This window comes from Adiantum capillus-veneris, chromosome 19 (genome assembly GCF_014529385.1).
Source record: "Adiantum capillus-veneris isolate H3 chromosome 19, ASM1452938v2, whole genome shotgun sequence".
Lineage (NCBI taxonomy): Eukaryota > Viridiplantae > Streptophyta > Polypodiopsida > Polypodiales > Pteridaceae > Adiantum > Adiantum capillus-veneris.
In genome coordinates this window covers 142,696,369-142,768,457 of record NC_140949.1, presented here as the reverse complement: position 1 = coordinate 142,768,457, position 72,089 = coordinate 142,696,369, and the positions used below count along the sequence as shown (strand labels likewise).

The window sequence follows — 72,089 nt, the reverse complement described above, 5'->3', positions numbered from 1 at the left end:
AAGCCCTAGGTGACACGACCACCTTCAATGTTTTGTATTGCAGGTTGATGCTGTTTTGGACTTAAATGAGAGAGAAGAAGCTTTCTATTTTTTTCATGGTTGTTCTCCAATTTGGGGCTGATTTGGGTATGTGGAGGTTATATTCAATTGACTACCAATGCTCATTCAATGGAGTGCCATGCACAGTGTCTTCTAGTTCTCAATTTCCTTGCCCTCTTCTTGTGGCTTTCGATGGTGTGTTTTATCCCACAATGCAGTTGGTATCTTGGTGGATGTTTCCTTTAGCCATTTCGGTGGTTGCTTTGTCTTTCAAATTTGTGGTGTGATGGTTGCTCTTCCCAATGCACTCGCGTAATAGTTCATGTGCTTTGTCTGCCAAATTGATCCCTCAAGATTGTACCATTCAGGACACACCTACATCCCTTATCCTTAGATTGGCATGTTGCTTTGTACAGGTGGACAATGGTCTTTCGTGGATTGGGATCAATTACAATTAGCTAATCATTATTAAAGGTGGAGAGAGGTTCTTCATGATTCTCGGAGATTTGATTAGGTTCCATGAGGGTTCCATAGGTATATTTTCTTTCGACGTCGCTACCTTGGGTGATCCAGTTGCACTGTTAGAGACTGTTGAAAGTTGTGGCAATTATCCATGATCCGGGTTTCTCCTTTCAGAGGGGGATTTTGAGTCAGCTTGGGAGTAAGTTTCCAAGACTACTTCCTTACAGTTCTAGTGGTTCCATGTGGAGTGGACATGATGGATAGTCTACATGGTGGCTTTCTATTGCACTGTGTTCTTCCCTTGCAAAGGTTGGGTGTAGGGTCTCTTGATTTTTTCGTATTAGATGTAGTCTCAATACTGATGTGTGCTCCTTTCTGTTGAAGGCGAGTTCCCAATTCACTCTGAGAGTGGGGTGAGACTCTCTTGCAATGCGTTCCATACATATGAAGAACATTAGTAGTTTTCACTCTCAGTGGTAGTTGTACGGATATTTTTGCAATTTTTACTAACATGATGATGTAGCATGTTGTCAACTGTTGGGGACTTACTAAACACCATGTGCGAGCCACAGGGCTACAAGCACACGACCTGCACATACATGCAATCTCTACAATTGCAGGTTAGCATGTCACTCACCTCTTGCATTGCTGTCACTGAGGGAATCCGTGTGAGCGCCGAGAGGAAGAAGCTGCGGTGCTACTGACTACCCTCTTTGTTGCCGCCGTACTCTTTCTCTCTCTCTCTCTCTCTCTCTCTCTCTCTCTCTCTCTCTCTCTCTCTCTCTCTCTCTCTCTCTCTCTCTCTCTCTCTCTCTCTCTCTCTCTCTCTCTCTCTCTCTCTGACATACATAACAAGAAGATAAGGCAAGAGCAAGCTTCATACATTCAGAATAATAAAAAAGACTATTTTTACAACCTTATCCATGGATTGGGTCTATCTCTTTCACATATGGATGTCCACATTCAACTAATTGGTACTAAACGAGTCTGGTGCACATTCTAGTGCGCCTCTCATAGGCGATCACCATCCCTAGACTATAGATCTACAGGACTAACAAGCCCGGCCCATAATTGAATACAAATAATAATAATAAGGATGACACACACAAAGTTAATTGTCCCCCTTCTTGATGTAAATTCCATCCTCGAAATTTAGAAAGGTCTGTATGAAAGGTAGGAACTCCATGGATCCACTCGTATAGGTCTTGTAGTAGTTAAACATCTTGATGAGAGTAATGGGCCATGGACATGTCCTCAATCAAGAAGTTTAACACTACAAGAAGTTGCGCTTGTCCTAAGCCAGAGCACAATCTTGATCTTCACTTGAACACTGCAAAATCAACAAGAAATAGGACAATAACTGCATTCTCATAAGAACATGAGTAATTAAAAGGCATATGTAGTGAATAAGCACAAAGAATGATTGGTAACAAAATATTAAACAATTTGTTGAGTCCTAAACATTAAAATGCAATAAAATTAAACTCATGAGCAGTTGTGAAGATCAACAAATCAAAAAGTCTAGCGTCACTAGTTTAAATCTCAATAGGCACTAAAGGTCAACAACTAATACCGTGGGCAAGCTTCTTAGTTCTCTCTAGTCAATTAAGGTGTTTAATTGCGAGAGCAGAGTTTTTCATGTCCCAAGGCTGACTAGAGGCTATACCTAGAAGACCTTCAAGTTAAGATACAATAAAGGAAATCACACATGAAATTCTCACCTGAATACCCCCAAAGTGTTTATTTTATAGACTTTGTTGTCACGTAGAGCCTTAATTGATCTTTTGAGCTCGTTTTGAAATCTTTTTTAAATGGCTTCTCCTTTCATTTATTTTCAATTTTGTAACTTTGGGGGTCATTTTGACAATGTCACCCTCCCTAGGCTCATCACAATAGTCAAACTTCCTTCATAATAATTAAGCCAAAGATAGAGGGATTAAGCCCACTAGAAAGCACTGACACATTGTACGCAATGCTTCATAATATTGGATTGAGAGACTAACGTAACCACTGAGAATTAGGAAGGCATCTGCTACGGTATTGATAGAAGATCTTTAACTCTCTACCATGGTCAAACTAGCTTAGCCAGAATTCTTGATTAATAAACCTAACAAGGGAATTGACATAAAATTATATTCAATTCAACGTCTAATACTAAACAAATGTGTGAAATAGTTTTGTTACCAATCATGATTAAGGTAGAAAAACATGAATGTTAGAAAATACAACCAAGGATGAGAATGGACAAGAAACATTCAGTTGTGCTAACCATCGTGCTTGATTTGATGAGTGCACCTGACAAGGAGGAAGAAATGGTTTGATCATCATCTAAAGAACAAAGATATCAATGTTTGTGATAAAGTCCTTATATATGGAGTGCAAAACGAGAAGAAAAAGTTGAAATATGCGGGAAAAGAACCATATAGAGTATGTGAAATCACCCCACAAGGTATCATTTGTGTGGAGACTCTTGATGGAGTTGAAACCATTGGATTCCTCAATGGGAGCAAATTTAAAAGATGCTATGACCCTTTAAGCCAAGAGGAGCTACGTGCCATCCATCAAAAAAGGTAGTCAAGGCACAAACAGAATTGAAGAAGATACAAGCTCGGACTGAGGCTAAGGAGTGACAGCAACGCATAAGACGCCAATGAGAGGCCAACCTTGGAGTTACACATGCATTCCATGTTGAAACATAGGATGATTGGTTGGACCTTGACACCCCTCTACAACACCCTATTGAACTAAATAGCACCTATGGGAAAGTTCTATATAATGCCTTGTTAGACACGGGTTTAAATATAATCTGTTGTCATATGGGGTGTGGTGTTAGTTGGGAAATCCATCCCTATCTGAGAGTACTATCCAAGTCAAGGGTGTCAACAAGAAAAAAATTGCAGTTTTTGGTATCTGGCACACTTGTGTCAGTTATGACAACGGGGTTGTAGCTCAAGAGTTTTTGGTCATGCCTATTGGAACTATGGAAGGTCATATAAACCTAGGACGCACGTGGATGATAGCAACCAAATGCACTATTGATTGGGGGACAGGGAGTGTCACAACGCAGAGACAATCTCTTAGCCCTGTCACTCAAGCCATAGTCCCTGAGATATTACCACTTGAGGAAATAAAACCAAAAACAATGCATGTCCAGGAGGTTGAACCATATGTCCCTATAGCCAAACGCTCTAGAGCTTCAACTTCTGTAGTTGAACAAAGCTTGAGACACACAAGATGCATCCTAATATAGTGAAGAAAACATACAAGTGGGTCCCTAAAGCTTCTTTAGCGACCATGGCTGATGCTAAAAAACAAGGGCCTTTTAAGAAACGCCCCACTCGCTCCTAGAAATGTAAGGAAACGTGGTGTTGGATTCCTAAACGACTATTGAAAGCCCAAGGCTACTATCAAGGAAATGATCAAATCTGGGTGCCAAATCGTAAATTGTGTTCTTACCAGTCACTTGACCCATGTGAGTCAAATCTTGTGACGACAAAGCCGATGAAAGATCGTGGGAAAGGGAAAATCACAAAACACTATACACCGGATCCGGAGCTAGTATGGATTCTCAAGTGAGAAAGCTTTGTTTCGCTCAGCTCAACCATAGAAAAAACGAATGAAGCTTCTTGTTCTTCATGTAGTTCATATACGAAAACAAAAGCTTCGACACAATCTCCACCTACAATTTTACATATCCATACAAACAAGAAAGAGTTTGCACCTCCCGTTGTAAGTTCACCACCTACAACAACGTTGCAAATAAAGTCATGGGAGAGTAACTTACCACCCTTGCAACTAGATGAAATGCCTAGGGTGGTCAACAACTATTGGTCAAAGTCTTCCCCCATGACAACTTGGAACAATTGGTTTCAAAAGGTGACGACATAATTCCAAAAGGTATGATCTACCCAAGGAAAAGGGGAGTGTTTTCTGACATCCATCATTCACTTGCTCCCCTCTTAAGCTTCCTCCCTGACCTCTTAATCTTCCAATCTTAGGGAACATATATAAATAGCCTTATACTCACAAAAACAAAAATAAAAAAGTAAAAGAGCAAGAGCCACCAAACAAAAATTTGGAAACCTACGAGTTCTAGTACATGACCAAAAATCATAAAAACACATTATGCACAAGGACACAACCTTTTGACACGGCCCTTATAATATTTGCACTCTAACCATCATCTATCTGTGTGTACAAATATGGCTAGTACAATAGAGTCATCCACTCCTACCTTGGGTGAGAGGTACCCTCTTTATTTTGCACAAGTGTTTCACATAGTCTACCCGATGCTTGCATATGAATGGGATTTGGTAGATACGCTAGCATGTGAGAGGAATTTCAAGGAGTTAGAATGGTTGATACATCTCTTGACCATGATTGATCCATACTTAGTAGAGGACGTCTCTCCGATTGCACAAACTTACCCTCTTGACCAAGATGACTATAGATGTCTAGTGATGTTCTTAGTGAACATTTGTGCCTCTAATGATGAGTAAGAGTTACATGATTACACGGATGGCACATATGGTCTCACGGATGATGACTTCGATTTTCTTGATGATGACGAGGATAGGGGTTTAGACTTAGGGTTACCTCCCAACCTATATCCTGTTCCCTTGACTCTCTAGGGAGAGTGCAAATAATTAGGTTAGGGTTCCTTATGATGTTTAATTGTGTTCAATAAGGGTTGGTGCCTCTTCCCACTGATGTGTCTCCTAGAGGTATTCTTTGTGCTACCTAGTGTGAACAAGAACGTGTTGCTGTTGTTAGGATTTGGAACTTCATGGAATCTTTCTCTCGTTCACTCTTCAAATCAAGCGCGATTATCAACACAAATAGGTGTTTCTTGACCATTCACATTGCCCTTGTCTTTGTTTTTGCATCCATGTTTGTTTGCTTTATATGTGATTGGTAGCACAATATTCTGCATATTTGCTTAGATTAAACATTAGATTCTATGTAATTTTTTGTCATAATCCCTTGTCTAGGTTTCAGAATCAAGCAGTCTAACTAAGCTACCAAGTTAGGAGTTAGAGATCTTCTCTTAATACCATGGGGAATGCCTTCCTAATAATCAATGGTTACTTTAGGTTCTTAATCCGATTTAGTCAGCATTGTGTGCAATGTACTAGGGATTTCTAGTGGGCATAGTCCCTATTGACCTTTAGCTTAAGTATTATAAAGGGAGTTTACTAGTGTGATGAGCCTGGGGAGGGTAACAGTGTTATATGACCTCCCAAAGTTACAAAATTAAAATGTTGAAAATGAACAAAAAAATCAAAAGTGCCACAATGTGAAATCTTAAGCTGGAAGAGAAATCTCAGTTTGATTTGGTACTTCACTCACATGTATCGCCTATGGTACTAGAACCCTAGAGGTTCCCAGTGTGGGCGCTTTTCTTTGAAAAGCAAAAAATCCAAGGCATACAAAATAAGCACACACATGAAAATTGAATCAATGTGAAAACACGTTGGGAAGTCAATGAAAAGGAAATAAGTCAGTGATGATTTCATGAGCAATTCCTTTTATCGTAGCTTAACTACAAGGTCTTCTAGGTATAGCCTCTAGTCAACCCTCAGACATGAAATACTTGCTCTCGCAATTAAACAGCTTAATTGACGAGAGAAAATTAAGAAGCTTGCCTATGGTATTAATAGTTGACCTCTAGTGCCTTTCGACCGTTAAATTAGCGATCCCATACTTTCTTAGTTTTTGACCTTTACAAATGTTTATACGTTTGATTATATTATAGTTTAATGTTTATTTTGCTGACAAATTGTTTAACATTCCGTTACCAATCAATTTGTCTGCCTACAACTACATATGCTTTTTAATTGTATATGAGAATGCAGTTACTGTGCCAATTTTGGTTGATTTTGCAGTGATTGAAGAAGGCTACGGACATTCAATCTCAAATGCTCTTCCACCTCGACTAACGGGCTTCATCTGAATAGCTTTCGAGGACGGAATCTACATTAGGAAGGGGGGCATGTTAACCCTCACGGACACCCTATCCTTCAACGGACGCATATTATTTATTTGATTGAGTCATGGACCGGTCTTGTCGGTCCAATAGGTGTGTAGGTGATCTCGTCGATGAGAGGCGCACCACTTATCTTATTTTCACAGTAGTTTTGCAATGACTGCCACTGTGGGCACCCATGTGTGAATGGACCAAACTCTTATAAAAGGTCCATTTGACCTAAAAATCCTCATTCTCTGAGGTGTAAGCTAAGAAGTGCTCTTGCTCCATCTCTGTCTCCTTGTCCTTCATGTGCTCACAGGTGTGTGTGTGTGTGTGTGACATTGAGAGAGAGAGCGTGTGTGTGTGTGTGTGTGTGTGTGTGAGATTGAGCACTGCGGCGACATCGGCGGCCGCGAGGCAGTTGAGCGCGGCATCGATGGCGGCTCCTTCTTCTTCGTAGCACAGGATCCTTCACAACGGAAGAATTAAGTGGTGAGTGACACACACCTGCCCCTGTGAGCTTGCTAGGCTCTTCTAGTTGCGTGTTTGCAGCCTTTCGAGGCTCGCACACAATGCACAGGAAAGTTCCCAGCTTTGACACGTACAACAAAGCGTACAATCAGTGCATATAATGTCTCAAGGGCTAAAAAGAGACCAAATTTGTGAAAACTGACTATACCAATGTGTTCAAAAGGGTCATTATACCCTAGTAACACCTTAAATGGGGAGTTTTGGCATAGAAATTGAGGACCAAAAGCCAAAAGATGGCGTGATTTGTGATTGCAAAAAACTAGTGTTTGTGAGCACTTTTGAGCTTTATAGTTTGCTATAAACACATGTACATGTTGCTGATGGTAAGGGGAACTTAGAATAGAAATAGATCTGAAATTTGAGATGATAGAAATCATACGCATATGATGTCTCCAACACCATCCTGAGACAAGATTTTGAAAATCTGACTACACCCAAGTGTTTAAAAAGGGTGTTTTACCCTAGAATCACCTTCAAACAAGAGTTGTGGTTAGTCTAAAACTCTCATAACAGTAAGACAAGAAACCAAAGGACGGAAAAATTGAAAATTTCTTTGTTTGAGCTTGAAAGAGCAGAGAAACATTTGGTAAGGCCTAAAAACAAGGATAAAGACCTTGAAGATCATTTTGGGTATGATCAAATTGTAAAATTGTCCAGTAGACATCATACGCATATGATGTCTCGAGCCTAGATTTGGATATTGACCTGCATATCTCGCACCACTAAAGCACTTGGAAGGTAGTTCTAAACTTGATTGCAATATTTCACATCATTTGGACAACCAATATGACATTTGAAGAGAATTTTGCAGCTTCTAGCCAATAACAATGAATAATGGTGAACTGGTGTAAACTTGACATCAAAACCTTATTTTAAGCACATATACTTGGTGTACACATAGAGAAGAACCTTGAGCAAAAATAGAAGTCTAATCTAAGAGAAAAGATATCATACACGTATGATGTGTTTTGGCCCAGAATAGCCTCAAAATGTACAAGTGAGTAGTCCCTAGTGTCCTAGAGCATTGAAGGAGTCCATGGCCTAAAATTTAAGTGCATTTGGACCAAATTCTGAGCTTGAAAAGACCAAGAAACAGTCCAAACATTTGGCACACCCAATTTGGCTATAACTTGCACAAAATTGGTTCAATTCAATTCAGAAAGTAGCTGTGAGTTCCTTAAGTGTTGAACTATCTCTGGAGAAAGACTCGCCTCATTTGGAGCAAAAAGACATCATACGTGTATGATGTGTTTTTGAACTTGATTCACTCCAAAATCTAAATTTGTGCATACCTTAGTATTTAAAGGGACCTTAGAAGCCAATAGCCAAAATTTCATGGCATTTGGGGCATAATTGGGCCAGGAAGTGCCAAAGGACAAAAATTGGGCCAGAGTCTGGCTTGAACTGATTTTAACTTGCACAAATTGGTTCAAATTAAGATTTAAAAGTTTCTGAGAAATCCTTTCTTGGTAGAGTATATCTAGAGAAGAAATCTTCTCATTTTTGCCAAATAGACATTATACGCATATAATGTCTAAGGGCCAGAGTTAGAACCCATTTGGTTGGATTGAGCCTGCTAGAGTATCCAATTAACTCTAACAACCTATTTTACAAGTCAAACCAATGTGAAGAACATATATAGGGAACCAACCCTCCATGAAACAAACTTTGGGCGGCAAGTACACGCATAGTCTTACTAATCAACACTGAATATTACTGAAGTGAGAATCACTGTTGACAAAGATTTGCAGAGTCTAAAGTTTTGTACAGATAGCCATCAGCAAGGTCTAGCAAGTCAAGACCAATCGGAAGTACAATCAACCAACCAATTAGAGAGTTGGCAGACTAGCCTGAATAAGGAACGACAGAGCAAGCTTTTGAGGTGAAAGGTTTGGATTGATAGTTGTGTGTTAAAAAAATTGATGTATTTAAGATTAGGGAAACCACCAAAGAGACCAAAAATCACAAGGAGATCAGGTCAGCTTAGTGTCTACCAAGGAGAGTGTAACCCAAGCTAGAATAGATCCACTAGTAGTGAGACCGGCACCTCTTGGCTAGTAGATCATCGATGTGTTAGACCTTCTCAAGTCCAGAAATGTATTAACAAGAAATATTCAGGGAAAAGAGACCCTAGAGATCACGTGGAAATGTTCTTGAGAGTGATCCAAGCAGAAGAGGTTAGGAACTTCAATACACAGTTTGCTGGATTTGAACTCACCTTTGTTAAGTATGGAGCCTGATTTACCCTTGTAATTTTTTGTGGTAAAAGCGCACATTTGTAAGGCCCCCATTATGAGGAGAAGTCATCGTGCGTGAAGGAAAATCACTCAACGGAAACCAAAATTTTCACGGCCAAGAATCAGGGGCAACTTTAGGGGCCTTGGGGGTGGAAGCCCCCTGAGACTTTTTTTTTCCCTCGTTGGAATATTCCTTTTCGCCGGAATATTATGGCCGGACGGCGGCCGGAAAGTGGTCGGAAAACAACTCTCGGTTGGCCGGTGGCCGGTGGTCGGAAGTCAATGGCCGGTGGCCAAATTCCAAAGCGGACTTGTCTTCTCAAGGGCGGCCACACATGGGCGGATTGGAGGGTCCGATTTGGACTTATCCACACAAGGGCGGCTACACATGGCTACCTCTCATGAGAGAGGGCAGCCCTTTTGGCCTATAAAAGGAGGCCATTTCTACACACACTTCATAGTGTGAAGTTGATGCAACAAGGTGAGTGTGAGGAGGTGAGAATGAAGCAAGGCGGGAGCTCCAAAAGGGTATAATCCCTTTGTAAACTACTTCTTGTTTTGAAGTACTAAAGCCATTGAGTGGCTGCTTTCCCGTGGACGTAGCCCACATTGGGTGAACCACGTATATCGTGTGTACTCTCTCTCTCTCTCTCTCACTCCACTCTATAATCTCGTGTATGTAAATCTGTCTCTCTCCATTAAGTAATCTACTCAATTATCTATTTAGCTACGTCTTATTTCCTAACAACTGGTATCAGAGCAAGGTTTGCTTGTAGCTAAATTATCTCAAGGAAAGGATTCCTTGAATTGAGTGGGAGTTATGGCGGAGGAAGGGAAGCTCAAGATTGAGAAGTTCAACGGCAAAAACTACCAACATTGGAAGATGCAGATTGAAGACTATCTCTACCAGAAGGACCTCTATTTGCCACTAGGCGGTCTTGCAAAGAAGCCCACAACGATGGCATATGAAGCATGGATTGTTGATCGAAAGGCACTGGGAACAATCCGATTAAGCTTGGCATCAACGGTGGCCTTCAATGTTTCGGAGATGAAGACCACGGAGGACTTGATGAAGTCACTTGATGACTTCTACGAGAAACCATCGGCATCCAATAAGGTATTTCTTATGAAGCGCTTGTTCAATCTAAAGATGGCAGAGAATGGTTCAATTGCACAACACCTAAATGACTTTAACACAAACATAAGTCAACTTCGATCGGTGAAAATCAATTTCGATGATGAAGTGCGAGCTCCTTATACTATCATCTCTACCGGATAGTTGGGACAGCCTTGTGATGGCTGTAAGTAATTCTATTTCTGGCACAAATACTCTTAAGTTTGATGATGTTGTGGGTGTTCTCCTGAGCGAGGAAATACGAAGGAGAAGCACGGGAGAATCATCAAGTGCTGCATTGTCAGTGGAAACAAGAGGAAGGCCTAAGGAGAGGTTCAAAAACCAAAAGGGTCGTGATCGCTCAAGACGGAGCAAGTCACGCACAAAGTCAGTTCTTGAATGTTGGAACTGCGGCAAGAAGGGCCACGTCAAGAAGGATTGCTGGTCCAAGAAGAAGAAGGAGACAGAGTCTCAAGACAACAAGCCAACATCGGAGGCCAATGTGACAGGTAAAGTAGAGCAAGATGCTCTAATTCTCTCATTAGACAATGTGTCTAATTCTTGGATAGTAGATTCCGGGGCTTCATTCCATGCGACACCACACAAGAAACATTTCCAAGACTACACCAAAGGTAATTTTGGGTATGTATACTTGGGAGATGACGAAGCTTGTGAGATTGTCGGCAAAGGTATAGTTTCTGTCAAAACTGCTAACGGAAATGAATGGAAGCTTAAAGATGTTAGGCATGTTCCTTCTCTTCGCAAAAATTTGATCTCTACAGGACAATTGGACGATGAAGATCACAACATTGCATTCGGAAACAAACGGTGGAAGATCTCAAAGGGATCTTTGGTGGTTGCCAAAGGAGAAAAGGTCGGTACACTTTACTTGTGTACTATTAGCACACAACCTTCAGCTTGTGCAGCAACTACAGAAGTTGACAGTGTGGTGTGGCACTACCATCTTGAGCATATGAGTGCCAAAGGAATGCAAATCCTTCAAACAAAGAAGCTTTTACCAGGTTTGAAAGAAGTGGACTTAGAGTTCTGTGAAGATTGTGTTTATGGTAAACAAAAGAGAGTGAAATTTCAAAAATCAGGAAATGAAAGAAAAAATAAAAAACTTGAGTTGGTTCATTCTGATGTTTGGGGTCCTGCAAGTACACCATCACTTGGTGGCTCATTGTACTATGTAACATTCATAGACGATGGAACTAGAAAAACATGGTTTATGTCATGAAGAATAAGTCCAATGTATTTTCCATATTTCAAAGGTGGAAAGCCTTTGTGGAGAATGAAACAGGTACCAAGGTTAAATGCCTCATATCCGACAATGGAGGTGAATATTGCAGCCAAGCTTTTGAAAGCTTTTGTGCTAGAAATGGCATTCACAGGCAAAGTACAACCCCAAGGACACCTCAACAAAATGGGATTTCAGAAAGGATGAACATGACAATCATGGAGCGAGCACGAAGCATGCGGCTACATGCAGACCTACCGCTTGAGCTTTGGGTGGAAGCTGTAAGTACGTCTGTGTACTTAATCAATCGGTCACCCTCAACGGCATTGGATGGGGGAGTTCCAAAAGAGGCATGGACAGGTAAACCAGTGAATTATGCATTTCTCAAAGTGTTTGGGTGTGAGGCTTTCATGCACATTGATAGAAGCCTAAGATCAAAGCTAGATGCAAAGTCCAAAAGTGTTTCTTCATTGGCTATGGAGAAGGTGACTTTGGGTATCGCCTATAGAATCCTGAAGATGCTAAAATCTTAAGGAGTAGGGATGTAATTTTTAACGAACAAAATATGTACAAAGATTAATTGGAAAGAAAACAAACAAAAGAAACAGGTGATGAGTACATGGAGCTTGAGGACGGTGAAGACTCAAGGACTGCAAACGATGAAAATGTGCAACAACGTCAACCAAATGAGGAGCCTCAACCTATTCCCCGAAGATCTACAAGAGCAAGTAGACCTCCAGAAAGGTTTGTTCCTTCCTTCAACCATCTCTTGATCTCAGATTCTGGAGAGCCAGAATCATACGAATAAGCTATGCAACATGGATCCAAAGAAGAATGGACGAAGAGCATGCAAGTGGACCTGTTGTAAAAATAAACTCAATTAGGCTTGTCTTAAGCCTTGTGGCTGCTCATGATCTAAATCTCGAGCAAATGGATGTAAATACGGCATTCCCTCACGGTGACTTAGAGGAGGAAATCTACATGCTTCAACCAAAGGGGTATGAAGTAAAAGGTAAGGAGAAAATGGTTTGCACATTAAAGAAGAGCTTGTATGGTTTAAAGCAAGCATCAAGACAATGGTACTTGAAGTTTGATCGATGGATGTTGGATCATGGATTCACAAGATGCAACTCGGATCACTGCGTCTACACGAAGAATTTGGGAGATGGGAAATTCATCATCCTAATGTTGTATGTTGATAACATGTTGATTGCAAGTACTAACATGCAGGACATCAAAGACCTAAAAGAGGAGCTGTCTAAATCTTTTTCAATGAAATATTTAGGTGCTGCAAAGAGGATACTTGGTATGAAAATATCAAGGGACAGGATGAAGAAGACAATAAAGCTATCTCAAGAAGATTACATCAAGAAGGTACTAGAAAGGTTTGCAATGCAAAATGCAAAACCAGTTTCTACACCTTTGGCTGGTCATTTTAAACTAACAAAGGATATGTGTCCAAAGACACAAGAGGAGATAGCCTATATGTCTAAAGTTCCATATGCTGCAGCGGTAGGTTCTCTAATGTATGCTATAGTCTGGACAAGGCCAGATATTGCACATGCAGTGGGAGTTGTGAGTAGGTTCATGGACAACCCAGGTAAAGAGCATTGGCATGCTGTGAAGTGGATACTTAGGTATCTAAAAGAAACAACAACAAATGCTTTGTATTTTGGAGGAACTGATATTTTTCTAGAAGGGTATGCTGATGCAGATATGGCAGGTGACAAAGATACTCGAAGGAGTACTACTGGCTATGTGTTCACAGTTGGAGGCACAGCAGTAAGCTGAGCTTCAAAGCTGCAGAAAGTGGTTTCACTTTCTACCACGGAAGCAGAGTATGTAGCAATGACGGAGGCAAGCAAAGAAATTATGTGGCTTCACAAATTCTTAGAAGAGCTTGGATTCAAGCAAGATAATTGTGTCTTGTACAGTGATAGCCAAAGTGCTATCCATCTTGCGAAGAACTCAGCCTTTAATTCAAGGACAAAGCACATTGAGGTGAGATATCACTTCATACGCACTCTTTTGGAAGAGGGACAGCTAAAGCTAGGAAAGGTGCATACAAGTGAAAATCCTGCAGACATGTTTACAAAGGTGGTCAACAAGGAGAAGTTGAGCTTTTGCTAATCTTCAATCGGCATTCAAGGATAAGAAGCCAGGATAGAAAGCAGTCACAGGTTTGGTTTGGAGATCAGTCTCCAAGTGGGAGATTGTTAAGTATGGAGCCTGATTTACCCTTGTAATTTTCTGTGGTAAAAGCGCACATTTGTAAGGCCCCCATTATGAGGAGAAGTCATCGTGCGTGAAGGAAAATCACTCAACGGAAACCAAAATTTTCACGGCCAAGAATCAGGGGCAACTTTAGGGGCCTCGGGGGTGGAAGCCCCCTGAGACTTTTTTTTTCCCTCGTTGGAATATTCCTTTTCGCCGGAATATTATGGCCGGCCGGCGGCCGGAAAGTGGTTGAAAAACAACCGTCAGTTGACCGGTGGCCGGTAGTCAATGGCCGGTGGTCGGAAGTCAATCCGGTGGCCGATGGCCGAATTCAATGGCCGGTGGACGAATTCAAAAGCGGACTTGTCTTCTCAAGGGTGGCCACACATAGGCGGATTGGAGGGTCCGATTTGGACTTATCTACACAAGGGCGGCTACACATGGCTGCCTCATGAGAAAGGGCAGCCCTTTTGGCCTATAAAAGGAGGCCATTTCTACACACATTTCATAGTGTGAAGTTGATGCAACAAGATGAGTGTGAGGAGGTGAGAGTGAAGCAAGGCGGGAGCTCCAAAAGGGTATAATCCCTTTGTAAACTACTTCTTGTTTTGAAGTACTAAAGCCATTGAGTGGCTGCTTTCCCGTGGACGTAGCCCACATTGGGTGAACCACGTATATCGTGTGTACTCTCTCTCTCTCTCTCTCACTCTACTCTATAATCTCGTGTATGTAAATTTGTCTCTCTCCATTAAGTAATCTACTCAATTATCTATTTAGCTACGTCTTATTTCCTAACAACCTTGGAGGAAGATGCCGCCACCTAGTTTGATTATGTTGAAAGACGAGATTTCGAGACCATCCAAGAAGTATTTGAAGAATTTGTGGAGGAATTTTCTCAAAGAGGGATAGCCCACAATACTGTCTCTCAAGTCCATAAGTTCAAGTAGAAAGAGGGAGAATCTATCAAAAAGGAAGCGCTACGGTTGAAACGATACGTAAAATTCTTTGCAATGGAAGAATTACCTACTCAATCCAAACTCATGTTTATATTTATCAAGGGATTACGATATACGGCAGCGAATTTTCCAGGACCAGTTGGGGTTGAAAGACCACAGCCAGTTTTGGGGCAACCAACACCACTCCCAGGAGCAAGACCGATAGGTGTGAGGTATACTCCCACTGTGGAAGAACCGAAGGAACAAGCCTTGGTGCATGTACCTGTATATTACAAAGAGCCAAGTGGAACTATGGCTTGTCCTGCATACTACCCACCAAAAGAGCTGAGAGTGCCAGAACCATGGAGCATGATCAACAATGTTGGACCACCAACAGCGGCACATGCTGCAGGAGAAAGCAGATATAGTTTGGATGAGAGAAAATTGATGTTCATAGCCAATGGAGGCTTCAATGGACCGAGACCTGCTTACCAACAGAGGGGAGTTCAAGGAGCACCACGACAACCATTGGAACCATGCTATAAGTGTGGAGGCGACCACCTCATGAAAGATTGTCCTCATTGATGAGTACGTGTGTACGCGGATGCGTGCATGCATGCGTGATACGGTGCGTGCGGGGAAGGGGAAAGAGCACAAGCCGGTGTGGGTGGAGCAGCCTCACAAGACTCGAGATGAGGAGCTCTTTATTCTCATATGTAATGAAGAATAATGGTGTGTACACACGTAAGTGAGCAGTCAAACACTGGATGTCTGAGTGGGCAAAAGGCGGAGCGCCTTTACCCCAAAAATATCCCACTTAAAGGCGATGCATCGATAAGTGAGGCCTACTAGCTAAACTACTAGTATGTACAAGAAACTAGGTGAGAGACTCTTTCAACCTATGTCCACTGGCTCACTCTGTCGATCTACATGCGGTCGTATCGGCTCTGGTGGTAGACAATTGTGTGTACCCATGCTAGAGCCTACATGTAAATCTTGCAGACAACTCTACATGGTCTGCAAAGCTCCACAAAGCATCATGCTAGTGTCAGCCATCGTACGACTGACAATCCTTACTGCAAATGCTCCCACAGCAGCTGCTAGGTTGGGCCTCGACAGTGACAAGTTGAACATGAGATGTCCGAATGCTGACAAAATCTGCACAAGACTGGTTGTACTCACCTCCCCTAGGCTATCTGCAATCACTACATCCTCAGGACTACCCATCACGTATGGATGTGTCAACACCGACACTGAAGCTACGTCTCTCTCACCGATAAGCAAAATTGTGCATCCTAGCACCAACTCATCAGCCTCTAGCATGAGCATGTCAAAAAACTCCATATCTATCAGCTCTGTCTATGTCTCTTGGGATCAGGCCTACTCTACCTCTACCTGCACAAAGTCTGAACGCTTGATGTGTCTCATTAGAGCACTGTCACTCAATCTCTATCTCTACAGAGTTTACTAGCACGTTGTGCACAGTTAAATGCTTTGTCCCCTGAGCATGATGGAGATCACTAGCGAAAAAGATACATGTTGTCTCTCGCTCAAAGCATGCTAGAAACAAAACCGAGACTACACCGTCTCGAACCACAGACACATGCATAGGATATACCAAGCCGCTGCGGGCTCCTCTGGCAATCACTAGTGAACCACAATGTATCTGGAAAAACTGCTCTCTAAGCAGTACCTGACAACCAAAAGCTTCCAACTGTCTCACTGAGATCAAGCTATATCTCAGCTGAGGAATATAGCGCACATGTCGTAGCGTGTATGACGCACCATTGGGCAATGACAAACAAACATCTCTTGCACTCTCTATGTCAAACACCCAACCATCGGCCAAGCGCACATAACCAAGTCTCCCACTAGAAAATGAGCTAAGCCACTCACAACATGGTGCGACGTGGAAAACTGCATCGCTATTTGTGGAGAAAGTGTGGTAACCATAGACAAATTTGCAAGAGGTACACTAGAGGCAAGCATGACATCACCGTCACACTGGCATAGATTGCCACTGGAACTGCCTCTCTAACATTTGTCAAAGCCGTATCTGCATCTCGCATACATCTCCATTGTTGTCTCATACGTCTGAAACAACAGCGTCTAATGTGCCCTGTGTGACCGCAATGCCAACAACGCATGTATCGGCAAGAACGAGACATCTATGAATGTCACACATGTCTGCTGCCATAAGTGAACGCCAAAATGACAACAAAGTGGGAGATCACTCGACCACTATGCTAATCAAGCTAGCTCAAAATGCATCCAACGAGAGAGACTAGGTGCAAAATATTTACAAAAACCTGTGAAACCTGTGACTGTTAATCTGTAGCCACACAAGCATACACAATCACAATCCTCACTCCTGCGAGAGTGGATACAAGAACACCAAACTGTGTCCAAACTGACAAAACCTGTCAAAGCCTATCAAAGTGAGAGTAAGAACTCGATCACTGTCAAAGTGGGAATATATTGACCACTGTAGAAGATGGCATAACACTACGAACTTTTATGGCGAGAAGACGGGAAAAAACAAACAGAATTTCCTTTGAAAAATGAGTCAAAACTCAACGCAAACCGCAAGCCAAAAAACTATAGATAACTGCGAGAGTGGGAGTCAACTCGACCACTACACCATCAGAGAGAAAACTGTGAATACGTGCAAACCATAGCAAGAATCTGGGAAAAATCCGGCAGAGTTTCCCCTAGAAATTGAGCAAAAACTCAAAAAATCTCACCAAATCGCATGAAAACTAGACACACAATGTCTCAGTAAACAGATCCACAAATGTCTACATACGCTGTCAAAAGCCTGACAAACTGGCTCACTCTTGACCGAGTGGCTCTATGGGACATGTACATGTCCAAAAAACACATGTAAACCTGTAAATCTGCTACCTGCGAGCTATCTCAACTCAAGCTGTATTCACATATGCATACATAGCATGAAACTGCACCAAATTGTGCGAAAAATGCTCTCTAGTGCTATACACAAGCTGCTTGCAACTTGTAAGCAAAACCATTGAAGAACTAGCAACTACTATCTCATCAATCGATAAACACGTCAATCGAAAAAACCTGTCAAGAGCTGTGTGCGCCCAAGGGAGAAATCCGCTATGGAATGGTCCATCAGAGCTGTATCTGTCTGTATGGCGTCAAAGCCAAAACTGAAGATGACCGTCGAAGTCGTAAAGCTGAGAATGGCCATCAAAACCGTCTTCAGCCGTCGGATGGAAGTGCCAATGCTATGGCTGTTTGTGCTCAAAGTTGAGAAAACGCTTGATGTCGGCTTCCGCCGCCGGGCGAAAACGCGCTAGTCAAATAGCCGCAAATCGATGTCGAAACCGATGTGCCAAGCCGAGCCGTCAATGCTCAAGGCCATAGACGATGCTAGAAGACCAAACTCGAGCCGATATCGGATAACACCGAGCTTACTCACCTGCACGTAGCCAGTATGTTCTCACACGATTCGCTTTCTCTCAATCTCCTTTCACTCTCCAAGCAGTTGTACACTAAACTGTCTTGAAAAACACACTCTGTGTTTTGGATTTTCAACCCACCTGCACTCCGAATCAGAAAACAATTTCTTCTACAAAGTTGTAGATCTTGAAGAGATCTACGTTTTGATTTAAAAAGATTGAAATCAGAGCTTTCTAGCTCAAGTTATGGCCAAAATATTGAACAGTTGTCAAGCTATCAAACCTGAGCGACCTGCTTCTCAGTGTCCCTAGCTCAGATAAAACTTGATCTCTCTCTCTCTCTCTCTCTCTCTCTCTCTCTCTCTCTCTCTCTCTCTTCTTTTGCCTGGTAGAGTATAAGCTCCTGTTACCTTGATCTCTGAGATCTACTTTCCGAATCCGTGTCAAATTGCCTCCGATCTGACACCATCAAGCACCGAACTCCGTTGCCACCGAGAGATCGCCGCCACCGCTGCCTAGCCATAGCTCTGATACCAATTGATGAGTGCGTGCGTGTGTGCGCAGTGCGGTGCGTGCGGGGAAAGAGGAAGAGCACAACCCGATGTGGGTGGAGCAGCCTCACAAGGCTCAAGATGAGGAGCTCCTTATTCTCATATGTAATGAATAATAAGGGTATGTACACACGTGGACGAGCGGCCCGACACTGGACGTCCGGGCGGGCAAACGAATGAGCGCCTTTACCCCAACACTCATACCAAAATTGTCCGAGTTAATGCATATTTTCCAAACTATGACATCAATCATTTGATCACCGATTGTGCAAAAAATCTAAACAAAGCGGTTAAAACAACTTTAAACATCTTGGAGGCGATCCCGTCAAGCAGTGTGGTTCAGAAAACGAAACAGTAATACCTATACAGATTATCACATGAGCTCAAGCTCAAAAAGAAAAAGGAGAACCCATAATCGAAGAACCAAAGCTGAAGGCACCTAGCATCGAACGAAAAAGCCAACAAAACACATGGAAGGCTAGGAAAGCACGCGTGGAAGTTAGGAAAGAAAGAGAACAAACTGCCCTAGCGGAATAATTAAAACAAACCAAAGACAGATTGAAAAAACTTTGAAGACGGTCTGTTCAAAAACCAGAAACTCCAACAGACATAGAGCCTAAGAAGAAAAGGGAATCAAAAAGTGTGGGATCAGGAGGATCTGTGCTAGTCAAAAAAGTAAACAAACATCTAGATGCATTCTTGAAGGCCTATGAATCAAGGCTTAAAATCAACCAAACGTAAGAACAAAGATGGATGACATATCCCTATGCAGAGCTAGAAAAAAAAGATTGGAAATGTGTCAAAAGATGATACAATTGGTAGACGTTTATATAGTCTAGGTTCCGACAGTATCCTACGTGTGTGTATAAACCCAAAGGAATACAAGGCCTATTTGCTAGAAGCGCATAATCAAGATTTGACATTTCATTGTTCATCCACAAAAACTTTCCAACGCTTCCAACAATTGGGAGTGTATTGGCCAACTATGCATGTTGATGTTTATGATTATGTAACTAGTTGTGCCAAATGCAGATCAAGCCTAGGAATAGAACATGCAAAATTGTTTCAAATAACAGTTACACCAGAATGGAGTCAATACATTGTTGACTTCTTGGAGAAGCAAACATTTCTTAAAAATACAACTAGAGCACGATAGCGAGCGATAGAAATAGAAGCTCATGATTTCACTTTGATTGAAAATCAGCTTTATAAAAGGGAAAGGATAACCAGCTTAGGCTGTGCACAACAAAGAGCTTGTACAGTCCAATCTTGGAACAAGCACATGAAGGAATAAGTGGAGGCCATTTCTCAGGGGAAAAGACATCAAAAAATTTCCTCACCTCTAGAATATGGTGGCCAACATTATGTATGGACGCGATCGAATATACAAGACATTGTCAACGCACCAAAGTGCCAATAAAGCAAGATGAGATGCCCTTACGGCCAATGATGGGAGCTAGAGCTTTTGCTAAGTGGGGAATAGACTTTGTGGGACCTATCTCACCCCCGACTTACAAGACACATGCCTAGTATATCATAGTGGCCACATATTGTCTCACTAAATGGGTCGAAGCTAAAGCTATACAAAAAGTTGATGCCACGACTATTGTACAATTTCTATATGAAAATGTCTTTGTTAGATATGGTCTACCTATAGAAATTGTCAGTGATGATCGGGGCACAGTTTATAAATGAAACGATAGATAATCTTCTTGAAGAATTCATGATAGTCCATAATAAGTTTTCTATGTACCACCCACATGCTAATGGACAGGCGGAAGCTACGAACAAGACTCTATGTATATGACCTTAACTAAGATAGTCTCCGAGTCAAGAACGGATTGGGATCAGAAGTTACATTCAACATTATGGGCTCACAGAATTGCTTATAAAGGAACAACACAATACAACATGGTGTTCGGTCTTAATGCTATATTGCCTATGGAATTCCTAATCTCAACACTAAGATTAGCCAAGCAACTAGAGTGGACAAGCCATGAAATGTCTTCACAAATAGATGACCTTGAAAAACTTGATGAGCTTCGCTTGAGAGTAGTAGCTTCCATCTATGCGCAAAAACAAAGGCAGAAAGTGTTTTTTGATAAGCATGTATGATCAGAGGAATTCAAAATAGGCAATTATGTCCTAATTTAGACCTTAAAACAACATGCTAAGAAACTTAAAAAGCGAGGGACAGGACCCTTTGTGATTTAAGACTTATCACCAAGTGGAGCTGTCAAGCTTGCTACATTGCGTGCATAATGTCTAAAAGTCTTGAATTGATAGGATGTTGTGATTTTGGAAACTCTAACTCTTTATACACATCATTATAAGCTCCCCAACACATTTCTATCACATTTGGATATCTTTTGACCTTTCATCACTCAAAAAAGTGGAATTCTACATGTAGAAATCTCTTGCTCTTTGACACCAATTCACAAGCTCAATTTCAAATCAGAGATCATGGACATCATATACAAGCCTTACACAACCTGCCTTTGGAGTCTCAAGTTGTTTTGCATCAATAGACATTATAGGCGTATAATGTCTCATCTCTTATACAGATGCCAAACTACACATTTTTTATCAAAATCATGTTTACCATATTATATTAAAGCAATGCATTCAATTTGGACAAATTTGAACAAGTTTGTGACCACTTGGAACCCAAAATCAAAAAATCCTGGCAAAAGAAACATTCTATGTCCCCCCAAACATATGACTCATCTCCAAATCAAAATCTGAGATGATCAAAGGATTTCTAATCACCTGGGGATACTACAAATGAAGTTTGGGCCAAAATTCTCAAAAGAGAATTATACGTGTATAATGTCTCTAGAGGGCCAAATGATAATTCTGAGGAAATTTCTCACTTCCAATGCCTTTATCCCATCAATCTTAGCCCAAAACCGAAGTCTCATAAAGTTTTGCATCTGTATACCCATCTAAACCTAGGTTGCGAAATCCAAAGCTCTATAATTGATTAATGGCTCCAAGCACATGAGGAGAAACCCAAATCAAATTCTAACATCATTGGAGGCTATACCATGCTAATGCCCACTTACACTACAGGTTTGAGCCATTTTTGACAAAGTAGACATCATACGTGTCTCACTAGCCTAAAAATTAACTTGGAGACTAACTTGACCCCCTCTAAGCCTTTACCACATGATTATAAGAGCATCTACCTAATTTCACCCCATTTGAGCCTCATATACTCAAAACTAAGCCAGAATCAAAGCCTATAGGGAGTTCTAAATTCTAATGGTCACAACTTGTCCAAATGACATCCAAAATGAAATTCAAACATATACCCATGATGTACATGAAAAAATCTATGCACATATGAAGTATCATTCAGTTTTGAGCACATTGACATTATACGCGTATGATGTCTCACAGCATAAATCTACACCCAAAATGCATTTATGACCACATGCATTGCACCCTTAGGCCCTAGTTAGCTTGGGTTTCAATTTTGAAGTCATTTGGATAGCTAGAAACTGAGAAAATGCAAGATTTTGTGAGACATCTCTAACTTTTGCACGTGGAGTGCCCGTAGGATCAATGGAAGCTAGTAAATCACCAGCATGTTACCATATACATGTGGTAGTGATGTGTGTGAACACACTAGGACCGCCGAGGCATTTTTTCCCTCTTTAGGAGGTTTTCTCCCCCGAGCATTGTATATATGTCCATCACTCTAGGGCTATCTATCTTTCCATTGCATACTAAGTAACACACTCTCTATTGTGTGCCTTGAGCTTCCTTCGTCTTCTCCAAGCTGTGTGCGTTTCTTTGCAACCCTAATTCCAACAATTGGTATCATACCAGGTTGCGTCCTCCCGCGCTTAGTCGCCAGTTGCTCCAGCACACACCTGCTCACTTTCTCCGATTTCAGTGAGCTTTGGCAAGCGTTCGCAGTCGACAAATATTTCGGGTGGGCTCGTACAGCTCAGTCTGCTCAGATTTTTGATTTGGGCTCATTTCGGCCTCCGTTTCCACTACAGGCAGTACTCCACAGGCTATTTTGTCATTTTGTGCAAAATTTCTGTCAGTGTCATTTTCTATATAACAGGTGCCTTTTAGTCTTCTATGGTTTGTGCTATATAGCACGTGTTGTTCCCGCTCTGTTTCTCCTATTTTCGAGCAGTTTTCACATCAGGTGCAGCATTTACCATGGCTGACAACAACAACACAGATGTGTTCAAGATGTTTGCTGCTGAGGACAGGTTGGATGGGGACAACTACCCTATGTGGGCTTATATGATGCAACATGTTCTTGTGTCAAAGGGCGTCTGGAACATTGTGCAGGGCATTGATGTACGTCCTGGTTCTGAGGATGTAGGCAATGTTGAGGATGTTGCAGGTCTTGCTGCAAGGATTGCTGCTGTTAGAGTTGTTTTGCCTACGGTAGAACAAGCTCGTTGGGATGTAAAGGATGCGCAGGCTCATGTATTGATTGCGTTGTCTGTGAAGCGCACCATTGTTCCTCACATCCGTTCAACAAAATCTGCAAAACAGGCTTGGGATATTCTAGCAGGTCTTTATGCAAGCCGCAATGAGGCTAAAATTGCTTTGTTGCGTAAAGAGTTGGAGTCGAAGATTATGCATGAGGAAGATGATATGGACACTTTCCTTGCTAGTGTCAAGGATACCAATGAGCAACTTATTTCTGCAGGTGAAGTCATTTCAGACAGTTCCCTTGTGCAGACTGTTCTTGATGCATTACCAGATTCTTACCAGTCTTTAGCTAGTACTTGGAGACTTATGACCCAAGGAAATCCAGAAGTTGTCAAGTTTGATGCATTATGCACATGCTGTTGCAAGAGTCACTTTCCAGAAAAAAATACGACTAGACAGCGTGCAGTTGAACAGGCTTTTATTGCTTCTCAAAGAAAGGGTGGTAACAGCAATGCAACCACTTCTTATGGTTCTGCTGCGAGTGGCAAAACTTCTATTCCCAATGCTTCTGCTGGCAACACTTCGTCTGGCAATTCTGGTGATAAGGGCAAAAAGAAGATGTGTTGCCATTATTGTAAAGCTAATGATCACTTGATCAAGCAGTGTCCTAAGTTGAAGGCCAAAGAGGCTAAGAAAAAAGAGAGTGGTTCCACTGCAAATGCTGGTTCCACTACAAATGCAGCCATTGTTGAGTCTTCTATGAAAGGAGACTATGATGCTGAAGTCGATGCAGAATGGGCTTTTAGCGGAGAGTGCACTTACAATCTTGTTGTCCATGATGCATGCTTGTCAGTTGCTGCAGATTCACATGTGTGGTATTTCAACAGTGGTGCTACAAAGCACATTACCTCACATCCTGAATTGTTCACCTCTCTCGAATCTGTCCCTCATGGGAATTTAGTCACTTGTGCCAACAATGCCTCTTATCCGGTTCAGGGAGTTGGAAAGATTGTGCTTACTGCTGCAAATGGCAGTTCCTTCACACTTGTTGATGCACTTTATGTACCTGGGATAAAGAAGAATCTCTTGTCTGTATCTGCACTTGCTAGACTTGGACTTGTAGTCAAGTTTGTGGATGACAGATGTACAGTTCATGATCTCAGTTTTGGTGATGAAATTGTTGCATCTGGCCTTTTGTGTCGTGGGCTGTATAAGATCACTTTGTATGACAAGTGTGGACAAAATTTTGCAAATGCTGTTGCAGATTCAAGGGCTATTTCAGATGCAAAACTTTGGCATGCATGTTTTGGTCATCTGAATTTTGCCAGTTTGTTGCGTTTGCAGAAATTTGATATGGTTGCTTCTTTGCCGCCTCTTGAAGCACCTGTCAAACATGTTTGTGAAGGCTGTATATTGGGTAAGATGCAGCGTTGCAGCTTGTGCATAGTGATGTTTGTGGGCCCATGCAAACTCCGTCCTTGGGCAATTACCTTTAATTTGTGACTTTCATTGATGATTACTCCAGGCATGCATGGGTATTTTCGCTTAAAGCGAAGTCCAAAGTTTTTATGTGCTTCAAACAATTTCTAGCTATGGCTGAAAATGTCTCTAAATGTACTATGGGCACCCTCCGTTCTGATCGAGGGGGGGGAGTATATGTCTCATGAATTCAATGCATTTCTGGCTAGTCGTGGGATGAAACACCAATGTACAGTGCCTTATACACCTCAGCAAAATGGTGTTGCTGAGAGGAAACACAAGTCACTGACGGAAATGGCACGATGTATGGTCAAAAGTCAAGCTTTGCTGCATTCTTTTTGGCTTGAGGCCATCATGTGTGCCACTTATGTACTTAACAGGTGTCCTACGAAAGCTTTGCAGTCTATTACTCCATATGAAGCATGGCATGATAGAAAGCCTTCTATTGAGCACATGCGTGTTTTTGGTTGTTTGGCATATGCTTTGGTGCCACAAACACAGTGCAAAAAATTGGATGATAAGGCTGTCAAATGTATTTTTGTTGGTAATAGTGTTGAAAGCAAAGGTTACAGGTTGTATCATCTGCAAACAAAGAGTATTTTGGTTTCACGGGATGTAGTGTTTGTGGAAGATTCTGTTCAACCCTTGCTGTCATGTACTAGAGACAATAATGTAAGCTCACAGGACATTTATGACACTTTGTTGCCTCTTTTCAGTGGTGGAAGTTCGAATGTAAATTCCAATGAGGCAAATGTACAGCCTATGGGGGTTTCCAAAAATGTTACAGATCAGCCTATTACTGATGCAGATGTACATGATGTACTTGATGAGGAAAGGGTTGAAAATGAGCAGGCTAGAGGTATGCCAAAATGGTTGGTGCACACTTTGCGTGACAGTAAAATGGATGCACCTTTGTCTAGTCGTACTCGTTCAGGCTCTCGCCATGCATCTTATGCATCAGATTGTTATGCTTTGGCTGTGTCTAGCTTACATGATGCTGAGGAAGCTCTGTCTTTTGATGAAGCACAAAATTCTGGATGGCTTCCATGCAATCAGAATATGATGCACTTATAGAAAATGACACATGGACTTTATGTGATTTGCCTCCTGGCAAAAAGACCATTGGTACGAAGTGGGTTTACAAGTTGAAATGCAAGCCGGATGGTGAGATCGATCGCCATAAGGCTTGACTTGTTGCAAAGGGTTATGCACAGCAAAAAGGTATAGATTATGAAGAGACTTTTGCTCCCACTTGTCATATGAATACTATGCATTGGCAACTCATTTTGGTTGGGATGTACATCAATCAGACATTGTTACTACTTTCTTGAATGGTGACATATTTGAGGAAGTTTATGTAACGCAGCCTCGCGGTTTTGTCATAAAAGGACAAGAGGACAAAGTGTGCAGATGTAAGAAGGCTTTGTATGGGTTGAAGCAATCTCCTCGTGCTTGGCATGAGAAAGCTGACACTCATTTGGTTAAACGAGGCTTTCGTAACAGTCCAACAGAAAGCACATTGTATGTAAAGCGTGAGGGTGATGTACTTCTCATTGTGGTTCTTTATGTCGATGATTTGTTGATCACTGGACCAAATGAGAGACATATTGCTGAATTTAAGGCTGATTTGAATACTACTTTCAAGATGAAAGATTTGGGGATGTTGCATCATTACTTGGGTATACAGTTTAAGCAATGTGATGGTGGTATTGCCTTGTGTCAGAAAAGTTACATAGAGACATTGCTATGTAAATTTGGACTTGAGGATTGCAAACCTATTGCCACTCCCATGGAAACAGGTTTGAAGTTGAGTCTACATGATGCTGGCAATCCTGCTGATGTCACTCTTTACCAAACTGTTGTTGTCTGCCTCATTTATGTATGCAACATGAGGCCAGATATTCAGTTTGCAGTCTCACAGGTCAGCAGATTTATGCATAGCCCAGGGTCTAAGCCTGTCAAGAGGATTTTCTGCTACCTTAGTGGCACTTTACATCTTGGCTTGTTTTATCCCAAGGGGGGATCATTGCCACTAGACTTACATGCTTTTTCGAACTCAGATTGGGCTGGTTGTTTTGACACGTGAGTGTCCACAAGTGGTTTTTGTTTCATGCTTGGCAGTTCATGTATATCATGGTTGAGAAAGAAGCAACCTACTATGGCCACTTCGAGTTGTGAGGATGAGTACAGGGCAGTCTTCACAGCTACAGTTGAGTGTGTATGGCTCAGACACCTTATGGATGATTTGGGTGTCGGACAGGACACTGCCAACACTATCTTCACTGACAGTCAGAGCACATTGGCAGTTGTGAGGAACCCAGTTTTTCATGCTCGCACAAAGCACATTGAGGTGCATTACCACTATGTCAGGGAGAGGCTCTCAGCAGGAGAGATCAGCTTGGCTTATGTGCCAACACATGACAACCTTGCAGATCTTTTCACAAAGGCATTGTCTCGTGAGAAGCTTGAAGCTTTTCGCAAAGCTTTGGGCTTATTCCCCTTTGTGGACCAATCATGTCCTCAAGGCATGGCACTTCCCTTTACTCATGTGCCAGCTCTCGTTCACCACATCACTCCAAGGGGGATTTGTTACCATATACATGTGGTAGTGACGTGTGTGAACACACTAGGACCGCCGGGGCATTTTTTCCCTCTTTAGGAGGTTTTTTCCCCCAAGCATTGTATATACGCCCATCACCCTAGGGCTATCTATCTTTCCATTGCATACTAAGTAACACACTCTCTATTGTGTGCCTTGAGCTTCCTTCGTCTTCTCCAAGCTGTGTGCATTTCTCTGTAACCCTAATTCCAACACAGCAAAGAAGAAAAGGATGTCCTTGAAGGACATTATTGCAGCCAGTGAGCCTTACACACTGCCAGAAGAGACACTAAAGCCAACGAAGGCTTGGGTAGATGAGGCCACACTAGAAAGGAAGGATTGGCAGTGTACCAAGGTACCTTTAGAGACCCGCAAAGAAACACAGTGGATATCCCAATGAATCCACAAGAAATGTTAGAATATGCAAACAAAGAAGACACCCTCACCCAACTGGAAAGAGAAGATTTATAAAACTTCTTCACAGCACCACCAGTGGGTGTGGATATGCAAAGATTCTACGAGCAAGTTAGCTCAATCCAGAAAGACAGCAAGGCAGTGATTACTGCTTTGGACGGACAGAAGACATAGATTGTGATTACCCCTTAAACCATAGTAGATGCATTAGGGCTCCACAATAAGGGAAGCTGCATTAGAGAAAGAAGAGACGAAGTAAAGGTCTACTCCCAAAACAAACCCAATCAAACATTTGAAGACCTTGTGGACCCAAGAGCTGCAAAGATCTGCAAGCTCTACAACCAATACTTCCATGTTTGCAGCAAGCGGCCCCAAAAATACATAGCTCCTCCCCATGCAGTGGCTACTACTATAACCTAGGCATTGAAAAGCATTATGCCCAAAGAAGTAAATTATGCCCAATGTCTACATGAGCAAGTGGTCATCTTGGGAATGGACAAGCCAAAGTACATTGGAGGGGGAGAAACATTGACGAAGATTGCATATGAAGCCATCAGCGCTAGAGGACAATAACCAGACCCGCCAACACAGAATGAGTGGTTCAAGTTGAAGCCAGATACAGAAGATGAACTAGTAATTGCAGTGGCTCCACCAGTCACCACACAACTTCGGAGAAGGCTAGAGACAGTACCAGAGGAAGAGCCTGTGGAACCTCCAAAGAAGAAGGGTAAAATGATAGTGACCAAAGAAACAAGGCCCAAACAGACACACAGCCAAAAAGCCGCTCGGATTGAGAGGTTGATTGAGCAGTTCATGACAGAATGAGCACTCAAAGGAGACAAAAGTTGGCATATGAAGAAACAGAAAAGGTGCTCGAACAACACAATTTAGAGCCCTTTACAATGGAGGAGGTACAAGACATTAAGAAGAAGCTGAAAGAAACGCAAGAGCCTACAGCTAAGAAGGGTCAAGATGATGACCAAGGAAAAAACAAAACCCCACCAACTTCACCACCAGGCTCCTCCACTCCTCCTCCAAGTCCAAAACCCTCTACACCCCAACCACAACGCTAATCAAAAGGGACAGAAGAGGCAACACCTCCACCAAGAGACAAAGAAAAAGAAGAAAGGGATACCTATGAAGACCTCCTTCAAGCCGGATACACAATGGAAAAGTTTTCAACAGTAGTTTACGGCACTCCAACTCCACCATGGGCTGCCAGACAGGAACTACAGAGACAGGAGATCCCTACTGAACAGATAAGAGCTGATAGATCTCAAGGACCACAGTTAGATCAAGAAACGCAAAGAAGAGCTCAAGAAAGGCATTCCCCATAGCTTGGAGTGCTAGGGTTGGTCCACATATCGCAAGCGCCACAATGGAGACCATTGGCCAGCCCGTGGAGAGCACCTCCAGTGGGGGTCATGTTAAGTATGGGACATCAGGTTCCCTTTTTTGGCTCGATCAATAGGCCATCAACCAGAAACTTGGTAGCAACAAATGAAGATGACGTAAGAGCCGCATGTCAGATACTGACTAGAATCAGAATTCCATCTCTAACAATTGCTGAAGAAAAAAGTGTGCTGCGTACCAGAGAAGAAATATATGCAAACGAAACATGATAACCTTTCAAGCACGATCCAAATTACCCACTTGAAATTTGAGGAAGCCGAAAAAGAGCTTGAGACTCTCAATGCAACACTAAGAGAGGCTGAGAGCGAACGAGACAGTCTAACGCTGGAAATGGTAGAGGTTTTGAGAGAAGTCAAGTCTCTCCAAGAAGAAAAAGAAAGAGCAGAAGATGAGCTGGAGGTAGCGAAAGATGAAGTGTTAGAGCTGAAAGCAAAATTAGAGCTCCAGGACTTAACAATCAAGAGACTAAGGGAAACCCCGAGGGCTGCATGGGCAAGTGTAGGGGTAGATAGTCAGGTTATCCAAGCCTTGGAAGCACAAATCATTGCCCTCCAAAAGGAATTACGGCTAGAGTAAAGACAAAGAATGCATATGGTAGAAGGATCTCTAGCCGCAGAGGAAAGAATGAAAAATGAACACCAAGAGCTTCAAGAAGAACATGAAGAGCTCCAACAACAATTGGCTACACTGCAAGAGATGTTGGTGGACCAAGCAGAAGAAGCTAGTAAAAGAGATGTGCTTGTTCAACAACAAATAATAGAATTACAAAAAGAAATAGCCGAGGCAAGGACACAAGAAACAAAATCAGGGCCCAATGATCTAGGGACTAACGCCAGAGATGAGCCCATGGAAGTTCCTTAGAATGCAGATGATCTGCATCACCAAGAAGAACAGATAGAGACACAAAAAGAAGTAGAGAAACCATTGACTGCAAAGGAGGAGGCACGTCTCCAAATTTTGATAGAAAAGTCCACAATTGAGGACCACAAGGCAGCCTTGGAATGGGAGACAAGAATGTAGGAGTCCAAGGGCTTGCCACAAATGTGCTTAGGGAGGAATGTATGCAACCTACACTCCCATATTCTCTCCTAAAGTATGAAGTGACGGTGATCAAGAAAAGAGTCAAAGCAGAAGTAATGGAGCCAATATATGATGGAGATGTCAAAAATACAAAGACTGCAAAGAAAATAGTGAACTACCAACCAAGGTGGAGAAAAGCGTGGCTCCTCAAGTACCCCGGGTTTTTGAAGTACTTGGTGGAAGCCCCGAAAATACTCAGGGTTGACATTCTATTCTGCCCAATCCCTCGTGTATGCACTTGGGCAAACCACTTCAAAATCTTGAAGAGACATCCCAACTGGCTTAATTACCCATCTCTGTCACACACACCCAAGGAAGAAGAGAGAATAAGTGTCTCTTATATGGTGAAAACCCTTAAGGGAATCATTAAGAATTTCATTGGCTCCCTTGACTTGACGTGTGTGATGATGAGGAAAATATGCAAAACCCTTTTGGCTTGCATTGAAGTGTTCGCACCATCCAAAGCTACGACTCAACCCTCCTGTCACAACGAGTGACACTGTCACCACCCACAATGACATTTGATTTGTAAAAACAGCCATCTCCGGAGGTGTTACATATGCTATATCAATGGGTAATGTTCTTACCAAGCTACCACATGCAAGCTTTTGAGGAAGCCTTCTACACCGGCTTCTTTACGTATGATATCAAAATATCCGGTCCCACAGTCACCTTGGGCAATATAAGGTGCGAATCATACTTGAAGTTGCTAAAGCCCCAAGGGTTCCATTGACACAAAGACAACTTTTACCAGAAGCAGAAGATCAAGACCCGTCATGTTAGGGACGACATGAACGCAGAAGGGGGGAGTGTCGACGGCCAAACACCGAAGGAGCTTTCCCAACTTTTTTGTATCATTATTTTGAAGCGGAATGACATTTTTGTAATCTTTGAGCGGCTAATATTCTTTGTGGGAACAAGCCTCTAAGGAGGAATTGTAAATAAGCCAATTTTTGTAACCCTAAGCCTACTTTTCAAATTAATTAAATCCGAAGTTTATTGTGCGCTGTGTCTCTGAGAGACTGAGAGAGAGAGAGAGAGAGAGAGAGAGAGAGAGAGAGAGAGAGAGAGAGAGAGAGAGATTTCTTCTCTTCCCTATGCGCTCTATGGAACCTCCATTGCGAAAGCGACACCGCCAATGCATTAGCAATAGCTAGGGCTTCCATCCAACACCAAGTTTGCACGATTATGACGTCTTCGCAAGCGAGCTCCTACGAGCTTCCGGGTGAGTTTTCTTGTTGCAAACCGTGTGTCTGTTTGGTGATTTTTTTAATACCTATGGGTTCATGGCAAGTAGAACTACGGATTAGGACCATACACAACGAACATTGGTGACCTGCATTTTACTACCTGTCTTTATAACGCGATTGTTGCACGAAGTGGTTTGAGGTAGGATATCAAGTCAGAGTCCATACATTGATAATATGTTGATGAGGAGAGCGTGTCCTATGAGTTTTGTGACATTTTGAATGCGTTTGGTCTAGTTTCGGATAGCATGAATATCGTAGGTTGAGTTGCTTTCACTAGTGCATAGAACGTTTATAATTGATTTCCTCGAGTAGAGATTGTTTTAGAAGGTCTAGAAGGTGCTTGACATCCATCTTCTTGTTTCCATGCACCTACGGGTTAAGCTTCGTCCTTGACTGACATAGAGTTGTTGGTTTTGTTCTCGCTATGCTAGCATCCAATCGCGACGTATACGCCAACATATCCTCAAGATCTTTGCAAGTTTTTTCCAAAAGCATCCTCAAGATTATCACCAAAAAGCAAGAACAACTATTCCCAGCCATTCAAACAAAATGAGGACATGGATTCGAGGCAATTGGGAAGAAGAAAGACCCATCATTTTTTGTGCTCAAGATTGCATGCCCTGGCTAATAGCCAAATACATCTTTCCTTAACCATAAGGAAAATCAGTATTATGCCAATTGCACAGTATAGACAAAGTTTGAAGGGCAACAAACCATCAAATAAGTAAGCTAAACTAAGAGGGATTCAACCATCAACACTCGTGGTGGAATACTCTATAAGCAAAACCAAAAAAGCAATGCTAAAATCCACTAGAATCTTTATCCAAACATAAGCACTTTGCTCTCCTCCGAAGGATTAATCCTATGCACTCAATTCCCATCAAAATAGAAGGATGTATCAGATGCACTTGATTCCTAGTAAAACCAGGAGGATTGAACTCAATTCCCTGCAGAGGGATAGTCATATGCATTGAGTACCAACAAACCAACTACAGAAACATATTGTATACTAGGGTACTTGGCTAGTATGAAGTTCCAAGTAACCAAAATCAACCGATTATAGCCTTAGGGAGGGTTCATATGAGCCTACCAATCGAGATTTCTCCGTTCAACTCCTCGTTCAGAAGAGACGGAGGTAATACAACAAATTTATTTCAGATTTGGAGCAGCCAGTGCAAGGCAACATAGTGGCAAGGTGTTAGTGCAACTAGCTAGTCGTCTGCGTTCAAGCTTCACTCATTACGTTTTCTGTTGAAAAGTGGGCAGCAAAGGCAGATTGCTTGAAGGGGGAGGGTTCGCTCGTTTCGTTGTGGGTCTAGAAATGGGTCTCAAAATTTTGGCCCATTACCATGGAGGACTCACGCTCTTTAACTCGACCTTAGACCCGTGTCACACACGAACGCCGAACAAGCTCAAAAAGAGTTTGTTTGGACACTTACAGTGCCACATGCAAGTAGACACCCATTACAATTAAAATCTTTGTTGAGCAACGCACAAATCAACGACACGTCTTCGTTGACACCCATTAAAATGAAACTCTTCATTGAGCAAGACATGAATCAACGACAAGTTTGTAAGGCAAGATGCCTCTCCCGCTCAGACCTTGTGTACATGTCCGAGGCTGGCTCTACTGATGGGCAAGGGGGTCAAGCCGGATGGGTTCACGCCCCGACGGACATAGTAGCCGGTGAATCTACTTTTGCCATATCATTTGCACACACTTTCATGTGTGATAGGGGCCTTAATTTCTTCTTACAACCTTATTACCTTACAAGGTTGTAGACACCCATTACAATTACAATCTTTGCTGAGCATGCCTCTCCCGCTCAGACCTTGTGTACATGTCCGAGGCTGGCTGCTGGTCAAGCCGGATGGGTTCACGCCGTGAGGGACATAGGAGAGAGAGAGGCTCCTCGCGTTCTCCCCCCGAGAGAGAGAGAGAGAGAGAGAGAGAGAGAGAGAGAGAGAGAGAGAGAAAACAGTTTGGGCGGGGGGGGGATAAGTTGTCCTCGGCCTTCTATTTTTGCAAAATATAAAAACTTCTCTCCCCTTTCAATTTTGCAAACTCAAACGGACTTCTCAGCTGAGGATTACCTCAGATTCCACATAAACTCTACTCCATGATGTGGCTGCACTATTAGCCAGCGAATCTGCTTTTGCCATATCATTTGCGCACACGTTCATGTGTGATAAGGGCCTTAATTTCTTCTTACAACCTTATTACCTTAGTCTTGCTGCTTAAGCTGACGATTTTAATTTTTTGGGGAGAGGGACGTGTCGCTCTTGATCACAAGGTCTGAGTTGCTGCCTTCCGCGGTGCTGTTACTGCAGCTGCTGCCGACGAAGCTCACCATGACGCGTATCAAGTTTCATGGAACCGCGACTGCACGGTAGGAACCTCTCTCTCTCTCTCTCTCTCTCTCTCTCTCTCTCTCTCTCTCTCTCATTCAAGGAGGTCCTTCAGAATGAGGAATGCCGAAAGAGATGCCACGAGCGAAGTCAGAGAAGGATGAAGAGGATAAGTAATTTCTCTTGTGTTTAACTAACGGAAACGAAAGAACTAGTTGCATGGCCGAAGCAGACCTGTGCTCCCACCACAAGCTCTCCTAATCCAGGCCTTTGCACATGTCGCTGTAGATGAGGAGATGATATGATGCATTTAAAGTAGTAAGTGTGCACGTGCGTGGATATATATATATATATATATATATATATATAGAGAGAGAGAGAGAGAGAGAGAGAGAGAGAGAGAGAGAGAGAGAGAGAGAGGCCTCGACGCAGGGGATTGATTTTCCACTGTCCCACCTTAAGCAACCATCGTACTTTTAACTACGGTGGTCGCTTAAGGTTTACAAAACTACATGTGCTCGACTTGTCCCCTCTTATGTCACTTGTGCTACCTGTGACGATTTCTTTCCTTTTGTTTTGTTTGCTACGGTCTCTTTCCTTTTGTTTTGTTTGTTGTTCTTACACAAGTATTTTTCTTTGTGTCTCATGGTTTTTGTTTGTTTAGCTTGCTTGTTTGTATGTGTCTTATTGTTTTTTGTGTGTGATGCTTGTGGTTGAGGTGTGCGAGCGTGTATGTTTGCCTATTCTGCCTGTTTACTTTTTGTTCTTCTCCTGTTTGATGGGTGATTTAGGTCTGGAATTGGTTTGGTGGGTGAGGATTGGTTTGTGTGTTGGGTAGTTTGTGCCTCGCATTCAGATTTGCACCATATACTCCTTCTGTTTGCAGGTTGAAGAATGTCATAGCCCTATTGATCATCGCAAGGGATGGCTATAGTCTCTCTCTCTCTCTCTCTCTCATATTTTTGGTGCATTGTCTTCTTGCAGTGGTGATGTCTCTTCTGCTGGGATGTGCCGTTGTATACGGCTTTGGAGATCTGAAGTTGGCTATCATAGATTCTGCTGGGATGTGCCGTTGTATACGGCTTTGGAGATCTGAAGTTGGCTATCATAGATTCTTTGGTAGAGTTTTCGGCCTCCTCTTGACGATTGGTGGTCTTGTCACAAACGGGAGCGCATAACAATATAAAATATACTTCGATAAATGGAAGAGAGAGAGAGAGAGAGAGAGAGAGAGAGAGAGAGAGAGAGAGAGAGAGAGAGAGAGAGAGAGAGAGAGAGAGAGAGAGAGAGAGAGAGAGAGAGAATACTGGGACCAAAAGATGGGCTGGTTCCCCCTCCCTCCATACTGGTATCTTGATTACTGAGGAGAAGTCTATACAAGCACTTGAACCGAACATATTACCACATTCATTCTAGAATATGACTTAATGGTTCTTGGAAGCCTCAGCTTCCTATTCCTAGGGCAGAACCCTATTCCAAGGATCTTCCATTCCTTCTTCCGAATTTTTAAGAACCAAGGTTCTCGCCTCTGGACCTCACCTTCCAGACTCAGGGCATGGTATCCCTGCAACTCTTTTCCAACTCTGTTCCCAGAATCCTCTTCTTGGAGAATAACTCTGCATTTCCTCGGATGCAAAGTCCTTTCTTGGGGATCTCAAGTTTCTTATCCCAAATCGAGAGTCTATCACTCTCAGGTTCGTGAATCTTCTTCCCAATCTCGGGTATGAAACCCTTGGGTTGATCTGGTTCTAGTTCCTTAGAGCACTTTTTCTCCTACAGAGGCTCATGCCTTCCTCTGCTCCTACTCCCTCACGAAGAAGAAGTACACCTGCAAACAAATACTCTGAGATCATAACATGTAAAACGCTACCTTCAAAAGTCTCTATGCTCGAAAAGCAACTCCCCGGAAGAGATCTCTGCACAGAGAATCCTTTTTTCCAATTTTACACACATAAGAGGTGTGGTCTCGGGTTCCTTCTCGTAAATCAGCCCTGTCCTCCTCGTTTATGGGCTGAAAACAGAGAAAAAACAACAGCTTGTCTTGATGGATTTGATCTTCGTAGGCACTTCTTCACAATGGTACCCGTCTACATGGTCTCGACGACATGTGGTACACTTGAGACAGCCATGGGCAATTAACCGACTGAAACCTGCAACAGCATCTTCTTGCTAGCGCTGGCTTTTTCTTTTTGTTGGGAGTGTGAGAGAGTGCTTTTGTAGCTCCTGGCAGCCGGCAGGAATAGGGGTAGTCTTGCCGGTTGGAATATTGGAGGAGGGGCGCCAAAGCTGGACAGAGAGGGATCTCTTGCGCCATCAGCCAGAAGGAGAGAGCATTGTTATAGAAAGGCAGCGCTGGTTACCTTTTGTGATTTGCTCTTCTTTTATTTTAAAGGTGGCCGCCCATTTATCAAGTGGGTGGCCGGTCTATTCTAAAAATGGTTTGAACTTGCACAAAAACTCAATAAAACCTTATAAGTTGAAAACAATGCTTACACAGCACTTCCCAGGCGTCCTTGGATATAACCACATGCACGAATGCAATGCAGACATAGACTGCCTTGCGGGAAAGCATGTTAGGTGCAGCGGAATGAATGTTGTATTTTCTCAAGATTAGTGATCTTTATTGCTCAAGGTTCCTTTTAGTTCTTAGGGAAAGAGAGAGCTTTCCGTCTTGTAGAGTGCTGTGGTCACGAACAAAGTGAGTGGATATTGTGCGTGCAAATGAATGAGACAGAGAGAAGGAGAGAGAAGAGATACGACACCCGAGAGGTTGTAAAACCCTCCTCCGAAGGCCTCACTCTCGTCGGCGAGAGTGGTCTACTTTGATTACACAAAGGTGTACAATGCGTATGCAATGGACTGATGCAATGGCACTATGCCGATGACGACGACAATGATGACGACGATGACCTTATGGCTGAAATCTGAGATCTTTCTTTTGCTGTCCAAAAACGCTATGGGCTGAAATCTGCAAATCTTCTATCTGCTGAATTCTGACTCTATGTTGATGACGACGATGCGACGACGACGCGTTGAAAAGGCAGATGCTGAAGTCTGCGTTTTACGGGCTGAAACTGTAAACCTTACGGAAACTGACCGTGCGGCGAGGAACTGCTGCGGGAAGGTGAGATCTGCGAGGTTTGGGACTTGATCTGTGGATACTAAGGGCTGAAAACTGAAAACGCTGATGTTCTTTGACCTTCCGTCGCGGGGAATCTGCAAAATGCTAGGGTTTGTAGCAGATGCAAAAACGCCAGGGCTGAAAATCTGTAAATCTGACTCCGATTGTCTGCAAAGGCAAAACGCTAGGCTGATCTGCTGTCTGCTGTAGTCGCCGGGGCTGATCTGCTATGCAAAACGCCAGGGTTGGTTCTTTATGCAAAAACGCTAGGTTGATGGATCTGCTCCAAAAACGCTAGGCCTCTTGGGAGGGGTTCTGCTGAGAAGTTGCCTGTTGAGCATGTGCTCTTGTTGCCTCTTCTGCCAGAAAGTGTGAACTTGGGTTTGCTTATATATTAACTTAGCAAAATTGCCCTACCTACTTTTGTTGGAAAGTCACTTAAAAATAATAAGTGAAAATCCAAATAAATAGGAAAATAGGCTAAATACACTGGAAAATGCCCCTAACTGATGCTAATGGATTCTGATGGGAATTCCGATGATCATGCTGTGTGCAACCGGAGGATATGCATCTATGCTAAGTGATTGGGCATGCACGGTCTACGAATAGACTCACAAAAGTGCCAGATCACTGCTAATCTAGACTTGATTGAACTGAACTGATTGAACCCTGTTGTGGTGAAGCCTGTCCACGGACACATAGGGTTGGGATGTGTCACGTGACATCCCCTCCTTTGCAAAGTGAGGTACTGGTACCGAATTGTATGGCGTCGAGGGAGATCGCCAACAGCATCCGGAATCCTGGAAGGGACTCTTCGCCGGCCCACTCTGATGTGTGGGTCGTGCGGTACTTGAACTTCATAAAGGTCTACAATGCTTGCTTCTTTGGGCCGCGCCGAAAGCGACACAAAGTCTTCTGTATCTCCTTTCTTGCTGCAACTTCGTCTAGAGTCCTGCTTCTTTCATCTTCAAGAATCTCCATGGTTGAAAATTCCTGAAACCATCTCCAACACAAAACCATGAACATACCCATTCCATGTAAAGTGAAGGAAAAAAATCTTATCTTCTCTAAAGACTGTGTATGCAATGTAGATGAACATAGAGACGGAGTGACAATCCGTTCATCAAACACATGCAAACAATAAGATCGAATCTTTTCTGTTTGATCGAAATCAATCAACTTTGGCAAATCACAATGGAAATGCCCGTGCTTGGTGCTCATACTTTCATGTGCTCGTTCGGAAACTGTGTCATGCCAAGGAAGAGACATGGAATGTGACTTTCTTACATACAAACTTTTCAGCTTTTCATGAACAATCCGCATACATTCGTGCTCATCCATGAGAGAAACGTGCTCAACATACAGTTGTCATGCCTAGGAAAAGGGATCACATAACGATGCTGACTAAAATACAGGAAACCTTCACGAATGAAACATTCGAACAATGCGTGCGTATCAATCATGCGAACACATGATACTTCCTGTGAGGGTTCTTTGGACCAAGGCTCGAGAGCCAAGATCGGTTCGTCTTGAATGATCGAATCGTCCTGTGGGGATTCTTTAGACCTCGACTCGAAAGCCAAGATCAGATCTTCGTGACTGCTTGAATCTACAACGAGGTTAGCTTCGCTAGGAAAAGCATCCACTAACACATCATCCTTGTGAACAATCACATCTTCTTCATGCAACTCATCATGCTTGTGAGAAATCACATCTTGATCATGCAAATCATCATGCGTGTGAGAAATCACATCTTGATCATGCAAATCATCATGCTCGTCATTGTCATCCAAATCATTATGCAAATCATTGGCATCCAAATCATCATGCTTATCATTGTGCTTCAAATCATCATGCAAGTCATTGTCAATCAAATCATCATCATGCTTCACACAATCATGCAAATCCTGTGTGTCATGCTTTGGAGAAGAAGAGACTGAGAGAGTCTCCTTTCCCCAAATCTCTTGCATCTGTGCCTGAACTTGAGAATAGAGTCGCCAAAACTCTTTGTTGTGGTGGTCGCTCTTTTCTTTGAGGGCTTTGTTCTGGCGATCAAATTCTGCTTGTCTTGCTTTGTTCTCTTGCGCTATGGCTGCCATTCTTTCTTGGTACTTACGCTCGATGGCTGCCATGTCTTCTTCGTAGGCTTTTCTGTCCGCTTCTCTTTCTTGGTCCAACTCCTCCATAGGAGTTAGTGCAATCTTTGTCGTAGATGGGGAAGGGTCGGAAAAACCTCCTGGTGGGGAAAATTCTTCTTCGCCTCTCTCATGCTCATCACCTCCAAGTGAAGTATCCATTCCGCTTCGAGTGATGACCATTCTGCAATCGTGGGTTCTTGTGGGTTCTTAAGTTCATGAGGAACTTGGGTTCTTGCGGGTCTTTGGTTCTTAAGTTAACGAGGAACTTGGGTTCTTGGGGGTCTCGAGGTTCTTGAGTCTTGAGGGTCTTGGGTTCTTGGGGTTCTTGAGGTTTTCTTTCGCTTTCAAATCGCGTTGGAGAAGGATCTTCTCTTCACCGGAGTTCTACCCTTTTCTGCGGGCGCACCCCTTGGCGGCCTTGCGCTCACACCAAGGTTGCTTTTTCCCACTTCACGTCGATTGGCCGGCCGCTAAGTGCACGGTCCGCTCTCAATGAGTGAAAAGAGACACAAGGGGAGGTTGGACAAGCCCTTCTTTCTTGGGATTCCTGTCACTCTTCAACAAAACACGATTAGGAATTGCCACGCCCAAGTAATCTTGGGTTCGTGCGATCGCAACAAGCAAAAAAAATTCTTGTGGTTCTTGTGGTTTTTTCCTTGAGTAATGCAGAACACTTCCAAAGCTCTGATACCAATGTTAGGTGCAACGGAATGAATGTTGTATTTTCTCAAGATTAGTGATCTTTATTGCTCAAGGTTCCTTTTAGTTCTTAGGGAAAGAGAGAGCTTTCCGTCTTGTAGAGTGCTGTGGTCACGAACAAAGTGAGTGGATATTGTGCGTGCAAATGAATGAGACAGAGAGAAGGAGAGAGAAGAGATACGACACCCGAGAGGTTGTAAAACCCTCCTCCGAAGGCCCCACTCTCGTCGGCGAGAGTGGTCTACTTTGATTACACAAAGGTGTACAATGCGTATGCAATGGACTGATGCAATGGGACTATGCCGCCGCCGACGACAGTGATGACGACGACGACCTTATGGCTGAAATCTGAGATCTTTCTACTGCTGTCCAAAAACGCTATGGGCTGAAATCTGCAAATCTTCTATCTGCCGAATTCTGACTCTATGTTGATGACGACGTCGATGACGACGACGACGCGTTGAAAACGCAGATGCTGAAATCTGTGTTTTCCGGGCTGAAACTGTAAACCTTACGGAAACTGACCGTGCGGCGAGGAACTGCTGCGGGAAGGTGAGATCTGCGAGGTTCGGGACTTGATCTGCGGGTACTAAGGGCTGAAAACTGAAAACGCTGATGTTCTTTGACCTTCCGTCGCGGGGAATCTGCAAAACGCTAGGGTTTGTAGTAGATGCAAAAACGTTAGGGCTGAAAATTTATAAATCTGACGCCGATTGTCTGCAAAGGCAAAACGCTAGGCTGATCTGCTGTCTGCTGTAGTCGTCGGGGCTGATCTGCTGTGCAAAACGCCAGGGCTGGTTCTTTATGCAAAAACGCTAGGTTGATGGATTTGCTCCAAAAACGCTAGGCCTCTTGGGGGGGGTTCTGCTGAGAAGTTGCCTGTTGAGCATGTGCTCTTGCTGCCTCTTCTGCCAGAAAGTGTGAACTTGGGTTTGCTTATATATTAACTTAGCAAAATTGCCCTACCTACTTTTGTTGGAAAGTCACTTAAAAATAATAAGTGAAAATCCCAATAAATAGGAAAATAGGCTAAATACACTGGAAAATTCCCCTAACTGATGCTAATGGATTCTGATGGGAATTCCGATGATCATGCTGTGTGCAACCGGAGGATATGCATCTATGCTAAGTGACTGGGCATGCACGGTCTACGAATAGACTCACAAAAGTGCCAGATCACTGCTAATCTAGACTTGACTGAATTGACTTAACCTTGCTGTGGTGAAGCTTGTCCACGGACACATAGGGTTGGGATGTGTCACGTGACAATCCGCTTTCTCAGAAAGCATTTGTTTTTCTTCAAAGTTTCCTTTGAAACCATCTTCATTTTAAGTGCTTGCTCATCCTTTTGCACAAATCTAACATGGTTCGGAATTTCCTCCCAACTATGGAATATTCCCTTTCCAATGCCCTCGTCACCCACCTTGTGATGCATCAGGAATACCCATCACCTAGTCCTTTCTGTCACGTGACACATCCAACCCTATGTGTCCGTGGACAAGCTACAGCACGACAAGGGTTTAGTCAGTCCAGTCAGTCTAGATTTAGAAGTGTTCTGGGACTTTTGTGAGTCTGTTCGCAGATTGTGCATGCCCAGGCACTTAGTGTAGATGCATATCCTTTGGTTGCACACAGCATGATCATAAGCATTCCCATCAGAATCCATCAGAATCCTTCAGGGGAATTTTTCAGTGCATTTAGCCTATTTTCCCTATTTTTGACATTTTTCACTTATTATTTTTAAGTGACTTTTGTTGGAAAGTAGGTAGGGGAAATTGAGTAAGTTTGTATATAAGCAAACCTAGACTAGCACTAATTGGCAGAAGAGGCAGTTGGAGCACCATTGCTCAATAGGCAACTTCTCAGCAAGACCCCTTGGTGGTGTTTCTCCTCCAAGCAAGACATCCATTCCCTAGCGTTTTCATCAAGATCCATCGCCACAGATTCCCCCCTTGGCTAGCGTTTCGAACAGAAGGACTCCATTGCCATAGCCTCTCATCAGTAGCGTTTTCATCGGCAAGCTTCACCGAAAAAGACCCACAGCCCTAGTGTTTTCTAGACCCAAATCGCCCCCCTTTTTGCTGGCGTTTTTCAGCAGGTAAAGACCAACAGCTTTCAGCAATGAAGACCAGCCATGTCAGCGTTTTTAGGAGCAGAAAGTCAGCAATGAAGAACCTGCCATATCAGCGTTTTTAGGAGCAGATTTCAGCCAGCAGAATTCAGCCTATCAACGTTTTTGGACAGCAGATAGAAAGCCTCAGTTTTCAGCCCTTAGATCGGTCTCGCCATCCCCATCGTCATCATCGATCTAGCTTAGACTTGCATCAGTCACATGCATTCACTTTGTACCAGATTGTGCAATCAATAGTAGACCGCTCTTGCCATAGAGAGTGGGGCTTTCGGAGGAGGGTTTGACAACATGTAACAGACTTGGACACTCCAAGTCAAAAATCAATCGCGACAGCACCAAATAACCACTTCAAAACAATTCACAGATCACAATAGATTTGCACTGGCGCGGCAGAGTTCCGTGCCTAGAGATATTGGCCCCAAAGATTGGCGCCCCTATCGGTATTTCTTTTTATATTAATCAGTTCAAAGTACAAGAGAGTGGCTAGGGTTTCACTCTCAGACTTGCGTCCAAATGCTCTGAGAAGTGAGGCCCTCACCACTAATTTAAAGGTTACAAGGGAGGCCCAAAAGCAGAGCCCCAAAAGCTTTAAAAATAAAAAGCATTAGTTCTCTCTCTCTCTCTCTTAGAAGTCTCTTTAAAAAAAAAAAGCAAGTTCTCTCTCTTTCTCATGGCGTAGAGAAAAAGCAAGATTCGCGTCGCTCGTCATAATTTTTTTTTTTCAGTCTTCGTGATTTTCGGAAATTAGGGTTTCTGGCAGAAATTAGGGTTTTTGCTGTCCGCCACGTCATCACTTTGTGACATACCCCCCTCTTGAAAGCATTGTAATCGACCGCGATTACGCCTGCAAAACCGACAAAAGCCATAAACCGTCTTAACAGACACTGACTGTTAGTACCTATGTACTAGGAACACACATCTAGCACATGTACAAAATCGACAGTCACATCACACGACATCACAGGACATCACCAGACATCACAGGACATCACATGACATTCAACATTCATTCGGATCTTAGACCATGATTTATCGGCAATGTAGCTAGCAATCACATCTAGGTCCAATGGGGACCTCATCGATGTCCGATTGACTAACCCCTATTGCAACCATGTCTATTCGAGATCAATTAGACCAAAATGTCATTTTGGCTATCAGTTCTTGCACTCAAAAGAAGTCAAGAACAAATCAGTATCATTATCAGGAATTCCATTTCATAAAGTCATCCAGCAGAATACTGTTAGCTCTCAGTATCCCTGAAGCTCAAAGAGACATCAGTGACTTTAGTATCAAAATCAAGGCATCTGTTGACAAAGGAGCGGAGTAACTCCCCTCTTGTGCATCCCACTGCACCAGATCTTCGGCCAAGCTGAGTTTCTGGGTTCCGTTTGGAGTAGACTATGCTAAACCAAAACATCGAGGTAAAGTTTCACAATCCGAGGAGTATCTGCTAGGTCCTCCTCCCCCATCCACTTCGCAACTAAACCAAGAACCGCCTTCGGACTTTACCTTTCTTCGCATCGTTATGTGCCAAAATCTGTTCAGGAACAAGGATCTCCTCGTTTTCTTCCACTTCGGGTTGCTCATCAGGCTCCCTATTATCAGGCACATCACCCTTTAACAAGGTTCAAGAGACTCACATGCAATGCATTATGAATCCTCCCAAGTATCTGGCAGTTTCAATTGGAAGGAGACATCAGTTATCTTGTCGGTGATCTGGAAAGGTCCGTAGTATCGCATACTAAGCTTTGGAAAAAGCCTCTCCTTTCCCTTTTTCTTTTGTAGGCGTGCCTTCTCAAAAGTAAGAGCACCCAATCATCCTCCTTCAATTCAAGTCGCGACGATGGCGATCCGCTGCCTTTTTCTGTCGTTCTTGAGACTCCTTCAAAGTCTCGCGAACCTTGCCAAAAGCCGTATCCAAATCTCGCGAATATTCATCCGCTTCAAATATCTAATCTTTCGTGCTCAGGAAGGATGGAACCTTCGCAGCACTTTCAACAATCTCACATGGCGTCTTCCCCGTCGAAGAGTGTATCGTGTTATTGTAGGCAAATTCCACCAAAGGTAAGTTCTTTTCCCATTGAGTCTTCTGATCCGAGATACAAGACTTCAATAAATCTAAAATCACTGAATTGGCAATCTCAAATTGCCCGTCAGTCTGCAAGTGGAATGATGACGAGAACTGCAACTGCGTGCCAATGTTCTCCCAAATTGCCTTCCAAAACAAACTCATAAATCTGTGGTCTCTGTCTGAGACAATCGTCTCAGACGTGCCATGTAATCGGGAAATCATCGTGATCATTCTGTGTTCTTGGGAGATCAAAAATGAAATCCATTGCAATACTTTCCCAGGGGTGGGTGGGTATGGGTAAAGGCTGTAACAATCCCTGTGCCTTATGCCTGTCAAACTTGACCTTCTGGCATACCAAGCAACTGCGTACAAACTCTTCCACATCCTTTTTGAGTCTCGGCCCAAAGAAGTATCTCTCTACCCCCTTCATGGTGGTAGCAATGCTGCGGTGACCCGTAAAAGGTGGACAATGGCATTCAGTCATAACCTTATTCCTCAACGGCTGTGTAACGCACAACATAGTCTTTTTCATCAAGTAGCCTTCCCGAAGGGAGTATCCAGCTACTATCTCCCCATCCCGTATCCGTGTGAAAATATCTGCAAAATCTGTATCTGTGGCATACTGATCGACCATATCCTCGAAGCTCCTATGATGTATCGCGGAAACAGCCAGAACCAACGGTTTCCGAGACAAAGCATCTGCCACCACATTCTTCTGTCCCTGCACATGGACAAGCTGGAAGTGGAACTGTGACAAGATGTTCGCCCACCGCATCTGCTTTCCGAAAGCTGCTTGTGTGTCAAGAAGTAGAGCCAACTCTGATGGTCTGTAAAGACAGTAAAATCCGCTCCGAGTAGGTAATGCCGCCACTGAGTAAGAGCATGGATAACCGCCAAAAGCTCTTTCTCATAGATCTGTGCTGTCATCTCCGGCCTAGAGAACAAACGGCTCTTGTAAGCTATGACATGGCCTTCTTGCATCAAGACCGCACCCAGACTACGACCACAAGCATCACAATATACTTCAAATGACTTCTGCAAGTCCGGCAAAGTCAAAATAGGTCCTGTAGTCAATTTCTCTTTCAATGTCCGAAAGGCAGTCACCTCTGTGGGTCCCCACGAAAAAGGTACTCCTTTCTGTGTCAAGATATGCAAAGGGGAGCAACCTTTGCAAACTTTCGTATGAACCGCCTATAGTACGAACACAGTCCTAATAAGCTTCTAACTTCATGGACATTCCTCAAATCGGGCCAATCACGGATAGTCTCTATTTTGGCCGGGTCCATTTGCACTCCTGCTGCTGACACAATGTGTCCCAAAAAGTGTATTTCTGGTAGGAAAAATTCACTTTTCTTTGCATTAATCACTAACGTGTGATCTCGTAATGCCTGAAAGACTTGGAGCAGATGATCTCTGTGTTCTGTCTCATTCTTGGAGAAAACAATGATGTCGTCAAAGAAAGTGCCAACAAATAGCCTGTACTCTTGAAAAATCCTGTCCATCATCCGGTTAAATGTCGCAGGAGCATTGGTTAAGCCAAAAGGCATCACCAAAAACTCAAATAACCCAAAAGTCGTCCGAAAAGCTGTCTTGTAGACATCTCCTGGCGCTATCCTGATCTGATGATATCCACTCTTCAAGTCAATCCTGCTAAAGCACGAGGATCCCTGTAACTTGTCGAGTATATTATCGATCCTAGGAGTCGGAAATCTGTTCTTGATGGTGATTTCGTTGAGAGTGCTATAATCGATGCACATTTTCCAAGATCCGTCTTTCTTCAAAACCAACAACACTGGAGAGCAATACGGTGAAGTACTAGGCTAGACAAGACCCTTTTCCAAGAGGTCTTTCATTGGGCTCATAATCTTTTCATTCTGTACTCGGCTCACACGGTAAGGTGGCCGATTCGGTGGCGTGCTTCCAGGTATCAGATCAATGGTTTGATCTTCAGGCCCTCTGAAAAGCAATCGGCATGAGTGTGGAGAAAAATCTTGGCGTTCTTTTGATCAGGTCAAAACATATTCAACCTTTATCCATCGTTCAGTTCTCTCCCAAAAGAATGAGTAAGAAACTGAAGTTCATCAAGTACAATCTCTAAGCCCTTCATTTATCAAAGTCGCTTTCTCGGCCCGGTAGTCAACCACGGCGTAGTTCTTGTGGTACCAAGGGATCATGAGTAGAATGTCACTCGCGTGCCCTGAACACCCCTGTCATTGCAAACGAAGTTTGCCAATGCTCGGTGTAATGGCAACGTCCCATCCGGGTGCCAGTCGAACTACCTCCGTCTGTGGCGTTAGTCTGTCGGGCGTAATTCCAAATCGAGCCGCCAATTCCAAGTGAAAAGAAGTTGGCCTTGGCTCCTTCAAAAGAGCTTCCTGATCCTTCACTTTGCCCCAAAAGCGGCAAAGTTTGTACTTTCATTCATTAGATTCGGTGCAGGTCCCACGCCATGTGGTACCAGTTCTGCTTTTCTATCTGCCTTTTCTGCCACATTCCTCAGCTGCTCTCGAACTCTCAGGCTTGTCATCGTCTTTATCATTCTGCTTTTCTATCTGCCTTTTCTGCCACATTCCTCAGCTGCTCTCGAACTCTCAGGCTTGTCATCGTCTTTATCATTCTGTTCTTTCTGTGCCTTTTTAGTGCACTTTGCGGAGATATATCCATGTTCCCCGCATCCAAAGCACTTCCCCTCTCTGATGAAGCGAGCTCTCTCCTCAGGAGTAAGCTTGGGTCGTGCATCCTTTTTCTCTGGGTTGCTCTTTTTCTTTCTACTTTCATTCCCAGAAGTCTGTTCGGCTCGTTGTGTCATGGCCTTATCCATGGGGTAGGTCAAACTGCCAGAGTGAATGGCAAAGCCCCGCTTCGCATGACTCATCAACTCCTAAATAGAAGCTGACTTCTATTCCAAGCAGTGATCTCGGATCTCTGTAGGTAGACCCAAGGTAAACCGCTCAATCTGTTCTCTGAACGAGATCTTCTTGAATGAAGAGGCGGGTAGAAAAGAGCTCCAGAATCTTTCACAATAAGCATTGATTGTATCTTTCTTGGTCATCCGAAGATGGTTCCAAGCAGCTCGTATATCTCGTTCATATTCTTGCGTCAACCAAGAAGAAATAAAAAGCTTCTTAAATTTCAGCCATTTAACTGGCTCAGTCTTGTTTCAAAGAAGCGTGGACCACCAAGTACGAGCATTCCTCTTAAAGTAAGAGGCAGCTCTCCGAATCTTGCTCTGAATAGTGTCCTCGCGCGAAAGCGATGTCAAACTGCTGTATAAAAGACAAAGCCTTCGAAGCATTTGAGTATCCTGAAAAAGTATCAAACTTGATCGAGTGGCCACCTTCCTTAAACTCTCGGACTTTCTTGCTTTTATCTTCGAGAAAGTCATATTGGTTAGCTTTGTAAAAATTCTGCTTGTTCGCATAAAACTTTCCGTCATCGGAATCTGAGTTGTCTGTAGATGAGTCCTCAGTAGAACTGTCAATCTCTGGGCGAGATGTAGCCTTCTTTGCCTTTTTCTTGCCCTTTCCGAAGCTTTGTGTCTTGCTTCGCTTTTTGCTTTTTCTGTCTTCTTCGCGCGAGTCTGAAGAGCTAGAAGAACTGTCAGAAGAAGAAGAAGAACTTAGTAAGCCTTCAAACTTGACACGCTTCTTCTGTTTCTTTGCCTTGTCAAAGTTGACTGACGACCCAAATAACCTGGAAAGTCAGTGCTTTTCTTCTGCTTTTTGCCGTGCTTTTTGGCTTTCTTTTGCACGTCGAAAAGCTGAGCAATCCGTGCATCAACCACGTTCTCCAGTTCCTTCTCCGTATATTTCTTGGAGGCAGAAGGTTTCTTGAGAGCGGGTTTCGGGAGTGGTGTTGTGGTTCTTTGCCACTCCATCTGTACCTCTTGAAAATAAGTCTCGCTCATATATTTTGCAAATTTTGGGTCCTTCGCAAAATTGAGAATCATCTTCGTTGCATCGCCGATCAACTGGCGACGCCCCATCTCTCGCCGCTCCGCCTGAGTAGGCCGAGGCGGGCCATACTCTCTGTCTGAATCTTCATTGTGATCCCAGCCTGCATCTCCAGATGCAGAGGGAGTCGATTGATCCTTGCATGAAGCCATAGGTGCCGCGGAAAAAAAATTGGGGATCGGATTTCCCGTAGAAGAGAAATCGGCCGTGCTCTGATACCACTGTAACAGACTTGGACACTCTAAGTCAAAAATCAATCGCGATACAACACCAAATAACCACTTCAAAACAATTCACAGATCACAATAGATTTGCACTGGCCCGGCGGAGTTCCGTGCCTAGAGATATTGGCCCCAAAGACTGGCGCCCCTTTCGGTATTTCTTTTTATTTTAATCAGTTCAAAGTACAAGAGAGTGGCTAGGGTTTCACTCTCAGACTCTGCGTCCAGATGCTCTGAGAAGTAAGGCCCTCACCACTAATTTAAAGGTTACAAGGGATGCCCAAAAGCGGAGCCCCAAAAGCTTTTAAAAATAAAAAGCATTAATTTTCTCTCTCTCTCTCTTAGAGAGTCTTTAAAAAAAAAAAAGCAAGTTCTCTCTCTTTCTCATGGCGTAGAGAAAAAGCAAGATTCGCGTCGCTCGTCATTAAAAAAAAATAAAAAAAATAAAAAAAAATATATTTTCCAACCTCCGCGATTTTCGGAAATTAGGGTTTCTGGCAGAAATTAGGGTTTGCTGGAATTTTAGGGTTTTTGGCAGAAATTAGGGTTTTTGTTGTCCGCCACATCATCACTTTGTGACACAACATCTTTGGTGTCGTATTCTCTTCTCTCTCTATCTCTCAGTCTCATGCACTTTTATTCACAGTGTCCATTCACTTTGTTTGTGTCCATTGCACTCTCTCACTAAAGGAACGGAAGGCTCTCCCTTCCGTAAGTAAAAGGAACCCTTGAGCACAGTTCGAAGCACTCATCTTGAGGAAAGTTAAAACATTCATTCCGCTGTACCTAACATTGGTATAAGAGCTTTGGCAGTGTTCTGTATCACTCAAGGAAAGAACCACAAGAATCACATGACTTTTTTTTGCTTGTTGCGGTCGCACGAATCCAAGTTCACTTGGGCGTGTCGATTCCTAATTGTGTTTTTGAAGAGTGACAGGAATCCCAAGAAAGAAGGGCTTGTCCAGTCTCCCCTTGTGTCTCTTTTCACTCATTGAGAGCAGACCGTGCACTTAGCGACCGGCCAATCGATGTGAGGTGGAAAAAAGCAACCTTGGTGTGAACGCAAGGCAGCTAAGGGGTGCGCCTGCGGAAAAGAGCAGAACTCGAGTGAAGAGAAGATCCTTCTCAAACACAGATTGCAAGCGAAAGAAAACCTCAAGAACCTCAAGAACCCAAGAACCCAAGTTCCTCGTGAACTTAAGAACCAAAGATCATAGTGCATGGTGATCACCCGAAGCGGAATGGATACTTCGCATGCAGGTGATGAGCATGAGAGAGGCGACGATTTTTTTTTTCCCACTAGGACGTTTTTCTGACCCTCCCACTTCTCTACGCCACGAGTTGTACCAACTTCCATGGAGACGATGGTCAAGTCCATGTTGGACATGATGGCCCAACAACAAGAAACGAATCGCGAAGCGACTCGCGTTGCTCTGGCACAACAAGAAGCCAATCGCGCGCGCGAAGAACGAAACGAAAGAAATGTAATACAACAAGAAGCGACTCGCATTGCCTTGGAACGTGAGCGCGAAGAACACAACGAAAGAAATGCCATACAACAAGAAGCGACTCGCATTGCCTTTGAACGCGAGCGCGACGAATGAAAAGAAAGAAAAGCACAAAGAAAGGAGGAAGCCGAAGCAAGACGAGCGGCCTTGGAGGCAGATTAGGAGGCTCAAAGAGAACTCTGCACTCAAGAATTGGTTCGACAATGTTCTTGCCTCGAAATCTAAACCAGCCAAAGATGTTGGTAGTTCCTCAAGTGGCGCAAGCCGGGACACGGACTCCAACAACCCAGTCACAGAGAAGTTGACTTTCAGTAAGTATGATGGTAAGATGGATGCTACGGTTCTTCATTCTTGGTTGCATCAATTTAATGCTTATTTTGCGACAACTAAGAAGACAGGGAATAGCAAGGTTTTGACGGCAGCTATGTACCTTGCCAGTGATGCCATCAATTGGTACCACGCATGGCAAGAGGCACAGTTAGCCGCGCATCTAGAGGAAGCCAACGAATTCATGCCCCTTTTCTTCAATTGGGTTGATTTCCAAGACAAGCTCAAGGCGTGGTTTATGCCACCTCAGTACCTTGCACGATTGAAGGACGATTGGCGCGCTCTCAAGCAAAATGGTATGCCAGTTATGTCTTTCTCTAATCGGGTTTTGTAGCTAGGTACCCAATTACGCAAGTGGATGATGAGCGCGAAGAGGCATTTCTTTTTGGGTTAGACGAATATATCAAGTTTTATGTAGAACTTTTCGATCCAATCGATCTCAACAAGGCGGTAGCGATTGCTCTCGCACAGGAGATGAAGCACAACAAGGGAAAGCCTAAGGAGAACAAGACTTCCACAAGTACCTCGCAGACTTCTCAGAACGCTAAGAATGGTAAGAACGGTTAGAATGGTAAGAACGGTAACTCTTCAAACCAATCTTCCAATAGTCTCTTAGAAAAGAATTCTTCCAGTGAATCTAAGGGTAAGGCTAACACAATTGCTAAACCTAAGCTCACTCCAGATGAAAAGGTAGCACAAGGAATTTTAGGAGGATACATCACGTCGGAAGAGCAAAGCACTTATTCTAAGGAAGGTCGTTGTTTTCATTGTCACATTAAGGGTCACATAAAAAGAACATGTCCTAAGCTTGACTCTAATGAATCTAAGCATCCACAAAACCCACTTCCTCTGTCAATGCAATCAATGACAACACTAGTGTGCCCCAAGTTTCTCCTGACCCTCCCATTGATGAGTCTCTCATTAAATGTTATGGTCATATGACGGGACAGCGTTTTGTCATATTGTTTGACCCAGGTAGTATGCATGATGTGATCAGTCCCTCTCTTGTTGAGAAAGCCCTCGTAGAGGTTAGTCAGAAATCTCCTCTCGAGGTCTCTGGCTTCGCTCCCGGTATGGACTCTCTCATCACGAAAGAGTGCCTTGATGTGTTGTTTATAGTTAAACAAGCTGCTTTCTGTAGAATTTTTTTTGTCTCTCCTCTCTCAGGATGTGATATGATTTTGGGTAGTCGATGGTTTCATGAGCATAACCCTCTCAGTGGTTGGGCGGAAAATACGTTCACTTTCAATGCCAAAAGTGACTCTCCCATTCTCATTCGTGGAGAGGAAGTTGTTCATTCTCCTTCTCTCATTGCAAATGTGCAGGCGAAGATTGAACGGATTCAGGAGAAGGTGACTCTCTCAGTCTCTTCTTCTCCAAAGGACGACACACAGGATTTGCATGATGATACGCATGATGATTTGAATGATAATGATGAGCATGATGAATTGAATACCAATGATTTGCATGATGATTTGGATGACAATGACAAGCATGATGATTTGCATGATCAAGATGTGATTTCTCACAAGCATGATGATTTGGATGACAATGACAAGCATGATGATTTGCATGATCAAGATGTGATTTCTCACAAGCATGATGATTTGCATGAAGAAGATGTGATTGTTGACAAGAAGGATGATGTGTTAGTTGATACTTTCTCTAGAGAAGCTAACCTCATTGCAGATTCGATCAATCATGAAAGAACCGATCTTGGCTCTCGAGCCTAGGTCCAAAGAACCCCCTCAGGAAGAACCGATCTTGGCTCTCGAGCCTACGTCCACAGAACCCTCTCAGGAAGTCCTATGTGTTCGCATCATTAGTGAGCACGCATTGTACGAGTGTTTCATTCGTGATCGTTTCCTGTATTTTCGTCAGCGTCTTTAAGTGATCCCTTTTCCTAGGCATGACATATTGTATGTTGAGCACGTTTCACTCATGAATGAGCACGGATGTATGCGGATTATTCATGGAAAGCTGAAAAGTATGCATTCAAGGAAGTCACATTCCATGTCTCTTCCTTGGCACGACACAGTTGTAGAAAGAGCACATGAAAGTATGAGCACCAAGCATGGGCATTTCCGTTGTGAATTGCCACAATTGATTGATTTAGATCTGCAAGACAAGATTTGATCTCATTGTTTGCGTGTATGTGGTGAACAATTTGACACTCAGTTTATTGGTTCATCTACATTGCATGCATAGTCTTTTAGGAAGACAAGATTTTTTCCACTCACTTTACATGGAATAGGTATGTTCATGGTTTTGTGTTGGAAATGGTTTAAGGAATTTTTAGCATGGAGATTCTTGAAGAAGAAAGAAGCATGACTCTAGATGAAGTTGAAGCATCGAAGGAACCCCAAAAGACTTCGAGTCGCTTTCGGCGCGGCCCAAAGAAATCCGCGCCGAAAGAAGCAAGCGTTGCAGACCTTTATGAAGTTCAAGTACCGCACGATCCACACATCAGAGTGGGCCGGCGAAGAGTCCCTTCCAGGATTCTGGATGCTATTGGTGATCTCCCTCGACCATACAGTTCGGTACCAGTACCTCACTTTGAAAAGGAGGGGATGTCACAGAGTGGGCCGGCGAAGAGTCCCTTCCAGGATCCCGGATGCTATTGGCGATCTCCCTCGACCATACAGTTCGGTACCAGTACCTCACTTTGAAAAGGAGGGGATGTCACGCGACACATCCAACCCTATGTGTCCGTGGACAAGCTACAACACGACAAGGGTTCAGTCAGTCCAGTCAGTTTAGATTAGAAGTGTTCTGGCACTTTTGTGAGTCTGTTCGCAGACCGTGCATGCCCATGCACTTAGTGTAGATACATATCCTCTGGTTGCACACAGCATGATCATAAGCATTCCCATCAGAATCCATCAGTATCCTTCAAGGGAATTTTTCAGTGCATTTAGCCTACTTTCCCTATTTTTGACATTTTTCACTTATTATTTTGAAGTGACTTTTGTTGGAAAGTAGGTAGGGCAAATTGAGTAAGTTTGTATATAAGCAAACCTAGACTAGCACTAATTGGCAGAAGAGGCAGCAGCAGCACCATTGCTCAACAGGCAACTTCTCAGCAAGACCCCTTGGTGGCGTTTTCTTCTCCAAGCAAGACATCCATTCCCTAGCGTTTTCATCAAGATCCATTGCCACAGATTCCCCCCTTAGCTAGCGTTTCCAACAGAAGGACTCCATCGCCATAGCCTCTCATCAGTAGCGTTTTCATCAGCAAGCTTCACCGAAAAAGACCCACAGCCCTAGCGTTTTCTAGACCCAAATCGCCCCCCTTTTTGCTGGCGTTTTTCAGCAGGTAAAGACCAACAGCTTTCAGCAATGAAGACCAGCCATGTCAGCGTTTTTAGGAGCAGAAATTCAGCAATGAAGAACCAGCCATATCAACGTTTTTAGGAGCAAATTTCAGCCAGCAGAATTCAGCCTATCAGCGTTTTTTGACAGGAGATAGAAAGCCTCAGTTTTCAGTCCTTAGATCGGTCTCGCCATCCCCGTCGTCGTCATCGATCTAGCCTAGACTTGCATCCGTCACATGCATTCACTTTGTACCAGATTGTGCAATCAATAGTAGACCGCTTTTGCCATAGAGAGTGGGGCCTTTGGAGGAGGATTTGACAACATCTCTGGTGTCGTATTCTCTTCTCTCTTTATCTCTCAGTCTCATGCACTTCCATTCACAGTGTCCATTCACTTTGCTTGTGTCCATTGCACTCTCTCACTAAAGGAACGGAAGGCTCTCCCTTCCGTAAGTAAAACGAACCCTTGAGCACAGATCGGAGCACTCATCTTGAGCAAAGTTCAAACATTCATTCCGCTGCACCTAACACTTTCCTACCGAACTTACGGTACAATCTCCTTCGCAATGCTCTATGTCACCCATCATATGACGCATTAGAGACGTCCGTTTCCGGATGGTCGAGTACTTTTTCCTGATGCTCCCTGTCACCCATCCAATGTGACGCATCATAAGTACCCATTCCTGGTGGCCATACAGATATTCCTGTTCACAATGCTCCCATCATGACTCTAAATGACGCACTAGAAATATCTTGTCAGGTGCAGCGAAAGAGAACAATGAGTTGCTCAGATCTAATATTCCGCCCACAAACACAAGGGACCCTTTACTTCACTTGAAAGAGCTGAATTGAACGGAAAGAAAGAGAGAGAAAAGAGACGACATAGGGATGTCGGGTCTCAACCCTCACGGGCTCCCTTGCTCTGTTGCCAGAGCAAGTACTTTATTTATTCTTGCACAATTGCTACTACAATGATGCTGATGCTAATGGGTATTGATGCTGTGGTACTTGATGACGACTTTGTCGACTACGACGATGGAGACTATGACGATGACAACGATGGTATCGTCGTCAAGTCCGAGATTTGCGACGATGGTGACGAGGTGTCGTCGTCAAGATAGGGATTTGCGATGACGATGACGATGACGATGACGATGACGAAGGTGTTGTCGTCAAGATAGGGACTGTGGTGACAATGACAATGTCGACGACGACAAAAGTGTCGGTGACGACGACATCAAAGCTGAAAACTGAAAACGCTAGACTTTCTACTGGGAATTTGCTACTGCTCCGGCACTACGCCTTGGCTCTGCAACCGCCGAGTCGCACTTGGGCTGAAATGCAAAAACGCTAGGCTGATTTGGCTGAAAATGCAAAACGTTGGCTGTCTTGGCTGAGAACTGAATACGCCAGGCTGGTCTATTGCTGGTCGATCGATGCGGCGAGAAATTGCAGCGGGGGAGTTGCGGTCCGGCGAAGCTAAGGGCTGAAAACTGAAACGCTGATGGCTGTGGGCTTAAAACACTGAACTGCTGATGTTGAAAACGTTGGGCTTGACTGTCAGAAAATGCTGGGAAGCCTGAGGGTGCATGCCGGTTTGCTGCGGTGCCTGCCCTATCTGTGTCCCTGTTTCTTTTGCTTTTACTGAGTGCCCAATGGGTTTCTTTTATAGATCTTTAACAATTTGCCCTACCTACTATTTCAACAAAAGTCACTCATTAAATAATAAGTGAAGAATGTGTATTTTGGGAAAAAGGGTTCTATGCTCTAAAAAATGCTCATGCTGAAATGATTGTACTGTGCAAGAGAGGGTATGCAACTATGATCGGCCTAGACATGCACGTCCTGCTAGAGGCTCACAAAGTGCCAGGCTAGGTCCTACGCTAAGACTGGCGCTAGACTATGGAAAAAGCATGTCCATGTGGTGCAAGTGAAGTGCTCACGTGGCATCCCCCCCGGTTAAAAGTGAGGCATAACTACCGAACTTCTATCTGCACTTCTGATGATGAATGCTTTTGATGCTCTGGATACATCACCAATGGAAATTCCTCCAATCGGGTGGATACTACAGATGTAGGTAGTGTTGCAATGCAAACACCGACCATACAAGTTACTAGGTAGCCTTACTACTATCGCAGAATACCAGTCGTCGTGCTAACTCTGCCTGCAAGCAAGCACTACCACTCGAATAGTCCTGTCGTGAAACCATTGTAGGTGAAGTTGAAAGGTAAGGATGCTTGGAGAGAAATCCAAGGGTTTCTTGTCGACGGAAGTGGATGAGCTACCTGCGAATGCAGATGCAAAAGAGGTTAGGGATCTTGTCTCCAATTTCTTCTCTATCCGCATACATTGCCAGGAGATCTTGATACTCAAGATCTGGCTTTTCGTGTATTTGATGTTGATCTTCCTTCAAAGACATGGCAATGAAGATGGGATCTGGCAAGTCCATGGTCGAGACTCAAAGATTCTTCAGGAAAAAAACTGGAGAGGTTCTTTGTGTTCTTTGTTTCAACTTGGGTTCTTGATGGTGCTTGGTTCTTGAGGTTCTTGAATCTTTGGTTCTTCCCTTGAGTTCGCGAAGCCGAAGCACGCATAGAGCTCTGATAACAAATGGAAGGGCTTTTAAGTGAGCGGTGGAGAATAAGATTGGCTCGGCATGTGTGGGTTTACTCCGCACCAAAACACAAGGGACAACTTTACTTCATCTTGTCATGTGCAAATCTAACCATATGTGTAAGTGGGGACAGAAGCTGGCTATAGACAAAGGATTCAGTTCAAGCCAATTTTCACTTATTATTTTTAAGTGACTCTTGTTGGGAAACTGGGTAGGGCAATTTAGCAAGCCAATATATAAGAAACCCTAATGCTAGCACTTTCTGGCAGAAGAGGTAGCAGGGACCTGTGTTCAACAGTGCACCTTCTCAAGCAAGACCCCCGGCAGTCAACCTAGCGTTTTCAACCATCACCAAGAACCAACGTTTTAACTTTTCATGCAATTCCAGATCAGCCAAGCGTTTTGCAACTTGCAGATCAACTTGGCGACAGCAAAGCACATGTCACGTGACACATCCAACCCTATGTGTCCGTGGACAAGCTACAGCATAACAGGGTTCAATCAGTCTAGTCAGTCTAGATTAGCAGGGATCTGGCACGTTTGTGAGTCTATTCGTAGAGCGTGTATGCCCAGTCACTTAGCATAGATGCATATCCTTTGGTTGCACACAACATGATCATGAGTATTCCCATCACAATCCATTAGAATGAGTTAGGGGATTTTTCCAGTGCATTTAGCCTATTTTCCCTATTTTTGACATTTTTCACTTATTCATTTAAGTGACTTCCCAACAAAAGTAGGTAGGGCAATTTTGCTAAGAAAATATATAAGAAAACCAAAGCTAGCACTCTTTGGCAGATGAGCAAGGAGCACAACAGGCCCTTAGGCAGCAGGTACTCCCTCTCTCTCAGCAAGAACCCCAACCTTGGTGTTTTCCATCCCCTAAGCCTAGCGTTTTTGGTCATCGCCATCACCTCTCCCTAGCCTGGCGTTTTCAGCATTTCAGTCTTCATTCAGCCAACATTCCCTCAGGTCTAGCGTTTTCAGCACTCTCCCTAGCCTGGCGTTTTCAGCTTTGCTTCATCGCCAACATCCCCACAGGTCTAGCGTTTTCACTAACGCTACAAGTCAAGTTCAACGTTTTCATTTTCAGCCGAATGTGAAGCCATTGTACCAATGTTTTCAGCATTCATGAACAGCAGTAGATTCAGCCCTAGACATTGCAGAAGATCGTCATTTTCAGCCTCTCAAAACGCAGCCAAAGCCAGCCTTTTCAGCAGTCCGAAACAGTCCCAGATTTTCAACCATACCGTTTTTATGGACAGCAGTTAGAAGGTTGCAGATTTCAGCCCTTAGGTCGTCGTCGCCATCCCCGTCGTCGTCACCGACATAGTCCCAAGTTGCATCAGTTCCATGCATCATCATTGTACCACTTTCTGCAATCATAAGTAGACCACTCTCGCCGACGAGAGTGGGGCCTTCGGAGGAGGGTTTTACAACGTCTCTGGTGTCGTATCTCTCTTCTCTCTCTATCTCTCAATCTCATACACTTGCATGCACAGTGTCCATTCACTTTGTTTGTGATCATAGCATTCTCTCATTAAGAACGGAAGGCTCTACCTTCCATAAGAACAAAAGGAACCTTGAGCATAGTTCGGAGCACTCATCTTGAGCAAAGTGCAAACATTCATTCCGCTGCACCTTACAGCACAGCAGTTCACCTAGCGTTTTTGCATCAGGACAGCAAGAGGCCTAGTGTTTTTGGATCAGCAGGACAACCTTAGCGTTTTGCAATTTCTCCGCGACAGGACAAACAGATAGCATCAACGTTTTCAGTTTTCAGCAGTCAGACTCCGCAGTAGAGCCCCCAAACCTCGCAGATCTCACCTCCCGCAACAGATCCTCGCTGCACGGTCAAATCAGCCAGAGTTTGCAGATTCAGCCCGGAAAACACAGATTTCAGCATCTACGTTTTCAGCATGTCATCGTCATCTCGTCGTCATCGCCGTCGTCACTGACATAGAGTCAGAATTCAGCAGATAAAGATTTGCAGATTTCAGCCATTAGCGTTTTCAGATTTCAGCCCGTCTTGTCGTCGTCCTCATCGTCGGCAAGTCCAAGCATTGTAGAGATTTGTGCAATCAATAGTAGACCGCTCTTGCCATAGAGAGTGGGGCCTTCGGAGGAGGGTTTGACAACATTCTGGTGTCGTATTCTTCTCTTTCTAAGGTCTCTTGGGATAGTTTCCTACGACCTTAAAACTCTCTTCTTCTTCTTCTTTCTCTATCTCTCAGTCTCAACACCTTCATTCACAGTGTTTACCACTTTGTTTGTGATCATTTGCACTCTCTCACTAAAGGAACGGAAGGCTCTTGCTTCCGTAAGTAAAAGGAACCCTTGAGCACAGTTCAGAGCACTCATCTTGAGCAAAGTTCAACATTCACTTCCGTTGCACCTTACATTGGTATCAGAGCTTTGACAGTGTTCTGTATCACTCAAGGAAAGGCCCGCAAGATTTTTTTTTTTGCTTGTTGCGGTTGACTCAGTGGCGACATTACCTACTCGGAGCCAATTTTACGGTCTTCACAGATCACCAAAGTTTATGCTACTTCTTGTCACAGAAGCAGCTATTGGAAAACCAGATGCGGTGGGCGAACATCTTGTCACAGTTTCACTTCCAGATTGTCCATGTGCATGGACAAAAGAATTTGGTGGCGGATGCTTTGTCCTGGAAACCGTTGGTCTTGGCTATTTCCGCGATCCATCATAGAAGCTTCGAGGACATGGTCGATCAGTACGCCACAGATCCAGATTGTGCAGATGTATTCGGTCGAATACAGAATGGGGAGGTAGTAGCGGGATATTCCATTCGAGATGGCTACTTGATGAAGAAAACGATGTTGTGCGTTACACAGCCATTGAGGGAAAAGGTTCTAACCGAATGCCACTGTCCACTATTTACGGGTCACCGCGGCATTGATACCACCTTGAAATGTGTGGAGAGATACTTCGTTTGGCCAAGACTCAAGAAGGACGTGGACGATTTTGTACGCAGTTGCTTGGTATGCCAGAAGGTCAAGTTTGACAGACATAAAGCACAGGGATTGTTATAGCCTTTACCTATTCTCACCCGCCCCTTGGAAAGTATTGCTATGGATTTCATTTTGATTTCCTAAAGACACAGAGTGGGCACTGACAGATTTAGCAAGCAAGCTCATTTCATTCCAGTGAAGAAAACAGTCAAGCCGAATCACTTAGTGAGACTGTTCATTGCCCAGATATTCAGATTACATGGCATGCCTGAGACAATTGTCTCTGACAGAGATCACCGATTTACAAGTTTGTTTTGGAAGGCTATTTGGGAGAACATTGGCACACGGTTGCAGTTCTTGTCATCTTTCCACCTGCATACAGATTGGCAATCTGAGATTGCAAATTCAGTCGTACTGGAGTTATGGAAGTCTTACATTTTTTATCATAAGACTCGATGGGAAATTTTTTTGCCCTGGTGGAATTTGTCTACAATAACACGATCCACTCTTCGACAGGGAAGGCGCCATTTGAGATTATTGAAGGTGCTATGAAGGTTCCACCCCCTTCCTAAGCACGAAAGAAAAGATTTTTTTGAGACCGACCAATTCACTAGGGACTTGGACTTGGTCTGGGAGGCTTTAGAGAAATCTCAAGATAGACATGAGAATGCAGCAGATTGACATAGTCGCGATTTGAAATTAAAGGAGAACGATTGGGTGCTCCTACGTTTTGAGAAGGCACGCCTAAGAAAACGAAAAGGAAAGGAGCGGCTTTTTCCAAAGCTTAGCATGAGATACTATGGACCTTTCCAGATACAAGAAAAGATAATGATGTATCCTTTAGACTGAAGCTGCTCGATACTTGGAGAATTCATAATGCTTTTCATGTGAGGCTCTTGAAGCCTTTTAAAGGCGATGTGCCCGATGATACGGAGCCAGATGAGCAACCCGAAGTGGAGGAAAATGAGGAGATACTCGTTTCAGAATAGATACGGGCACATAAAGATAGAAAGATAAAAGGTAAAGTGATAAGGCGGTTCTTGGTTAAATTCAAGAACTATCCCGCATTGGATGCAAAGTGGATGGAGGAGGAGGACCTGACAGATACTCCTCAGATTGTGAACTTTTACCTTGAAGAATTCGGTTTAGCATAGTCTACTCCGATAGAACCTCGATTTCAGCATGGGCGAATCTAGTGCAGTGGGTATGCACAAGAGGGGAGTCACTCCACTTCTTTGTCGACAGATTGCCCCGATAACTTGATTTGATATAGAGTCACTGATGTCTCTTTGGGTTTCAGGGATACTGCTGAGCTGACAGTATTCTGTTGTATGACTTTATGATTTGGAATTCCCGATAATGAAAATGATACTGATTGATTTGTACTTGACTTGTTTGAGTGCAAAACTGAGACGAAATGACTGCATGATTTCGGTCTCATAAATCTCTATAGACATGATTGCAATATGGATTAGTTAATCGGGCATCTGTGAGGTCCCGGCTGGACCTAGATGCGATTACTAAATACGTTGCCGATTAATCATGGTCTGAGATTTGGAATGATATTTTGAATGTGATTTGTCATGTGATGTCCTGTGATGTCAAGTGATGTCTTGTGATGTCCTGTGATGTGACTGTCGATTGATGTGATTGTTGATTGGTACATGTGCTAGATGTGTTGTTCCTAGTGCGTCGGTACGAACAGTCAGTGTCTGCTAAAACAGTTTCTGGCCTTTGTCTGTTTTGCAGGCGTAATCGAGGGCGATTACAATGCTTTCAAGAGGGGGTAATGTCACAAAATGGTGACGTGGGAGCAAATCCCGACACACCCCGTTTGGCGGACATGACACGTGGTAGACAGTACAATCCTTCGTAAAACACGTTGACAGGCTGACGTGGCAGGCTGTACGAGTTGTCGTACAGAATTTTCGCAAATCGCGCTGCAAAAAGCGGGCTGTACAAAATTTGCGCTGACTGAATCTTTTTATGGCAGCTCTGGGTCAGTTGCTTTATTTTTTAAGAAGCTTTTGATTACGTGCTTTTGGGGCTCTGCTTTTGGGCATCCCTTGTAACTTATAAATAAGTGGGTAGGGCCCTCACTTATCAGAGTATCTGAACTCAAAGTCTGAGAGTGAGAAGCCTCCCACTCTCCTCTACTTTGAACATAGATGAATACAAAAAGAAATACCAAAAGGGGCGCCAGTCTTTGGGGCCAATATCTCTAGGCATGGAACTCTGCTGGGCCGTGTCGACTCAAGTGTGAATTGTGAACTGTTTTGAAGTGAATCTCTGTTGTATTGCGGTAGAATCTTGACTTGGAGTGTCCAAGTTTGCTTCGGCTCTCCGCTACTTTCTTCCCTTACTCCCTTGTTCCTAGCTTTTGTTGTGTCACCCATCTTTCGTAACTTTGCATGACTAGTAGTTTTTTCCCTGCGGTTTGTAATCATTGAATATCTCAGGGTTTTTTTACTTACCAGATCCGTTATGTGTGTGTGTGTGTGTGTGCGCCTATGGGCTGATGTGATGCTTTCGTGCTTGTAATTTTGATTAGATAATACAAAACGGTACCAAGCCCCACTTTTTTGCGCACGAGAGAGAGAGAGAGAGAGAGAGAGAGAGAGAGAGAGAGAGAGAGAGAGAGAGAGAGAGAAATGAAATGTAATATTAACATCTTCAAAAGGCCAAAATGGCCTATGAGACCAAAATGACCCTTTCTTTGCGTGTGCGTCACACACACACACACACACAGAGAGAGAGAGAGAGAGAGAGAGAGAGAGAGAGAGAGAGAGAGAGAGAGAGAGAGAGAGAGAACTTTTTTGTTGTTTTCAAACATGATAGGGAAAAGGCACGGAAATCCACTACTTTTCCAAGGGGTGAAAAAGAGATTGACATAGAGGCTGCTGTTCTCATGAATGCCCTTTGTAAACCATGGGAGATGGTAAAGGCTGTAAACAAACACGATCGAATAATTCTAAATATCTCTTTTTTTCATGCAGCAACTTACTCATTTAGTCAGTCTTGTTCTGTGTAACCTATGAGACGAGGGCAATGAAGTGAGAGTGCTTTTTTTATTATGGTCGACTGAGTGTTTACTTCGATGTCAGTTTCTAATAGTTACCATATTTGAACAGGGTGGACACCCTCATGATTTTTATGTTGCACATCGATCTGCGAGAATCACAGATGCTACTCAATACTATGAGCGTGACACTGCGAATATAAAGGTCAACTACTTTCAAACTTTTTGACATCTAGTATTGTGCTTTACGGCTCTACTGTTTTAGTTTGATGATTAGGTGCTTCATTTCTTAGTACACAAATGAGTGAGTATTACGCAAACGAGGCACAAGGTTCGATATATAGGCAATGCCTTGGGAGAAAGAGTAAATGCAAAAGGGTGGCCCTTCGTTTGAGAGCAAAGAGGGAACACAATTGGCAAAGTATATGCCATGCATGGAGTGCAAAGGTCAAGGGTAAGAAGGTCCCAGGAGCGGATGGACACCTAGAAAAAACACTGTGGCTTCCAGGCTATTTGGCACTGACGATGTTAGTGCGATGTTGTAGTTATTATTCAATACTATGCACGATGGAGCTAATGGTTATATTTTCTTATGGGTGACTACCATGAGTCTTTGCCTTACACTTTCCTTTAAAGGTTGTTCTGGGCTTATCCTGGATTCATCTAGGTTAATAAGCGTAATGTCAGACTAGGCCGAGAAATCCTAGTTTTTGACCTGTGCACCTGAATGTTGTACAATGAAGCAAGAAGTTGTGCCTTGAAAGGTTGCATTCTATAGGACGTATATGCGTGTATGCATGCATGTATTTAGGGTTGTGTACGTATGATGTATACATGCATGTACGTATGTGTGTGTAGTATATACATGCATTTACATGTATGCAAGCATGCATAAGTAGACATGTACATCTATTGGTATTCGTATTGGTAGTGATTGCCCATATTGCATAACCTTTTTTAACGTTTTTTTTTGTACCGTAGTTATTGTACCTATCCACCTTTGAACTTGCAAAAGGCATTGGTTGTCAATACAGCATTACTTGTGATCCAACACTGTGGTGCTTACATCGGTCTATTGGCATGCCAGAAGCATGAAAGGATGGTAGCTGATAAGGTTGTTTGGAGCAGACAGCGAGCCATAAGAGAGGAGATGCTGCAGCTGCTGACTAGACTGCACTCTATTGAAAGACAAAGGCGCCATTTCAATGGTTGGATTTCTCTTGATCAGCATTGATGTCAGTTAAAAAGTATTATACTGATGAGTACCTTGAAAACATTAAGAGAGCTCCTCATTTACCCCACTTAGTAAAAACCAAAAAACTGGAGTCCATCGTGTGCAGCGGTGAGAGTTCAAAAGCATGGGGAGGACAATGAAGTAACAGCCAAGTCATTGAAGCCAGCAAGGCCCGTTTATGAGCATGATGTCAATGCGAACCTGCAGATTCTTTCTTCAAGCTTTGTAGATGACGGAGACTTTCCACAGTACATTGATGTTTACCCCCCTCATAGACCGTCTTCTGCAATGGGCCGGTTTCTTTCTCCAATGGGGCAAGATTCAAATGCACCAAAGCACGCTTTGACGTCTCCATCAACTGGTATGATAATGTTGTTCCACGCTTGGGATCAATGTCATCTTAGGCTTTGCCAGTGTTTACTTGGAATCTTGACTCATATTATTTTGTGTTTGCCTTACCATGTCACAAAAGTCGCCGAAAAAAAAGCAGTTGAAGACTTAGATACATTCGAGGTACAAATTGCAGCTCCTATCAAGCAGAAGCAAGCAGGTGCGCCGGGAAGTGCGGTCTCCTTCGGTAAAGGCAAGCGCAAATGATGCAAGGGGGAGTCGTGTGTGCCTGACAAGTCTGATGGATCATTAACATAAGGTGGCATTAATATTGTGAAAGGGCTTCGCAGCAATGTTGCTATGTATATAAATGTTGTTGTGGCAAGATGTGCTTCCAGGGATGTCCTGCAAACGTATTATGGGGTAGGGAGGTCACAAGAATGAAATGCTCGTACAAAGTGCCGGCAATGATCAATATTTATGCTTATTGAAAAAATGCTCCCAGGAAATCTTGAAACCCCCCATTTCCAAGCCTGTATGAGTGCATGTCGATGCGTTTTTTTTCTTCTTTTTGTGTGGGCTATTCTAACAGCTTTGTCTTTGATAGGAGCTGAGTGCTCTCTCTCTCTCTCTCTCCTCTCTCTCTCTCACACTCACACACACACACACACACACACACACACACACACACTTTTTGTTCCTTTTTTTTGTGAATCTCTCTCTCTCTCTCTCTCTCTCTCTCTCTCACACACACACACACACACACACACACACACACACACCATTTAAGTTGTGCAATCATTGAGATGCCTACATCAATACCTACAATTCATATGCAGACTTCGCCTGATGAGAACTGTTGTTGCGGAATGCATCTGCACTTTTGAAAAGTATACCATTAATTGAAATGGGTGCAAGAGTTGAGACTTGCTCTTTGAAAAAGAGCTTTTAGGGTATACAATCATGTAGTACAACTATTAAGACCACAACACAAAGTTCACTAGATTGGAGGTGGGACGCTTGAGGGCTCATACAAGGTAGGGTTCTCACGAAGAGTTGTTGGTTTCATGGGACAGTCTACGCCTCTTTTCATTTTAGTTGATTGACTAAACTAGCAATGTCTTCATCTTCTTTTTAGTGAGTTTGTACAATTGTCTCTTTAGGCTAACTTTAGAGTTTTTAAATCTACCTCTAAAGTTCTTCTCTAAGGCTATCCAAGCATCATGGCCATGAATGCACTCGTAATAAAATCCACTTAATTGTGCTGTAGAGAAGTTATAACTCTTAAGGCTCTCATCTTTGCTGGATAATGGAGTGATCATAAAAGATGATGTCCTAGTGTGTATAGCCTCGAACTCTGATTGGTGTGTGATGGGTATTCTTGAAGGTTGGGTTTTCACGTAAGGAAACCAACTTCATTGATTTCTTAAATCTCTTCTCCTATTTGCAATAAGTGACCTTTAGAAGACTCTCTAGAAGATACACCAGCGTTGACCTTCTTACATGTGCACATCAACCATGTCCTCCAAAAATGATAATAAAAAAAAATATGCATCGCAAATTTACGATTATGATTGATTGGTCACTTTTGAGAGCAAATAAGACAAGAAAGGAGATAAAATTTCCTCAAAATCCACGTGGGATTTGAAGTCTTTTTTTAAAGAATCCTGGGTCTACAATTTTCTTTCTTTCTTCGATATGACTACTATCTTGTAGAGATGGCACCATTGGTGGTGCTAATAGTCCTCACTTAGGGGGCCATTCAGATTGCAAAGAACTCTTGCTCTTGCAGGGGGTGTTGTAGAGTTGACATAAGGTGATTGGCACATAAACGAGAGCTTCACTTTTGGGCCCACCACAAAGGGTGGCCTCACCCTTTGAAGCAAAAACTGCGGCTTGCGGGTAAGCCTTGAACCTTTGATCCTGGAGAGGAGACCCTTCTACATATCCACTAGCACGTTGCATGTTGGTTGCAAGTTGAGTCTAAGCTTCTTTACAAATTTGCTAGGTAGGGTAGGGTGTACGACACGTACCTTGAAAAACCATGTTGGTTGTTGGCATCCATGCGTAGTTTGAATGCACCCTTAGTTGTACTTGGGCACCAACTCAACATGAGAATGGCCAAACTACCCCCCCCCCCCCCCTCTCTCTCTCTGTCTCTCTCTCTCTCTCTCTCAATAGGATCAATACACTCGCTAGGTGATCAAGAGCCCAAGTAGTGCACGGGGAGTCAATTCACATACGCAGCAAGCTTTTCTACACAAAGGCAGGTTGAGAGTCAGTTAGATGGGCTAATGAAATCCAAATTTTGTGATTATGGGCTCATTTGAAAGCTAATGGCAAAGAGGTCCTCCACACACACAAAACGCAACCAAAAAGTAATATGGGGAGTCAAAGATTATGGATAAAAATGAAGAAAAAAAAGGCACAATTGAATGCAAGATCATCCTGATCAAACTTATTTGAGTATTCCAATTTTATCTCAATTTACTTGTTGATGAAACTAATCCATGCAATTGAACCAATTGGAATGAAATTGTAGGGTTATCAAGGGAGGCCTATTGAAAGCAAATGAGATGGTGAATTGAGACCTTATTGCCCTAAAGCAAGCCTACAAATCTCCTAATAAGCTCCAATCTGTCTATGGAGGAGAGTGGCTCATTGGGATCAACAAGAACTTGCCCACAAATAAATAATTTTCAGACATTGATTAGTACAATAGATTGATTAGCTAGAATACCAGACTAAGAGATAATTATCCTTTCAAGATTTGATTCCACCGTTTAGGTTTAAGGTGGATGGAGCAAAGAGGAGGTAGTCAAAAAATTGAGCAACAGAAAGCGAGCAAACAAAAAAGTGAGCATAAAATTGAGCAAATAGTGTTAATAGTGAATGCTTCCACACGTTTTTTTTAAAACCTATAATGAAAAGCATAAAATAAATTGCGATTTAATCAAAATTATTACATATTAGTTAAACTCAAGAAGTCTTAGAATTTATTTCATGACAATTCAAAAGCGATACAAGTAGATTTTGATACTAGCGAAAAAATAGAGTATCGACATAAAGGGAAGTAGAGTTCCATTTTACAATTGCCTACCAATTTTAGAGATTATCCATCTAGTTGTTAAATGTTAAAATATTAAGGATTTTCTACATAGATTGAGATGAGAGAGAGTAAGCTTTCTTTGCGGAAAACAACCAAGAAATAACATCTAATTTAAACTGTCATCATAGCTTTCAATGTTTTCAAAATTGTGTGTGTGTGTGTGTGTGTGTGTGTGTGTGTGTGTGAGAGAGAGAGAGAGAGAGAGAGAGAGAGAGAGAGAGAGAGAGAGAGAGAGATCTCTTAAACAACGAGTGCAAGCCACAAGAGAATGAACTCATAATCTTGAATTTTGAATGTCAAGATTTAGCATTTAAGAAGAAATAATAAAGCTATCAATTAGCACTAATAGTGGCACTTAGAACACTATTTCTACATACATACTAACATTTTTGCATTTGTATTAGGTGGAATCTACACAGATTCCACCTCCACATCCGTGTTTCCCCGCCTTACTTTCTGCTGCGACAACCTGCCTTGCTCTGCTGCGACAAGTTGCCCTCTCCCCTACACTAAACAACGTGCATGCACGTCTAGCTTGCTTTTCACGAGGATCTCAACAACCTGCTCCCGTCTGTATTATCAAGAACCTCGACACTCCATTGTCCACGCTCCCTCCTTGAACATACCAACACAACGTGCACCTTTCACTGCTCAACATCTTGAACTTCTGCACCGTGCTTTGCACAACACACCTACCTCATCAACATTTGGAAATCTTGGATCGCCCCCCAAAATTTTTCCCCCCCTTGCTTTTCACTTGGACCTACCATGAGCATCTTTGTTGATTCTTATTAAACAAATATTCAAGAATCCTAACTATATATTCCAAACCCAAACAAACATAACCAAATGTTCATGCCTTTAGCATTGGCACTCCAAAAACAGATGCATGGTTCAAAACATGTTTTCTTTAGTGAATGTTTTCATAAAGCTTATTGTTAGAAGAGAACCTAGTTTCATTGCCACTACATCTAATAGTTTCGGCAATGTACTTAGTTTCATCATTTCAAAGTACCACACGTAATCCATGGATTTTGTAGTACATATATCATGAACAAATGAATTATCTTGACATTGTGCTCTAAAAGACCACTCTACATCCTACACAATGTTTGATGAATTTGCATTGAGAGAAGCATATGCAATGGCTACATTTGTCTCTTTCTTTTGAGCCTTTAAACCTAAGCTTAGGACATTGCCTGATGAGATGATTATTTTCCCTTTAGTAATGACATTTCAATTTATTCTTGTCTTTATTGCCAGACTCCTCAAACTTATTGTTTTTTGAAGAAGCAATAGCTACCGGGTCAAAAGGGTTCAAGAGGTTGTTAAACAACACACTACTTACATTATTTTTTTTGAATTGGCCTCTTGCTAGACTCCTCAAACTTAGTGTTTTTTTGAAAAAGCAGTAGTTGCCGCGGGTCAAAAGGGTTGAAAAGGCTATTAAATAACACATTGCTTACACTATTTGTTTTTGCATTGGCCTCTTGCAGCAATACATATAGACAAGACCATCAAACTTCACATCATTGGGTTTATTCTTTGTCACAAGCCTACCAAAGATGATCACAAAGTCTTTGTTTTGCAAAAATTCACATTCTCAAAGAATATGTACAAAAGGACAAAATTGCGTGTATAGTACATTCAACATGGAAAATGCAGGTTAAAATGAGCCCAAATTTAAATTTTGACGACCCCAAGATCAAAAGATCTTACCTAAAGGCTATGTCACCCTACACATGCCCACCAAAAATCACCTCAATCAAAGAACATGAGCTGGAAAGATAATGGCAATACTACCTTGGATGTTGAAGCCTACTTTGATACCAATTGATGGAAATATGGCTACAATAATGGATGCAAGGATGGAGAAGATGAAGAATAATTGCATTGACCACACAACACAAAAATTAATATTAGTGAATGTGCTAATACAAAGATAAGGCTAGCACTAAAGTGATAGGCATACATACAAGATGGCCTATCAAGGGAAAAAGTGCCCCAATGGCCCTAAGCATGTTCACACACATCACTACATAATGAGGTAACACATCTCCAATTGGCTCTCCTAGAAAGAGGGATCGAACCTTGGAGATGCATAACAATTTTGAGCTCATGTACGGCAAGGCCAAGTGCATGGCATATCACATTGTTCACTACAACATAGGATCTAACTAGACTAGAGGTAGTACACATGACTCATACTGAGCATGCAAGGTAGGGTTGTCACAAAGAATAGTTGGTTTTTTCATGAGAAATGTGTGTGTGTGTGTGTGTAGAATTATTAGATGAACTAATTAAGTGTGAATAACTTCTTGGGATTCTCAATAAGTCATTACCCTTTAGTTGTTTAATTTTGGATTAGAGAAGTCGTGCATCAAGCATCTAGAGTTGCACATCTCTCTCTTTTTATCTTCTCATTAGGATTCTCAAGAAGTCTTATTTCGGTCTCTCTCCATATAATCAATTGTGCAATCACAGTTGGATCATCAATGATTCACAATGCTCATTTGATTGATTAAATGGAAAGGATTTTAGCATTTGGCACCAATCTGGGACAACTTTCTTACCATATTATGATGTGTGTGAACACACTTGGGACCGTCGCGCCCCCCCCCCCCCCCCCCCGGCTTGTATAGATGCCCCCATCACTCTAGGGAAAGCCTTATCCCTTCATCTTCTCCAGCTTCCAATGCAAATTTCTATAGTTGTATTTCCAATAATTGGTACTAGAGTAGCCTTCAACATCTAGGTCAACATTGCCATCACCCTTTTGAATCAGGTTCTTTGATTGAGGTGATTTTTGGTGAATGTTTGCAGGGTAATGTAACCTTTTGGATCTTCTAATCTTAGGGTTGTCCAAATTTTGATTTGCGTTTGTTTTGACCTCCATTTCAACTACTGGATGTACTATGTATGTAGCTTATTCATTGTGCAAGTTTTTTGACAATCCAATTTTTTTGCAAACCAACCATGGGTTGTGCTCTATAGCACATAATGGTTTTGTGTAGCTCTCCTCCTATATAAGCAACTTTTGCATCAAGTGAAGTCATTGGCCATGGTGGCTAATAACAATGACGTTTTTTGCATGCCATGTATTGGGGACAAATTGTATGGGGACATACATGATGCAACATATCCTTGTTGCAAAGGGTGTTTGGAACATTGTGTGGGTAATTATGTAAGGCCATGTTTTATAGATATAAGTTCTGTTGTATAATGGTGCATGTTCTAGCAATTTTGCTACTAGAAGTGTTTTGCCTATTGTTTAGCAGTCACATTGGGTACTAAAGGATGCACATGCTCATGTATTGATTCCTCTTTATATTGATAAATCCATTACTCCACATGTTCTTTCTACTGTGAATTCGATTTGTCTACACATTCTCTCACGTCACGAACAACAAATCAAGCATGGGATAGATTAGCTTCTTTGTACGCACCTACAAATTTGGCAAAACGTGCTTGCCTATATAAGTAGCTAGAGTCCAAGGTTATGCATAAGGAGGATGCTATGGATTTATTTCTATAGGATATTAATAATGCAATGACTAGATAATTTCCATTGATGAGGTCATTCCTAATAATAGTTGTGTGCACACAGTTCTGAAGCATTGCCTGAGACTCTTCCACATTTAGGCTTGTGACATATAAAGTTGATGATGTAAAGTTTTCTTACCTTGTCTCTATACTACTACAAGAGTCCCAATCCCAAAAAAATAGGGATAAGCAATGCGCTATTGAAGAATCATTTGTGGCTACACAATAAAAGAATAATACTATTGGTGCAACTTACAATGCTTCGATTGCTGCTTCTTCAAACAACAATTAGTCCAAGAAGTCTTGCGCGATAAAATCAAGAAGAATTGGAAATGTCATTATTGTAGCACAAACGATCATCTCATCCAAAATGCCATAAGCATAATGCTAAAGAGGCTAAAAAAGAAGATGCAAATGCAACCACTGCAAATGCTTCTTCCAATGCAGATGTGGTAGACGTTGTGCAAGATGTAGAATGCACTTTTAGTGTATAGTGTCAGTGTGACCCATCTATTCATGATGCATGTATTGCAAAATCTGTGGATCGTATGTGGTAATTTGACAGTGATCCAACTAAGAAAATTACATCTTATTGTGATTTTTTCATTTCTCTTGAGATCGTCCCTAACAAGAATGCCAATAATGTCTTTTGTCTAGTTAAGGGAGTAGGAAAAAACATACTTAGTACTGCATCTAAAAGCTCTTTTTCACTTTTGGCTGCTTTGTATGTACGTGGGATCAAGAAGAAATTTTTGTTTGTATCTACAATTACAAAACTTAATCTTGTAGTAAAGTTTGGGAATGGAAAATGTACTGTGTATGATCTCAATTTTGGTGGTACTATGATTTGGGGGTTATACAAATTCACGAGCGAGTATTTCTGAGCAACAAAATAATTGAGCAAGTCCCTTCATCAACTAGCCTATCCATATCACAAGTCGTCCCATGTTCAAGTGTTCAATGTGATTACCAATTGCTAGCTATTTGGGAGTTCGAAGAATTTCTAAGCCTTAAACACTATTGTCACTCTACTTATCAACAAAATCATTAAGAAAGAAGACAAGTTGTTGCATTCATAACATCAAAACATTCATCACATGAAAGAGAGAAATCTATTCAATGCAACAAAAAAAAGTACCAATCCCTTCAACCATGGAACAAAAAAAAGTCCCCAGCTTGCTGCAAGTGTCAGCGGAACCATTTTGCATCAGCTTGGGAGTACTATTACAGTAGAGCCGTTGATGTTCGCGATAAGCTAAAGGCACCTATGTATTCTATTCTAGCACTTTCCACTTGCATTATCTACTTGGAATACATTTCCATATATAGTCTCTGCTTTCCCAAACAACCTATCAAATGACTCCCAAGTGCATACAAGATAGTGCTCTATAGTGGTGTGTACCATTAGCATAGGGCTCTAACATTCACTCTCTTATAGGTAGCAATTCATTAGAGTGTAAAAAGGTGCCTGGGAGTAGAAGGTGATCAATCCCAACCAAGGGCCTAAGAATTAATGAGAAAAATGTAATGAATTAGTAGTCAAGAGTACTTAGCATTCGAGAGCTTTCCTTGTTGTTTGCGGACAAGCTGGATTAAAGAAGTTTATGAGAGCCCCATCCTGCAAAACTTTGGACTTCGCTTTAAGCGGAAATACCCATGCATGCCTGGAGTAATGATCAATGAAAGTCACGAAGTACAGGTAATTGCCCAAGGACGGAGTTTGCATGGGCCCACAAACATCACTATGCACAAGCTGCAACCTACATGTGGCCTAAACTGAACCATCCTTTGGAAACTTAGAACGCTGCATCTTACCCAAAATACAGCCTTCACAAACATGTTTGACAGGTGCTTCAAGAGGCGGCAAAGAAGCAACCATATCAGATTTCTGCAAACGCAGCAAACTAGCAAAATTCAGATGACCAAAACGTGCATGCCAAAGTTTTGTATCTGAAATAGCCCTTGAATCTGCAACAGAATTTGCAAAATTTTGTTCACACTTGTCATACAAAGTGAGCTTATACAGCCCACGACACAAAAGGCCAGATGCAACAATTTCATCACCAAAACTGAGATCA

General features: G+C 42.8%; 1 protein-coding gene across 1 annotated transcript; it reads left to right on the top strand.

Annotated features, from left to right (window-relative positions):
* The first annotated feature begins 33,569 nt into the window (after positions 1–33,569).
* Positions 33,570–63,965, top strand: LOC147434997 (uncharacterized). The gene is made up of 6 exons (XM_086490068.1): positions 33,570–33,748; positions 61,615–61,714; positions 61,908–62,000; positions 62,883–63,003; positions 63,136–63,390; positions 63,502–63,965. Exons 1-6 carry the CDS (start codon positions 33,711–33,713, stop codon positions 63,624–63,626), a joined length of 732 nt encoding a protein of 243 aa, XP_086346194.1. The 5' UTR covers positions 33,570–33,710; the 3' UTR covers positions 63,627–63,965.
* Positions 63,966–72,089: the final 8,124 nt, after the last annotated feature.

Excerpts from the sequence above, each read along its gene's own strand:
- LOC147434997 (XM_086490068.1), top strand. The coding sequence starts at position 33,711 with ATGACGCGTATCAAGTTTCATGGAACCGCGACTGCACG. Across the intron at positions 61,715-61,907 it reads TTTGTAAACCATGGGAGATG|GGTGGACACCCTCATGATTT; the intron begins GTAAAGGCTGTA and ends ATATTTGAACAG. Across the intron at positions 62,001-62,882 it reads GTGACACTGCGAATATAAAG|AAGCATGAAAGGATGGTAGC; the intron begins GTCAACTACTTT and ends TTGGCATGCCAG.